Genomic DNA, 72089 nt, shown 5'->3' with positions numbered 1-72089 from the left:
GGGGAAGCACAGCGGACGAAAAAGTTACTACGGTAAAAAAAATCCGCCCCACCTGCCCGCGCACCGTTCTGTGCCTAGCCCAACAACGCGTCGCGCTTATGTGTGGCCCAGGCCCGAGGGCTCCTGTCGGTGTACAAAAGTAGGGGCTCTCCTTTTGACCCCTTTACTTGTGCACGGTCAGTCAGAGCCGCGCCCGCGGCCACACTTAGCAGGGCAGAGGAGGGAAGCCGGAGCACAAGACAGCCAAGGCAACGCCAAGACCAGAAACATAAAAGAGCAAAGGGGCGAGGTGGACTCCCCCGGCAAGACCCTTGCCGGGGCGACCTCCGCGGCCCCGACAAGAGCCTTGCCGGGGCGGCTTGCCCAACACCAGCAGAGCGAGCCACCCTTGAGCTCAAGGGTTCCAAACGCCGCCAACGACTACATTGGAACCAAGGCTCGGGAGGCACCTCCGTGGTGGCATGCAGATCTTTGTCAAGATCATGAACACACGAGATCAGATGAGGACCAAAAGACGACGACCCTCGGCGAGATCCTAGCCGAGGAAATCCACAAGATCCCCGGCAAGATTTTTCCGGGGACGACCACGACGCCACGGCAAGACCCTTGCCGGGGCCCCGGCAAGATCCTTGCCGAGGGCATCAACAAGGCCGCAGCCGAGCCCACGTGTGCCAAGACTCCACCACCGTCCCCATGCAGCTGCTAGCTCAACCAGCTGGGCAGGAGCCTGCGTGGCGACGTGCGGCCTCTACGCCGACTCAGCAAACACCTGCGTGGTGGCATGCAAATCTTCCTGAAGAATCCGTCGCCGCACCAGCACAGCAGCCAGCCAACGTGGCGCAGCAACGCCTCGTCAGCTCGGACGCGCGTCGGAACCAGGCGAGGCGGCGATAGCTAGGACGTGCTTCCTTGCCGTCCCCGATAAAGCGAGAGGGGCACGTCGGCAGTGCATTAAATGCGTTTGTCCGACGGTGCCAGAGGATAGACCATCCATTGTACACCTTTCCACCTCATGTGTGCCACTGTGGCAACCCCTTTTGCCTATAAAAGGAGGCCCGAGGTGTCCAGGAGGAGGATTCGGATCTTTTGGGCAAGTTACACCCCGTAGCTAGCTCAAGAACACAAGAACACTCAAATACATCCACCAAAGCAGGACTAGGGTATTACGCATCTCCGCGGCCCGAACCTGGGTAAACGATCTGTGTGCTTCTAGTCAGACCCGCTCTTTGCACAACCCCGCGCACGCCAATCGTAGAAGGGATCCCAGTGATTCCATAGGTGTCGATTCCCCTGACAGGGCATGTGGTAGGGTCCACCATCTAGTGAGGGGCTGCGTGACAGGCTAAAGGCATGAGGTGGTTCCAAAAGCAAGCATTTCAATTCAGGGAATCTTGCATGTTGGCCCCTTGAAAGAAGTGGTATTTCTCATATTGCCCTTTAAATTGAATGGATGGACCATTGACTTTCTTTGTTTGGTACCAAGCATTTTTTTTGCTCAAGATTGTATGGCACCCCAACCCTGGAAAAAAGTAAGCACATGATATACACTCAGTCAAAATGCTATCCAATGCTTCCATTCCTAATCAAGATAAATCAGAGTAAAGCACTGGATGTTTAATGAATACACCTCATGTCTCCCCAAGGATTGGATTCACACTACCATACTAAATCTTTCTGTCACGGGTGATTAGCGCTTCATTTCCTCCTTGCTCCTATCCTCCACGTGACTGCATGGTCGAAGAATTATGCAGTGTTAAATAATCTTCACGTAATTGAAAAAAATGTACCATTCAAGAAAATGTACGTGACACTTGGAAAATGTATTCATGGTTTTCAAAAAGTGTGTGCATGACATTTAAAAAATATTTATACCATGAAAAAATTGTTTGAACAAGTATTTGAACGTTTTAAACACATATTTAAAAAATGTTCAAAAGCTTTTGTTTTTAAATGTGCAATATGTATTTGAAAAAATCAACGTGTACATGAAAATATTTTATGTGTGTTGAAAAGGTGAGAAAAGATAAAAAGAGAAAGCTGATGAAAAACTGTTGAAAGGAACACATAAACCATCACTAAAACAGACAGGTAAAAACCCACATGGAAAACTGGTCAAAACCCACCACAAATCAAAACAGTGGAAACGAACCAAGCGAAAAAATGGTCAAAACAACCACAAAAACAAACATTCCCGCAAAAAAAATCAAAAACTTCCCTGGAAACCTTTCCCCCAGACCCGTATTAGGCCGACCAAGAAAAGCTTACACACCAAAACCTAGAGGCAAGATCTATGGCTGGTGCATAGCTCTCACTGCGTTTTGGATAGAAGAAGAGAAGCGAGCGCTCACTTCAGTTGGCCGGCCCATGTAGCAGTGTGGGTAGTATTTGATTATGGCTTTGCGCCTTCTATAATTCGTCTATGGTATATTACGGTTTTGGGCCTTTTCGTTTTCATTTTTCCTATTTTCTTCTTTACCGCTTTTTTATTTTCCATTAGGGGGAATCTTGTGCCCTGCCCCTCGAGAGAAGTGGGTATTTATAATATTACCCCTATGAAATGAATGGATGGATGAGGCACATTTGTCTTTCTTTCTTTGGAGGCAAGCTAACATTTATTAGCTCAAGATCGTACTACACACCTCTAGTACGACTGTACTAATACTAATGTACACCCTCTGTCCGGGTTTACTGGACGGGTTCATCCAACCAAATGTTTAACTAATATCTTCTCATAAATGATTTTGTGTAACTTAAGATTCCTGCGAGTAAGCTATACTAGCTACTTACTTCATTGTTCTCAAAGAAAAGAAAAGTTACTCCATTGAGTTATTAGCATGTACTTCATGTGCAATCATTAGCATTATTATACGGTATTTATATGTCTTACTCCCTCCGTCCCACAATATAAGATCGTTTTTCAAGCTAACGTAGCTCAAAAACGATCTTATATTGTGGGATGAGGGAGTATAAGTTAGCAATCCAACTTTTTCATCACATTCTTGATCTAACCATGTAGATGGATATCTAACATTTCTTTTTATCTAAGATGGCGTCGGCCTTATATTCATTTAATATTCAACCAATATCCCCTTATAAATGACTTTGTAACTCTATGATCCTTGTAGCACTAGTAGAAAAAGGGTCAAATGTCAAGCACATTAGTGCCGGTTTGCTTTTGAGCCGGCACTAATGTGTGCATTAGTGCCGGTTCCAACGGCTAGCCGGCTGCTTTCATTAGTACCGGTTCGTGGCCGACCTTTAGCACCGGTTCGTGCCACGGACCGGTACTAAAGTGAGTGGTGGCAGGATGTTGTCAGTCCGGGGCCCCTCCAGCACCTTTAGTACCGGTTCGTGGCACGAACCGGTGCTAAAGGTCGTCCTACATAAACCCTTCGTCCACCCGAGCTTGCTCTGTTCTTTCCCTTTCCCCTCTCCTCTCTGTTCTTCCCCTCTTCCTCTCGAGCTCATCACACATTTTGCCCAAAATTTGTCAAGATTTGAAGGCCCCCATCCATTCAAATGATCACAAAGGTTAGCAACTTTGTCCTTTCATCTCTCATTGCTAGATTAGCTCTTGCAATGCTTTGTATAGTGATTAATTTATGAGTTTAGTAATTTGGGAGGAAATATATGTGCTAGTATTTGATTTATATGCAATTTGAGGTCAAAAATAACACTTAGTTTGCATATGTAGGTGTGGTTTACTTAGTGCCTTCTAAATCTCCGTCGTAACCACAGTCGATCGCCCGCACCGTTCCGTCGCCGGCACCACCTTGTGGTGAGCCTCTTGTTCATGAATGTTTTACATTACCAAATTGATGTTTGTGTGATTTGGATATATAGTTACTCGTATAATTATCTTACCCGTACGTTGTTTGTTATACATAGTGCCATGGTTTTGATATCCGTCCCCGTCGGCCCTCGTCCTTGTTATGATTCGGATGTGGTATATTCTCTTTTAAAACTAGTTGTTGCATTTCGTGTTTATGACAAATTATGCCCATCAAGTTGACATAGATATTTTTGTCTAGGAGGTTTGTGAACCGGAAATTCCAACCGACCCTATTGTCGAGAGGTTAAATTTAGTTGAAAGAGAAAACGAGTATTTGAAAGAAAAATTGAAAAGAATTGAGGGGGAGAAGATGGAATTGGAGTTGCATGTTGCCGATGTCGTCGATGATCACAAGATCAAGATGGAGAAAATGCGCTTGAAGATTAGAAAGATTAGAAAATATGCCATTGATAGTGAGGCTTGGTATCATTATGCTGTTGGATCAATTGTTACCTTAGTTGCGATCTTGATCGCATTTGTTGTTGCATTTAAATGCTTTAGTTAGAGAGTTATTTGTTTGTTGCATTTAAGTCTTGTATGAACTTTATGTATGAACTTGTATTAATTTGGTCTTTTCGGTGTTGTGTAATGAAGATGAGCCGACAATGGATGTACGATGACCGATGCTCTCCCGAGTTCATTAATGGCGTGCAAACTTTTCTGCTTGCGGCTGAGGCAAACAAGCGGGCGGATGGTTTTATGCCTTGTCCATGTTTAGTCTGTAAGAATGATCACAATTACTCTACGTCAAGAACCATTCACGTCCACCTGTTTAAGTCCGGTTTCATGCCCCACTATAATGTTTGGACCAAGCACGGAGAAAGAGGGGTTATGATGGAAGACAATGAAGAAGAAGAGGACGACGACAGCTATCCTGGCCATGGGTTCCCTGAATACGATGATACAACAATGGGGGAAGAAGCTGAGCCGGCAATGCGGGAAGAAGCTGAAGAAGAGGCATCAGATGAGCCCGCTGATGATCTAGGTCGGGCCATTGCCGATGCAAAGAGAAACTGCGCAAGTGATTTGGAGAAGAAGAAGTTGCAGCGCATGTTAGAGGATCACAAGAAATTGTTGTACCCGAATTGCGAAGCTGACAAGAAAAAGTTGGGCACCACACTGGAATTGCTGCAATGGAAGGCAGAGAATGGTGTATCTGACAAGGGATTTGGAAAGTTGCTGGTAATGATAAAGAATATGCTTCCAAAGGACAACGAATTGCCCGAGAGTACGTACGAAGCAAAGAAGGCTGTCTGCCCTCTAGGGTTAGAGGTGCAGAAGATACATGCATGCCCTAATGACTGCATCCTCTACCGCGGTGAGTACGAGGATTTGAACGCTTGCCCGGTATGCGGTGCATTGCGCTATAAGATCAGGCGCGATGACCCTGGTGATGTCGAGGGCGAGCGCCCCAGGAAGAAGATTCCTGCCAAGGTGATGTGGTATGCTCCTATAATACCACGGTTGAAACGTTTGTTCCAAAACAAAGAGCATGCCAAGGCGATGCGATGGCACAGAGAAGACCGTAAGAAAGACGGAAAGTTGAGAGTACCCGCTGACGGGTCGCAGTGGAGAAAAATCGAGAGAAAGTACGGGAAGGAGTTTGCAGATGACGCAAGGAACGTATGGTTTGGTCTAAGCGCAGATGGCATTAATCCTTTTGGGGAGCAGAGCAGCAACCATAGCACCTGGCCTGTGACTCTATGTTTGTATAACCTTCCTCCTTGGTTGTGCATGAAGCGGAAGTTCATTATGATGCCAGTGCTCATCCAAGGCCCTAAGCAACCCGGCAACGACATTGATGTGTACCTAAGGCCATTAGTTGAAGAACTCTTACAGCTGTGGAATGGAACAGGTGTACGTGCGTGGGATGAGCACATGGGGGAAGAATTTGACCTAAAGGCCTTGCTGTTCGTGACCATCAATGATTGGCCTGCTCTCAGTAACCTTTCAGGACAGACAAACAAGGGATACCGCGCATGCACGCACTGTTTGGATGATACCGACAGTATATATTTGGACAATTGTAGGAAGAATGTGTACCTGGGACATCGTCGATTTCTTCCGAGCAGGCATCCCGTAAGAAAGAAAGGCAAGCATTTCAAAGGTGAGGCGGATCACCGGACGAAGCCTCGCCACCGTACTGGTGCTGATGTACATGATATGGTCAAGGATTTGAAGGTAGTCTTTGGAAAGGGTCCTGGCGGACAACCTGTTCCGAATGACGCTGACGGACGCGCACCCATGTGGAAGAAGAAATCTATATTTTGGGACCTGCCCTATTGGAAAGACCTAGAGGTCCGCTCTGCAATCGACGTGATGCACGTGACGAAGAATCTTTGCGTGACCCTGCTTGGCTTCTTGGGCGTGTATGGGAAGACAAAAGATACACCTGAGGCACGGGAGGACCAGCAACGTATGCATGGAAAAGACGGCATACATCAGGGTCATGCCAGCTACGCTCTTACCAAAGAAGAGAAGGAAATCTTCTTTGAATGCCTGCTCAGTATTAAGGTACCGTCTGGCTTCTCGTCGAATATAAAGGGAATAATAAACATGGCAGAGAAAAAGTTCCAGAACCTAAAGTCTCATGACTGCCACGTGATTATGACGCAACTGCTTCCGGTTGCATTGAGGGGGCTTCTACCGGATAACGTTCGATTAGCCATTGTGAAGCTATGTGCATTCCTCAATGCAATCTCTCAGAAGGTAATCGATCCAGAAATCATACCAAGGTTAGAGAATGATTTGGTGCAATGTCTTGTCAGTTTCGAGTTGGTGTTCCCACCATCCTTCTTCAACATCATGACGCACGTCCTAGTTCACCTATGCGAAGAGATTAACGTTTTGGGTCCTGTATTTCTACACAATATGTTCCCCTTTGAGAGGTTCATGGGAGTCTTAAAGAAATATGTTCATAACCGTGCTAGGCCAGAAGGAAGCATCTCCAAGGGCCATGAAAATGAGGAGGTCATTGAGTTTTGTATTGACTTTATTCCTGACCTTAAGCCGATTGGTGTTCCTGAATCGCGGCATAAGGGCAGACTGGATGGAAAAGGCACGCTAGGAGGGAATCAAAAAATATGTATGGACGGACATTCTCTCACTGAAGCACACTACACAGTTCTACAGAATTCCGCCTTGGTGGCTCCGTATATGGACGAACACAAGAATTTTCTACGCTCCAAACACCCGGAGCGGTCTGATGACTGGATTACACGTGAACAAACCAGGAGTTTCGCCGGCTGGTTGCAGACACGTACCATGCATGACGCCTCTATTGAAGATGACCTGTACTCGCTGTCCCAGTTACCATCTTCGAATATAATGACTTTCAAAGGGTACGAGATAAATGGTAATACATTTTACACGATCGCCCAAGATAAGAAGAGCACCAACCAAAACAGTGGTGTCCGCTTTGATGCAACAACCAAGACGGGAAAGGAAACATATTATGGTTACATAGAGGAGATATGGGAACTTGACTATGGACGTGGTTTGAAGGTCCCTTTGTTTCGGTGCAAATGGGTCAATATGACACGAGGCGGGGTAACGGAAGACCCGCAGTATGGAATGACAACAGTGGATCTCAACAATCTTGCGTATGCAGACGAACCATTCGTCCTAGCTAATGATGTGGCACAGGTTTTCTATGTGAAGGATATGTCTACCAAGCCGAGAAAAAGAAAAGATAAGGAAGCGAATGCATCATACGATGAGCCAAAGCGCCACATAGTTCTTTCTGGGAAGAGAAACATCGTGGGAGTGGATGACAAGACAGACATGTCAGAAGATTATGAAAAGTTTGATGAAATTGCTCCATTCACAGTGAATATTGACCCGAGCATCCAGTTAAATGATGAAGATTTTCCATGGCTACGGCGCAAAGGGACACACGCGAAGAAAAAGTTTCACACCCAAAGATCTGGGATGTGATCGGCTTCACTATCATCACTTTCTTCTGTGTTTCACACCCAGGAGGGAATCTCTGTAATAGTTAGGGTAGTTATGTGTTTTGGCATTTGAAACGCGAAGAAATTTTATGTGCAAACAAATTCTTTCATGCATTTACTGATTTTTTCAGCTAAATGACCCTGAAATTGAAAAGCATTTCAAATGAACTCAGAAAAGGTTGAAAGTTGGCATGGTATCATAATTTCACCCACATAGCATGTGCAAAAAAGTAGAGAGGGTTACCGCAAAAACTGGATGCACTTCGTGTACAAAATGGACAATCTCTTTCGAAGTATCAGGGTTTCGGACGAAAACTCATCCGTTACAAAGGCATTTCATTTTTTAAATAACCTAAGCATTACCAAATTGAATATAATGATAAAACACACTAATATTAAACATAAGAAAAAAGAATCACTGAAAAATCTATTTTCAAAGTTAAGTTATTCACAAACTAGTGATTCACACAAATTTCAAATAATTCAAAATGTAAACTATTCAAATTTGTAAACTACCGGCACTAATAGAAAGTTTGTAATGTTTTGTACCTAAAACAAAAATATTCACAAAGAAACTCTAAATACAGCAAAAAACAACTCAAAATAAATAAACAAAAATAAATAAAGCAAAAAAATAAGAAAATAAAAAAGCCCGCCTACTGCGCCACAGCGGCCTGCATACGACTAGAAACCCAACCTGTTGTTGGGCCAGGATGCAGGCCCGCAAAGGCCCAGTAGGCCCACAGGGAAGCACATAACATTTAGGCTCAGTAGGCCTGCTTTGGAGAGGAGCTCGAGAGAGCTACCGCACTGGGGCTTATAAACCAGTGCGGACGCCCCTCGGCTAGCGAGGTGGGACTAAACATGACGCACCGCAACTGCGCCAGCACACCCCCTTTAGTACCGGGTGGTGGCTCAAACCGGTACTAAAGGGGGGGTCTTTAGTACCGGTTGGAGCCACCACCCGGTACTAAAGGGTGTGCGCTTCCCGCCGCTTGGCCTGGCCAAAACAGACCTTTAGTACCGGTTGGTGGCTTCAACCGGTACTAAAGGTTGTTCTATATAAGAAAACACTTCAAAAAAATCAGTTTCTCATCTCTCCCTCTGCTTCTTTCTCCTCTGCCCCGTCGCCGCCGCCCTCGTCGCCCCCCCCCCGTCGCCGTCCGTCGCCGTCCCCGTGCCCGTCGTCCCCGTCGCCACGCCCCGCCCCGTCCTCCCATCGTCCCCGCCCGGCCCGTCCCCATCCCCGTCGTCGCCGCCCCGTCCCCATCCCCGTCGTCACCGCCCGTCTCCATCCCCGTCGCCGCCCCCCGTCACCGCGCCTCGCCGGTGAGCTCCTGCCCCGGCCGCCATGTCCACACACACACACACACACATTGTTATAGAAATGTTAGCAATTTTTCTGTTTTTTAGTTATAGAAATATTAGAAATGTTAGTTATATAGAAATGTTATAAATTTTTCTGTTTTTTAGTTATAGAAATATTTATAGAAATGTTAGCAATTTTTCTGTTTTTTAGTTATAGAAATATTGGAAATGTTAGTTATATATATAGAAATGTTAGAAATTTTAGAGTTAGTTTTAGCTAGATGAATTAGATTAATGTCAAATTGTTAGAATTTGCATATAGAATTTTAGTTATCACAATCCAATCATTTAAAAAATGTTACTTTTTGCGGGCATATAGTATTTGTTCTCGACGATGCCCGGCCCGCATCCTCGCCGTCGACCCGTTCGCCACGACGTCCGGCTGACCCATGTCCGGGACTGGGCTCCGCCGGGCTGGCACTGGGAGGTGCTACCTGGAGGGGCGCGCCGCTTGGTGAGGAACTCGGCCTCGGGTCCCGTCGTCGACCCTGATCTCCTTTGGTGGCGTTCGCGTGGGCCATATTTGGTGCAGAGGGAGCCGGCCCCGCCGGAGGTGGTGCGCCGTCGTGTCAGGGAGGAGGACGAGCACGTCCATCGCTACATGGTTGTATGGATGTCAGGTTCTCCAATACCTGGCAGGTTCTTTGGGCAGATGACCGGAGATATGATCCTGTGATGGTTCCTTGTCTTTGGGTGTCCACCGCCCGCGCCCCAGGAACCGCGAGTGGCCTAGATTCTTCTGTAGTATTCGATCTTTATTAGCTACCTAGCCAGTGATGTATTCAAGATTATATATTATTCGAGACGATGTATTCGAGATTATATATTATTCGAGACGATGCATATTATGTACTATATGATTCAGTTTTTCCTTATTGATTGCATCCATGCATTGTAATTTGAATACTAAATTGTTTTATATTTCTTCTGTATTAGTTAAATAAAAGCTATGGCGGACAATACCGGCAGAGAGGGAGAAGAGGCCCTGTTCGAGATCATACGCAGCCCTAACAGGCCAGATGATCTGAATGAAGCAAATGACGGCTCCCAATATCTGAACAATACCGGGGAGGGTGATGATAAGATATTCGATCTCGACGACCGAGCTGATGAAGTCATGAACTATGATTATGATTATGATGACGCAGACAATGATTATGATGACGAATACAATGTTGATCTTGAAATAACAAAGACTACCGGCGAGGTATATTTATATAAGCAGGCATCTAGTGATCATCACATGTTTTTTTATTTGAAGATATATTAACGAATCGATCTTTCTTCTTTCAGCCCTCCGGATCGAGCAAATCTGCTTCTACAGACAGCAGGACAAAGCGCGGCCCGGGCAAAAAGTTGAAGGAGGGTGTAAAGTACAACATCGATTCCATCAAAGCTAGTGGCGAACCCCTCACGCCTAAGAACATTGCGAACAAGTTCGTTCGTCAGTGCGGAGTTCTTGTGAAGGACCAACTCCCGATCTCCATTCAAGAATGGAAAGAGCCAAAAACTAAACGCCCAGATGTTACTTGGGTCGACGACAGAGCAAAACAAAAGCTTTGGGAATCTCTGATGGAACATTTCACCCTACCAGATTATTTCACTGATGCAGATGTGCAGAAAGTCAAGGACGCTGCTCTTAAGAAGATGGCAATTGCATTCAACACCCACAAGAAAACTGTATGGGCCAACTACCTCGCTGCAGAAAGGAAGACTCCAGAATTCAAGGGAACACTGGAGAAGCAAAGAGAACACTGGCCCGCTTTCGTGAAATTCAAGGAATCAGAATTATCTAAGGAACGGTCGAGAAAAAACAAGGCCAATGCCGCAAAAAAGACGCAGTTCCATAGGCTGGGTCCAGGTGGCTACGCGGTGGCAATGCCTAAGTGGGATAAGTCTGAGCAAGAGATGGAGGATGCAGGGGTCACTCCGGTTACTAGGAGCTGGCCCCCCAGGTGCAGAACTTGGTTCTATGCGCATGGGGGGCGTTGGACCCGAAGACAGGCCTGGTTTCGAAGAAGGCAAGTCTAAAAGGAGCAGAACAAAAGTTACTTGACGCAATAGAAGATGCTCGAAAGGGGGTGTTCACGCCCAACAGAGAGAACGACGAGCTTACGCGCGCCCTGGGAAATCCTGAACACCCGGGAAGAACACGAGGCAAGGGCGTTATTCCCTGGTATGAGGGCTTTTCGGAATGGAACGACGACTACAGGACCCGTGCAAGAAAGAAGATGGAGGAGGAGAAGAAGAGGAAGCTGGAGGAGGAGCAGAGGAAGCAGGACGCGGAACGCCTTCAAGGCCTAGAAGCAAGGCACGCGGACTTGGCACTCAAATTCCAGCAGCAGCAGCAGCAGATCGACTCACTTAGCCAGGAAAGGGGGTCGCAGCAGCTGCAGCAGCAAGCGGATGATCATCCAGCATTGGATAGCACCGTCCCATCCATGTCGAGAAGCAGCGTTGGTTCCGCCCCGGGCGATGCACTGCTGGATGCATACCCTGTGGATGACATCATAGAGAACACTAACTGTGAGCTACACTTCAAAATGAAAAACATATCCATGAAGGTGGCGGACCCCATTGCTTTTACAATTACCCCCGAAGCAACCTTCCATTGCGCCCCGATTCCAGCGGGCTATGCTCGTGTCTTGGTTGATGAGGTGGTGGACCCATATTCGGGGCTACAGCTTGACATTCCTGGAGGTGACGACGAGCACACACTGGGAGAGGCCATACATCGTATCATCCTATGGAGAAAGGATTGCATCATCTTTCGAAGTCCACCGACACCGCGTCTGCCGACTCCTCCTTGAAGTCCGTCACCGTGTCAGCAAACTCCCGCTCCTCCAAGTCCACGAACGCGTGAGCAGACTCCTGCTTCAAGTCCGGCACAGCGTCAGGCAACTGCTCCTGTTTCAAGTCCGACACTGTGTCAGGCCACACCTCCTGCTTCAAGTCCGGCACAGCGTCAGGCCACACCTCCTGCTTCAAGTCCGACACCATGTCAGGCCACACCTCCTGCTTCAAGTCCGGCACAGCATCAGGCCACTCCACGTCAGCCGTCTCCGCCGCCTAAGCAATCGCAGAAGAGACATGCCGCAGCTATGGTGCGTAGCGGTACGAGTCGAGGTAGTACAGGAAGTACAGGCGGAGACAAGCGATATAAACATGGTCCAAGCAGCCTCGCTCCTCTTCCTCAGAGGCCTTACGACATGACCCAGGAGCAAAACGATGCCATAGTGCGGGCCGAAGTGGACGCCCATTTTGGACCGAAACAGGCTCCGACGCTGAGGGAGAAAGTGCCTGAGGAAAAGATTGACCACTTCATTCGTATGGCTAGACCACCAGCTCCCAAGCCTGTTGACTCAGACTATGAGCGCCAAATCAGGAAGGCACATCGAGCACGACTACAGAAAGAAGCGAGCTCGAGCTCGAGCCAACAAGCAGCTGTCAAAAAATGCAGGAAAACCGTTCCCCAGCTGGGAGAACAGGCGGCGCAATCGATCCCCCCGCTTGTTGTGCCAACAACACATGAGAGTACGCGCGCCCAATATTATTGTGGGCAAACCGTTTACGTTCCCGAGCTGGGCGATGTGGTAATAACCGAGGAGCATATAATGCAGGCTGAAATGCTCAAGATCACTGTTGGACAACTCCTCGATATCGAGCCCATGTCTCCGCTTAGAGAGGAGGAAATAAAACGGAAATATGTCCGGGGCCAACCTTTGGTCGAGCCCGAGGAGGTCAAGAACCTCCTAACGAGAATGTATGAATTGCATGATTGGTACATGAAAATTACCAAGATTTCCAATCGAGAGTCCCTCATGGTGCAAGTCGAGGAAGATCATTACTTCAATAAGAAAGCTCTGTCCGTTGAGTATTCAGAACTATTTCAGTTATTCAATCAAGATGCACTCGACAAATCTATCGTCAGTTGCTATTGTCTGTAAGTGATTTCTTTCTGTAATTTAAGTCTCAAGCTAGCTCTAGTGCTCATTGATTGATCATTAATTACCTGTAATTATATATCCTCACTATATATTCTTTTCTGTGGTATTATGCAGGATGAAGATGTATGAAATGAAAAAAGCTGGACGCTATGGCATTGGGTTCATTGACCCAAATACCGTTAATGAATACACATGGAAATTGGAATGGTGTAGACAAGATGTAGAGAAAAACATGCTAGAGTTCTTGAAGCGCCTCAATAGCAATGAAGATATACTACTTCCTTACAACTTCGAGTGAGTCACACTGTCTTGTACTACAAATTCTGTTTTTGCTTACTAGCTAGATGTTAATAAGTGTATAGGGTTTAGGGTTATAGTTGATTAGTGTTATGCACATGCCCGCTTAATTTATACATGCAAACGTATGCGCATGCAGGTTCCACTGGATCTTGTTAGACATTAAAGTTGACGAAGGAAAAGTTGAAGTACTGGACTCACTACTTAAAAAAGATAGTGACTACAGCATCGTGAAGGGGATAGTCAACAGGTAATTTCAATCATTATTAACTATATCTCGGCCTATTTAGTTCGTCATTTCCTGATATGAACTATTTTTAATAACCCTTTATTAATTTTCCTTGCCGGCGGGCAGGGCTTGGGCAAAGTACATCAAGGTGACTCCAGGAAAATGGCGACAAAAGCTATTTTGGTATCGACCCAAGGTAAGTAATTAAGTAGTACTAGCTAGCTAGCTACCATCTCTTTAATTCTTGTTTTAATACCATTAATTAATTAACATATTTGATTAATTATTATCTGATTAAATTCTATTCTCGTAAAGGCCCTGAAGCAGGCGCCGGGGACTGAAGTGTGTGCATACTACGTTTACGAGAACATTCGCATGATGGCGTCTGAAAGGAGCAGATCTGATAGACAGCAATAGGTACGTTTGCCAGAACACTATTCACAAATCTTAAATGATTTTCGATATCTAGTCACACAACTAATACACATGCATATTGATCTCCTTCTTAACAGTTCAAAGACCTGCGGGACCAGCTCCTACCAACAGAGCGCATATGAGCACTTCAAGAGGAAATAGCGGGATTTTTGCTCGACCAGGTCATAGATCCCAAAGGAGAATACTATTACCCGCTACCGCCCCCATGAACCACTTGTCATCATGCTCCGAAGGCACCAAGGCAACATGTAGGAGAAATTGTATATATATACATGTGTAAGTGTGAATAATTAATGGTGGTTGTGAGACATTCGATAATATATATATATATATATATATATATATATATATATATATATATATATATATATATATATATATATATGATCGGTTCTACGAGAAAATCTATTTATATATATGCATAACGTGTACAATATGTAGTATCATAAAATACCAAGAAACAAAAAAGAATTAAATGGAAAACACAAAATTAATGGACAAAAATTAAAACCAAACCCCCCCCCCCCAAACATTTAGTACCGGTTGGTGCTACCAACCGGTACTAATGGTCTATCAGCACCCGGGCCTGGCTCGTGCCACGTGGTGGCACTTTAGCGCCGGTTCGTGCCGAACCGGTAGTAAAGGGGGGGCCTTTAGTCTCCACTCTTTAGTGCCAGTTCCGGCACTAAAGGCCCTTACGAACCGGCGCTAAAGCCCAGTTCTGCACTAGTGTAAATAATACATATCTACTTACTCCATTGAGTTACCATCATGTATGTCCAATCATTAGCATTATTGTATGGTTAGTTGATGAATTGTAAATGAGCATTGAAACTTTCTTTTTATAATGTGTTCATGATCTAACCATATATATAGAGATATTGACATTTTTATAAAATAACATGGCAACATTGCTTCATGACTTTGTGTCTTACTTGGCACCGAGAAGAAACAGTTTGAGAGTGTGGTTTTGTTTCTTTTGAGATCATGAGACTGGCCCATGCATGAACGAAGCAGCACCTCTGGGCCAAACCACATAATTTGCATGCAAAATCTACATATGAGTTTTTTATACTCAAATTGCATAAAAACAATTGTAAACCATATATAGAAAATTTTAAAAATATCCAAGAACATTCAACATATTACATCATTACAACCGTGTGTCCTACCTAACAATGGCAAAGTGTAACTTCAGAGTAGTCTTTCGGGGTAGGTTGATGCATAACTTATATAGTTATCTACGGATCAACACATAAATTTGTGTTGCCGTTGTACCTAGAGAGAGAAAAGGAGTGTACGCATGAAATCGGAAAACATACATGCGTAAACTGAGTGAAACCAGGAAATGTAAGATTTTAAACCATGTGAAAATAGGAAAGGCCTCTTGCAGATAAGCTTATTACCTGGTTTGGTGCTACCTATAGCCAAGGGGGAGACAGGTTCACACTTGGAGATGGACCTAGTATAGTTCACTATAGTATGATACATATGTGTGTATGGACGTCACACCCCGGACGCAACCAGGGGGTCTGGTCCTAGCTCCACCCCGGGCTATGATCTAACCCTATATTCCAAGCTTTAACAAATAGCTATATGCGATTTCAAACTTTTATGCCGTACCTACAAATGAGAAAATGTGATACTACAATAGACAAGGATGGAAATGATAATCCTAATAGACGGATTAAAATCAGATCTACTAATGTGGCGTCGTAGCCTTTGGAGAGGGACCTTTTGAAAATGGCGAATGGCTTGATCTTGACGAGCTCGTCGTCATCGTCCTCCTTTCCCATCTCGCCACACCCGAGATCCAAGTTAGAGTCCCTGGAGCCAACCTCAAACTCTTTGAAGTCCACATATTCGTACTCCATCTCAAGCCCGACCCCAAGCACATCAACCCTTGCACAACGCCGCCCCTGCCACTACCTCGCCGGGCCTTCTTCTTCTCGGCCACATCCTTAGCTTCGTCACCCTTCGTGTCACCGCGGGCATGTTGAGATCCGCGAGGATCCCGCCACCGCACATGGCTGCTAGTACCTCGTTGTAGTCACTAGGGGGAAGGAGCCTCGCCTAAATTAGTAAATGGGGAGAGTTTTTAATGACACGTGGGAGAAAATGTGTAGGTTGGCACATTGGGGCGAGGACAGTCCCCTATATACACGGTGATCGGAAAAATAAAAATACAAGATGGTGGATCATACATAGAGGATAGTGTTTGCTCAAAAAACTATTGTAGAGCAGTTATTCCTCAGCCTCCAAAATTTCCCCAGGTATGGATATGCCACTTATCCTATTTTACAGTTTGAAAAGCGCATTTGGTTAAACGTTCTATTATCATATTAGCCATTGATAGATACTATGTTTAAATAAGTTCTTGGCCAATTACTATCTAATTTTACACCATGACAACACTCTGCCAGTTACTATCCACTTTTACACCACGACAGATTTGGGGTTTAAATTACTAACAAAATTTAAAATTTGAATCTTACTAAATAAATCCATGTTTGAGAAACAACAAAAAAGTGGTGGCTAGGAATTGAATATGAAATACAAGTGAAAAATATGCACAAACTGGACAAGAAATATGTTTCCTTACTATAGGGTCTATACATTGCTATCAATCCCTTTTGATATCATTGTTGATCAAATAGGCCATATGAGAATGAATCCAAATACATATTCCTACGGCGCCCATCACAATTTTTTACTTACGGAAGGGGAAAATATGTGTTTATGAAAAAATAGTGATAAGCCAGCCGATTTGCTTCTTTTCTTAATTCATCTAATTGTGTTACATGTCTACACAGATCATGGGATACACATAGAATTCATGATCTCCTTTTCATTTTATTTTCTCGCGTAATATATGTTTTTTCTTGCTTATGTCGGCAAAATGCTTACATTAAAAAATACATCAGCAAACTATTCGCATGTTTCGAAAAATAGTTTGTGACATATTGAATTTTTTTATGCAGTGTTAACAAAACTACGACAAATTTTAAATAAAATTAATGGCATTCAAAAAAGCTGTACATCAAATTATTTTTCATGTGTAAAACAGGTTCCTGACATTTAAGAAAATATTTATGTAGTGTTAAAAATATTCGCACAATTTAAAAAAAATATTAATGAAATTTTATAAATTTACATGTAAAAATGATCCTCCTTTACAGAAAAATGTTCGTGAATTTCAAAAACAATTATGCAGTGTTAAATAAGTCTTCTCGTAATTTAAAAAAATTGTACCATTCAAGAAAAATGTATGTGGCACTTAGAAAATATATTCATGATTTTCAAAAAGTGTGTTCATCACATTTAAAAAATATTTATACAATGTAAAAAATTGTCTGAACAATTATTTGAATGTTAACACATATTTAAAACATGTTCAAAAGCTTGTGTTTTTAAATGTGCAATATGTATTTGAAAAACTCGACGCGTATATGAAAATATTTTATGTGTGTTGAAAAAGGAGAGAAAAGATAAATAGAGAAAGCTGATGAACTACTGTTGAAAGGAACACATAAACCATCACTAAAACAAACAGGTAAAAAACCACGCGGAAAACTGGTCAAAACCCACCACAAAAACAAAACAGCAAAAACGAACCAAGCGAAAAACTGATCAAAACCACCACAAAAACAAACATTCACGCAAAAAAAAAACAATCAAAAAGTTTCCTGAAAACCTTCCCCCCAGACCTGTATTAGGCCGGCCTCGAAAAACTTACACACCCAAATCCTAGAGGCAAGATCTACGGGTGATGCATAGCTCTGACTGCGTTTCGGATACAAGAAGAGAAGCGAGCGCTCACTTCAGTTGGCCGGCCCATTTAGCAGTGTGGATAGTATTTGCTTATGGTTTTACGAGCCTTCTATAATTCTTCTAAGGTTTATTACTGTTTTGGGCCTTTCTGTTTTCATTTTCATGTTTTCTTCTTTGCCTATGTTTTATTTTCCATTTCAATATTGGTTTTTAATTTATTTTTCAATTTAGTTTTCAGTTTTAGTTCTTTTAAGAAATTAAAAATATTCTTAAGGCTTTCTGCGAAAGTTAGATTTTATTTTTTTCTGGAATTTCTAGAAAACGTTTAAAATTTTCAAAAAAGTGTTCATTTAAAATGTTCACAATTCTAAAAATTATTGTGTTTTCAAATACTATTCGTGTTTTGAACATAATGTTCAAACATTATAGAAATGGTTCGTGTTAAACAAATTAGAGTTTTAATAAATGTTCAAAATTTTAAAATTTTCACATTAAAAAAACATCAGGAATTTGAAAAAAGATGTTCAGAATATCAAGAAATGTATGCTTTTATAACATATTCAAATAATGTTCTCAAATTTTTTGAAAATGTTTGTATTTTCAGAAAGAAAAAAATGTGTTGGAAAAATCGTTTTGAAACATGTTCACTTTTTTAAACAAATCGGTGTTCTTTTCAAGAATCGAATATATAAATGAGCAAAAAACTGTTGGAAATAGTCGTCCCTATAGCAGCCAGCTCGGTATAGTGTCGTGCGAATGGGTAGACCCATATGTGAACTCTACTATATTAAACGGCAGCACCTTTCCACAATGAGCGGCAAATATGTGCTCCTCAATTGTGCTCCAACCAATGGTCCTTGCTAAACGGCGACACCTTGCCACAACAAGCGGCAAATTTAGCGATTCAAGTGGCAAATAGTTGCTCCCTCCATTTCACATTCTCAATGATGCACAGATCTTCGAAGCCCATGGACCGACCCTGTGGGACATGCATACAGATCCGAAGAAAAAATATTAAGCCTTATACGATCTAAATAGAGACCATGGCATCAGGTGAACTAGAAGTAGTGCACCAGGGCCCATTTCCAAACCTTTAAGGCAGGCCAGGTCACATAGCACCATGCCCATGTCATGTCCGATTTTGATGAATGATCGATTCGTTTGCCGTCTGTTGCTGATTTGTTTGGCCTCTATGACGGATTTGAGAACGTCCCAATTGAATAATTCCCCATAGACGCAACTCGAAAGCCTCTTCCCCACGCAGCCGCTAGAGGTAGGGCTGGATTACCGAGCTACTCGTTCAACTCATTATTATTATGCTCATTATCATTAATCTCATTAATATTAATAGGCCAAAACTCATGTTCGGCTTGGTTCGTATGAGCTCGTTAAGATCGTGAGCGTTCATGAATACTTGTTAAGGTAATAAGCAACACAGAAGCACCCCATCACAAATATACAAAAGCATAAATTATACAAGGACATTCAAAATAGTAGCATAGTGCGTGCAATACACAAGTCTGGTGCACATTTGCATAATCTAAACTTCAAAAATAGTAGCAACACGCTACAACCGGAAGCAAAAGAAACAGTCATAGGCAGAAGATGGAGGTGAGGAAAGTGCCAAAGTGGGCTGAGCCCCTAGGTAGGCTGGCGAAATTAACAAGCTAAAGGAGTTACTTCTGAAACTCGTTTGCTCGCTCACTAAGCTCATTAATCTTATAACAAGCTAAAAACATTGATCAGCTCAAGCTTTTCGTCAGTCATAGTCAGAGGCCTTGCGAGTCGGCCAGCACACAGTGGAACGCCGCAACCAGCAACTAGTGTGCATATATAGACGGCGGGTGGCTGGGTGCTGCGCACAGGTAAACTCTTCTGACTTTTTTTTTTCATGCGGATTTGGTAGCGGTTCTGGCTAGGGATGCTGCACCGGAGAAAATAATGTTCATAGTTATAGTTCAACGCTGAAATTATGTTTTGTGATTACATAATCGTGCAAACAGCAACCGTGTTCCCCCACTTGTAGGTAAATTCGATCCAAATTGCAGCGATGGAATGTGATTAAAAAATTATTGCATGTACTTTATTTACTGTGTTTTTACGGCATCCACATCGTAACGCTTAAACAGGGATCGGTGCTGATTGACAGTTTCAAGGTCTAAACCCAGTCTCGTGCATGACATCGACATAAAAAGTTGAATCGGGCGCATCCTCATTTTTGGACTGCGTCATAAAAAGCGGAGACGACCATGGACAGGGACAAGTCTTAGTCGGTACTGTGCGGTCGCTGGGCGACGAGGTCATTCGGTGGCGACATGGACGAGAGCAGCACACAAACCCTAAGTCGTGCGATCGAAGTTATGTGCGTACCTCATACAACTTATATACGTGACTGGGATTGAAAATGGGTAACTGGGCAAAGCAGAGTTATCGTGCTTTAATATTAGCATCATGATGTGGCATTCATCGGGATGGGTCTCACCTGGCCTGGCCTGAATTTTTTTTTTTCCCGATTTTATGGTCTCCTGGACTCATGGGGGCACACCACAAAGCATTCCAGTGAGATGAAATGTGAAAAGAAAAGGTACCATGGCCAGTGACAAAGCCACACAAAATTTCTCACAGTTGACGGGCATAGCCCTAGGATGATGTCCCGTAGGTCACATACGATCGGATGTCAGAAAAAGTAGATTTGGATGGAGCAGCGGGATCCTCGGCAGGAGGCGGGTGCTTGCGGAGAAAACGTGTGGTCCGTTATATAAAGCTAAAAAGATTGAGTGAAGGGTAGAGATGCATGTATAGTAGGAGTTTTTATTTTCTATTTTTCGATGAGGAATGGTAGCTTGCATTGAAGAGAAAAAATCAATGTACATGCTTCAATCTACTTCCTTTGTAAACTAATATAAGAGCGTTTAGAACACGATCTAAACGCTCTTATATTAGTTTACGAAGGGAGTACTTTTTGTTATGGGGCATCTATATCCATGGCCTTAACATCCAGACCGTCGTTGTGATGTAGCAAGATGTTTAATTCAAACAGTTGGATGATGTATCTGCTGGAATTTTGTCTATTTTGGGCTTAGCCCAATAACAGTTTCAGAAATTCCTAATAAATCCTAGAGGCCCACGCAGCCCATTCGTGCAAGGCAAGAGGTGAAACTAAAGTTTAGTCCCACACTGCTAGTTTAGAGGGAGTTGGACCTCTTTATAAGGGAGGCTCTTTCTCCACATGTATGAGGATGAGAACAAGAGGGACACCCACGCGCGCTCCTCGCCTCGCCTCGTCACGACACGCCGCGGGTTGCGGGAATGAGTCGAGCTGATGTCTAAATGTATACGAAAGGTCACGCGGAAGCTGAAACGTTTTTGCTGTAGTGGAGATTGAATACGAATGGGGGGTCGCTCCTCCCAGGTCGGGATAGTAGGCCTCCGAAACCGCACCTTTTTAGTCCTGTACGGGAGAAGGGTGATAAGGTTTTTGGGAAGCACTTCGCGCGACTACTGACTTCTTCGTCACAGACGCCCCGGACTCCGATGACTACTTCCCCGACGTCGACAACCTTCTCAACGACATGGCTGGCGAGAACACCGACCCCAAGTCCAGCGCTTCTGCTGCTGCTGTCCCGTACACGTTCTTCCTCTTTCTATTAGAGGCCCTGCTACATTTCCTTGTTCTAGTGTTTGCCCTAAATATGTTAGACTCTGTTTCATATATGCAACTTGCTATACTGTCTGCTCTAGATGTGTTTAGTTACAGTTCATATATGAAGATGTTGTTTACCTTCTCTTTGTCAAATCGCATGACTTGTTTTATCACTGCTATACTAGTCGTGCTTTATCTAGTATTTTTGTTAATAAAATCATTCGGTAAATTGCTCATATTTCCAAAAATCCAAAAACCTTATTATAGGCAATTTACCCCAAGTGCTTTTGCTGCTTCCATGAGACCTCCTATGTTTGAGGGTATCCACTATAAGAGGTGGCGCGTGAAAGCAGTCTTATGGTTTCAAACCATGAGCTGCTATGACTCCACGCTTGGCAAACCTGAAGGGGAGTATGATGCCCAACAGGAACAAGCTTTTCAGAAAATGGATACTCTGTTTAAGGCTGCCCTCTTGGGTGTTCTTGGTGAGAACATAGTTGATGCTTATGCGTCAATTGACAATGGAAAAGATATGTGGGTCGCACTCGAGGCCAAGTTTGGGGTCTCGGATGCTGGGACTGAGATGTACATCATGGAGCAATTCTAAGATTATAAGATGCTCCATGGTTGAGCAAGCTCATGAGATACAGTCATTTTCTAGAGAACTTGAGCACTTCAGTTGTATGCTACCGGACAAGTTTGTTGCCGAAGGTATCATCACTTAACTTCCTCCTTCATGGAGGAACTTTGCTACATTGCTGAAGCATAAGAGGCAGGAGTTTTCCGTTCCGGATCTCATTGGTACTCTTGATGTGGAAGAAAAGGCGAGAGCAAAGGACATACTTGCTCGAGGTATTGAGGGAGGGTCTAGTGCCAATCTGGTACAGAAGCAGAACTTCCAGCCCCACAAGTTCAAGAACAAGGGCAAGTTTGACGGGAAGAACAAGGTTGTGCAGCACAAGAACTTCAAGAAGAAGAATGACAAGAAGAAAGGTATTTGTCATGTGTGTGGAGATCCTGATTATTGGGCTCCTAGTTGCCCTAATCGCTATAACAAGCATCATCCTGGGAAAAGCGTCAAGACCGCTAATGTTGTCATTGGAGACACTGACATGAAGGATGCTGGGTATGGTATATTTCTCACTATTCTTTCAGTATGTCATTCTCCTGATTGGTTGATTGACACGGGTGCTAATGTGCATGTATGCGGTGATATTTCCATGTTTTTGTCTTATCAGACCGCAGGGACTTCAACCGTGCTGATGGGCAACGGTTCAAGTGCTTCTATTCGTGGTGTTGGCACGGTCGATCTGAAGTTTACTTCGGGGAAGATCGTGCGGCTGAAGAACATGCATTATGTTCCCTCCGTCAATAAAAATCTTGTTAGCGGATCTCTTCTGTGTAGAGATGGCTATAAGCTTGTCTTTGAGTCGAATAAATTTGTAATATCCAAGTATGGAACCTTTGTTGGTAAAGGCTATGAGTCAGGAGGCCTGTTTCGTTTATCCTTGTCAGACATTTGCAATAAATTTGTTAATCATGTTTGCAACAATAGTGAATCAAATGTGTGGCATTCACGTCTTTGTCATGTTAACTTCGGTTGCATGTCGCGACTAGCGAAGTTGAACTTAATCCCTAGTTTCATCATTGTCAAGGGATCTAAGTGTCAAGTTTGTGTGCAGGCAAAGCAACCTCGTAAGTCTCACACGACTGCGGAAACGAGAAATCTTGCACCACTAGAGCTCATACATTTAGATCTATGTGAAATGAATGGTGTTTTGACAAAAGGTGGAAAGAAATATTTCATGACGTTAATTGACGACTCCACTAGATACTGCTGTGTGTATCTTCTGAAATCTAAGGATGAGGCTTTGAACTTTTTCAAGATCTATAAAGCTGAAGTGGAAAACCAACTTGATTGGAAAATCAAGAGGCTTAGGTCCGACCGTGGTGGAGAGTATTTTTCCAATGAATTTGACGCTTTTTGTGCGGAACATGGTATAATCCATGAGAGGACGCCTCCCTATTCACCTCAGTCAAATGGGGTAGCCGAAAGAAAGAATTGTACTCTAACTGATTTGGTTAACGCCATGTTAGGCACATAGGGTCTCTCCAAGGCATGGTGGGGGGAGGCGATATTGACTGCATGTCATGTCCTAAACCGAGTTCCCATAAAGAATAAATAGATAACTCCATTCGAGGAATGGGAGAAGAAAAGATTAAAGCTCTCTTATCTACGAACCTAGGGTTGTTTGGCGAAAGTCAATGTGCCAATTCCAAAGAAGCGCAAGCTTGGACCAAAGACCGTGGATTGTGTTTTCCTGGGATATGCTTTTCATAGCACTGGTTATAGATTCTTGGTTGTAAAATCTAAAGTACCAGACATGCATGTCGGTACGATCATGGAGTCGAATGATGCGACTTTCTTTGAAGATATCTTTCCCATGAAGGATATGATTACCTCATCTAATCAGGAGATGCCTAGTTCATCAAATCAGGAAACAGTTACAATTACCAAACCTGCCATTTCGACGGAACACTTTGAAAGTCCTGTGGAGGAGAACAATGAAGTTCCTACTAGGAGCAAGAGACAGAGGACTGCAAAGTCTTTTGGTGATGATTTTCTTATGTATCTCATAGATGACACTCCCAGTTCTGTTTCAGAGGCCTATGCATCTGAAGATGCTGACTACTGGAAGGAAGCGGTTCGTAGCGAGATGGATTCTATCTTGGCGAATGAAACTTGGAAGATAATTGATCGTCCTTATGGGTGCAAACCTATAGGATGCAAATGGGTATTCAAGAAGAATCTTAGGCCTGATGGTACTATTGAAAAGTACAAGGCTCGGCTCATGGCTAAAGGTTATACCCAAAAGGAAGGTGAAGACTTCTTTGATACTTACTCACCTGTGGATCAACTGACCACTATTCGAGTTCTACTTTCACTGGCTGCCTCACATGGTCTTCTCGTTCATCAAATGGATGTTAAGACTGCTTTCCTAAATAGAGAGTTGGACGAGGAAATTTATATGGATCAACCAGATGGGTTTGTACTAGATGGTCAGGAAGGAAAAGTGTGCAAGTTGCTGAAGTCTTTGTATGGACTCAAGCAAGCACCCAAACAGTGGCATGAGAAGTTTGAAAGAACTTTAACAGCTACAAGCTTTGTTGTAAACGAAGCTGACAAATGTGTGTACTATCGCCATGGTGGGGGCGAGGGAGTTATCATTTGCTTGTATGTTGACGACATACTGATTTTTGGAACAAATCTGATGTTATTAAGGAGGTCAAGGATTTTCTATCTCGTTGTTTTGAGATGAAGGATTTAGGAGTGGCTGATGTCATTCTGAACATCAAGTTGTTGAGAGACGATGATGGTGGGATTACATTGCTTCAATCTCACTATGTGGAAAAGATCTTGAGTCGCTTTGGCTATAGTGACTGCAAGCCCTCTCCAACACCATATGATGCGAGTGTGTTACTTTGAAAGAATCGAAGAATTGCTAGAGATCAATTGAAATATTCTCAGATTAATGGCTCGCTTATGTACTTAGCCAGTGCTAAAAGACCTGACATCTCTTTTTCTGTTAGCAAACTGAGTCGGTTTGTCTCAAAACCAGGAGATGTGCATTGGAAAGCTCTAGAGAGAGTATTGCGTTATTTGAAAGGCACTGCGAATTATGGGATTCACTACACCGGGCACCCAAAGGTGCTTGAAGGGTATAGTGACTCAAACTGGATCTCAGATGCTGATGAGATAAAGGCCACGAGCGGTTATGTATTCACTCATGGAGGTGGCACTGTTTCTTATAAGTCTTGCAAGCAGACCATCTTAACAAGGTCAACAATGGAAGCAGAACTCACAACACTAGATACAGCTACGGTCGAAGCAGATTGGCTTCGTCGGCTCTTGAATGACTTACCGGTTGTTGAGAAACCTGTACCGGGTATCCTTATGAACTGTGACAATCAAACTGTAATCACGAAAGTGAGCAGCTCAAAGGATAACATGAAGTCATCAAGACACGTTCAGAGAAGGTTAAAGTCTGTCAGGAAAATGGGAAACTCTGGAGTTATTGCGTTGGATTATATCCAAACGTCTAAAAATCTGGCAGATCCTTTCACTAAGGGTCTATCACGTAATGTGATAGATAATGCATCGAGGGAGATGGGTATGAGACCCACAATATGAGTTGTTCACAGTGGTAACCTAGTCTATGTGATCGGAGATCCCGTGAATTAGATATGGAAGACAAGCTGTTGGTCAACTGAGAGGAGAGTATCCTTACTATTAATACCACTCCATGAAGATGCAATACTCCCCTAATCTGCATGGCAGGTTGATGCATATCTTAATGTGTTCTAAGTGGCTCATTGAAGCATAGATGTCGTCCTGCAGGACATCTTTTGAAGAACGCACTTATATGAGTCTAATTGTTAAACGTCGCAATCTATGGGAGTAGGGTTCTCTCTAGTAAACTCATGAAAGGTCTCGGAGTATGACGCATAAGCTCCACCCGCGGGGAAGACCCACGGTAGCCACGTATCGGTCAAGGCTTTATGTGAAGCTAGATTCGCAGAAAACTTGCAGTTCAAGGCCCAGTCCACTGTCCAAGTTGCTTACTAGTGTAGCATAGAGTTCTAGGTGGAAGTTCAACTTAACAGTCTCCACTGTAGTGCCAGTATATAAAACAGTGTTTTGGAACGAAAGGCAAATTTTGTGTGCCTCTGGGATCTGGTGGGGGATTGCTGGAATTTTGTCTATTTTGGGCCTAGCCCAATAGCAGTTTCAGAAATTCCTAATAAATCCTAGAGGCCCACGCAGCCCATTCGTGCAAGGCAAAAGGTGGAACTAAAGTTTAATCCCACACTGCTAGTTTAGAGGGAGTTGGACCTCTTTATAAGGGAGGCTCTTTCTCCACATGTATGAGGATGAGAACAAGAGGGACATCCACGCGCGCTCCTCCTCCGCCGCCCGCCTCGCCATGAAGCGCCGCGCCGCGGGTTGCGGGAATGAGCCGAGCCGATGTCTAAATTTTTGCCACACACGACGGGTATACTAAAGGTCACGCGAAAACTGAAACGTTTTTGCTGTAGTGGAGATTGAAACTGAAACTAAATTTTTGCCTGTTCGTTTCGTCTCCCTCGTTCTCTTCAGCTCCCGGCGCAGCCTCTCGCCTCCTTCTCTTGCGCCTATAAAAGGGTCCCAGAGAGACGCACCAGAACAACACAACCCTCTCGCCTCCAAGTTCCTGTCCACTGAGCTATTGCTACGATCTTCCCCATCCCGGCTTGCGGCATGCACCGCAGGTCGGGACAGTAGGCCTCCGAAACCGCATCTTTTGAGTCCTGTATGGGAGAAGGGTGATAAGGTTTTTGGGAAGCGCTTCGCGCGACTACTGACTTCTTCGTCATGGACGCCCCGGACTCCGACGACTACTTCCCCAACGACAACTTCTTCCCCGACGTCGACAACCTCCTCGACGACATGGCTGGCGAGAACACCGACCCCAAGTCCAGCGCTTCTGCTGTTGTTGTCCCGTACGCGTTCTTCCTCTTTCTATTAGAGGCCCTGCTACAGTTCCTTGTTTTAGTGTTTGCCCTAAATATGTTAGACTCTGTTTCATATATGCAATTTGCTATACTGTCTGCTCTAGATGTGTTTAGTTACAGTTCATATATGAAGATGTTGTTTACCTTCTCTTTGTCAAATCGCATGACTTATTTATCACTGCTATACTAGTCGTGCTTTATCTAGTATTTCTGTTAATAAAATCATTCGGTAAATTGCTCATAGTTTCAACCATATCCTGTAAAGAGATTAAGCTGACAGGTGTAAGCGCCAGCAAGAGCGATAAGGCTCGGCGGCACGAGCCGGCATGCAGCGGGCGCGTGCCCGCGCGTCTACAGCGCGTGGCGTCACCATGCCGACACCCGCGCTACGTGCACGCACACCCATACGCTGCCGTACCTTGAAAACGTATAGCACAGGGATTAATATACTCCATAGCAGGTGCAAATGGAATCCTTCGTTGTTTGGCGTGTTGTCACTAATTTTTTACACAAATGACCATCACACCTTTTCCACTTACTGGATAAATTACACCAGCTCGGGACACAAAGAAAACGAAATTTTCTGATAAAACTATAAGCACATCAAAGTCGTTGTATCTCATTTTTCTTGAAATCTCTAGCAAAAAAAAACGCAGAAGACCAAAAATACTCAGGCTAGATAAACTTTATAAATACGAGACGGCCATCCAACCGTGTACCTTAAATGTCCGGACACATTTCAAACGTACTTGAACAAACTGTAATTTTTTTTATTTAAACTAGGCCGAATTCAACACATTTTTGACATATTTCATTAAATAAAAGCGGACATGACATTTTTTAACATAGCAAAAGTTAATCTAGTCTAAATTTTCGCAGGCGTCCGTGTTCCAAGTACTTGTTGATCCCCACGTCCGCCGTGAGCTTCTTTGCCATTCTATTTGTAAGGAAGACAGGGAGCACACGAAAATAATTGACATTTTGATGGGGGCAATGTTGTTGGACTGCAAATGTAATTGTTCTCATGACTGGTATCCATTAGTTAACACTACATTAGGACAGATGTCTACGTGGTATTATTTCCGTCGTTAGTGAGGTTGGTTTTCCAACCAAAATAATCTCTGAGCAGTTTGGTTCACATATAAGTGGCATGCATTTTGGATATACCGTCAGTTTGATTTCTAAAGTTGTGAATTCCTATGTCATTTTAACGTTGGTTTAGGCTGGGTGTGAACTCTATGAAATTCTATCGCCTTGGCGCAACATTTAAATCAATAATATTGCATTTATTCAAAATATATTATTTTAAATTCTTAGACTAGAAGAATGCCATATGAAAAAAATACTACTTAGACTAGAAACCTTAAAATCATAGCCCTAGATTTGTCTCCTAAATTTTTTGTAAATATTTTTTCGGGGTTCATACTACCATAGTAGAAATTGATGATCACAGTTGTACCTGAAAGAACTACTTCTTCCAGCAAAAGAGAAAACTACTTACTATCTAAAACATCATTTTTTTTAAACCGGAGGGAGTAGAATCTGGCCAATCATGTCGACGTAGAGTCAAGCGAATATTAGGCCGACACCTGGAAATGGGTATGTGTTTTTGGGAAGATCGATAAAATTTAATAACCAGGCAAGTTGGTGAAGGCACAGAGAGGGTGCCGCGAGAGGACGAGCTTGTACTACATGAAATCTAAAGTTGGCACATAAACCATTCATTGAATGCTTACAGTACAGGCTCTAGGAAAAAAATATTTGCACATGCAGCACATGACAAGGAATGAGATGGGTGCATAGGGGATGAATGGTGGACATTTATCTTGATTAATTTACAAATCATGGCGGTGATATCATCGATAATGAATGGTCGGATAAGGTGATATCACCGCGCTTCACCACATTTAGCAGCACAAATTTGCATAAACTCTCTCAACCTGAATCATATCCAATTTTGTATTCAACTATAAAATCTATTGCAATTCTTAGATTACATGTGTTGAATGACGGAGAGATGGCACTGTCTTCTATCATAGGGTTTGAAATCATGTAAGAGGGGCTTCACATATCATATATTTCTAGTATTTTCTTCCGAAACATTAATGAAAGTTGAGATGCGGCCCAAACTTCCTATTGAGACTTTAAGAAGGGTGCTACAAGATATACACATATTTCTATAACTATCCTACAAAACCAGTTGATACAAGGTGTAGGCCATTTCTTGATCACAAGCTGGAATTTTATATAGGGCAAAGCTAGAATCCAGTGGTCCTATTACGTTAGAAGTGGTCCCAACAAATATTCATTCGTACTCTTTTGGGGTTTTGTTTATGGAATCTATAGTTGGCTTCCCAAAATATTTTCTGTTGGTCTAGTCCATACCGTTATTACTTCAATAATTCCCAATTCATGTAATATTGTATGATATTGTATATGTATAAAACAAAACAAAGATTGGTTGAACCGTGTGTGTTGCCACCATAGAGGCCGCCTAGGCTAGTATCAACTACTTGCCAGTACACACACAAAAAGTTTGTACAAGATTGCAGAACGATAAGCTTCCTAACAGACTCTTTCCGGTTTATCAAAAACGAACCATAAGAAATGTTTATTGACCCACGGTTCAGCTGAACCTTGACTATCTGCCTTTTTTTTCATGTGGACATAGGAGCTAGTTTTGTAGGCTATTGCAGCTTATCATATTTTTAATCCCACATAGCACACGAACTAATGCAAAGCACATAGGCGATAACATAAAAAAATACTTCAAATTTACGAAGATTTGTTTTGCTTACATTGTGCATTTTGTGTCTTATATATACATGCATGCAAATTTTCAAGAAGAACTCGTATGTTTTGTGTGCTGTGAAAAAAAAAACCATGCTCCAAAAAACAAAAATTGGATACTTTGCACGTGGCATGGATTTTGAGTGGAACATAATCGACATCTATGGTCTCGAAACATGAAACTGTTGGTTCAGCAAATCTTCTCACCCCAAACGATTTACATCAAGAATAATGTACAACCCTTTGCTTTGTTTGCATTGTTGGATCATATACTGTGGTTTAGGGTAAGTCCAATAATTAACAAGACATTTTTATGTGTTCCACATCATCTAAAGGTAATTAATGTTTGCATACTCCTAAAAGAATCATAGTGGTTATCTCTAGCAATTACTTCTTAGTGTTATCTCTAGCAATTAATGTTTACATACTCCTAAAAATATAGAAAAGTGTGAAGAGAAAACCCTTAACTAAAAGAAATCAAACTTGTTGTCGTTTCTCTACCTTCAAACTCATACATCATCCTATGTGGCACTGCTAAGACGACACCATTGTATGTGCCCTAAGAAAACATCATTTTCGTAACCCTCCACGTCATAATAGAGATGGCAAGAAAAAACATGCCAGACAATAGTTTATTTCTTAGTGTAATTGGTAGCAGTTAGTATTTTGCATGGCTACAATTTTTGTGGTCATTAAAATTTGAGTATAAAATATGTGACTAAAAGATAACTAGTAGTATGATGGAGAAAAAAACGTCTTCTCTTAAGTGATAAGAGGATTTTGTGGGAAAACTAAAACTAAACTGAGGTTTTGAAGCTGTCCTTTTCCCATTCTATCTCTTCTTCCAAGTGATCAAGAATCATACTGGTTAAGAGGATTTCGAATTTAGATTTAGTATTAAAATAGTACTGCATGACATCTCTGATCAAAATCTTTATCTTTATCTTTACCTAATATTAAAGGGAGGATTGTTTCTCCACTTTTTTTCGTTTACGGTGGGACCAAGATATAATTTTCGTACGTCCCAGGTGTTTCTCCTGATTCGTTTCCGTCTAAAAAGAATCACAAATCACAGGACAAACAGATCCTAAATACTGCTCTCCATGGATTCGAACCCAGGCGATCACACTACAGAGCTCAAAGGGCTAGCCACCAGACTAAACAAACCTTGGTGTTTATCAGCAGCGCGAATTTTAAATTTAGCTAGCAATCGCGCGAGATACTGAGAGGAAAAGTTTCTTAAAGTAAATATATTTTAGAACATGAAAATTTTGCAAGGTTGTTAATAAAAAACTGAAACTCGAACAATTTTTTAAAGAACAATATTTCTCTTTTTTTTTGAAACCTGAGTATTTTTTAAAACACAAACATTTTTTTAAAACTAGGAGGTACTGTAGTGTTTATTTTTTGAATTTGCAAATATTTTAAACACACAAATATGTTTTGAACTTTAAATTGAAAAGGCAAACATTTTTTAAAACATGTTTTCTTTTAAAAAATGGGAGGTACTGTAGCTAAATTGCTTTAATCTATACCTATTAATAAAACTTGGCGAATTTTTGAAATATGGATGCATTGTTTTAGTTTAATTTATTAAACTAGGGATATGGAAGGAATCTTTTTCTCTGTCGCGTCTTCACGTACGACCAGTCTCACTTGGCCCAGTGACTCTCGTCAAAATGCATGAGTCCAACTAAGGTTTCATGGTCTATCTGACACAAACTACTCAATTTACATGATTACAGACATATATTGTGTGCAGTGCTTTTCCCTATTATATTAGCCAGATGATTAAAAAAACTTTGTTTAACGTTCTTGATCTTCGCCTGACACGAAGGCGACTCAACAATCCAGCTAATGAACCTGACCAACTTTGGTTAGTGACAACTGGTACCGTGACCACCGGCGACGAGGACGGCAAAGACGACCAGGACAAACATGTGTCTGGTGTTATATTGAAATGGAGGATGTGGACCTGAGGACGAGTTATTAGTCATGTTTATTATGTTATGGGCATTAGGTGATGTCTTTAGCGATGCTCGATGGATAAAAGGCGTGTTTTCCCCCATTGCAACGCACGGGCATGTTTGCTAGTACTCCCTCCGTTTCAAAATAATGACTCAACTTTGTACTAACTTTAGTACAAAATTGGGTCATCTATTTTGGAACGGAGGGAGTACATTGGGAGGTCTATTGCAGTACCGAAACTACATCATCTCTCGCTCTATAAATATAAGCCAATGACTTTGGAACTGGCTAATAGCTCCATAGGGCCTATGATTGATAGTCAATTTTAATCATCACATCAAAAACTGGATTAGGGATTCAGGGTATCTTTCTCCACTACTACTAGTTTTTTTTTTTAAACTCCACTACTACTTTCTCCGTTCGGAATTACTTGTCTCGAAAATGGATGTATCTACGTCTAGATACATCCATTTCTGAGACAAGTAATTTCGAACGAAGGGAGCAGTAGATAGGCTGCTACTTGTGGGCGCTCACAAAAGAATATTGCCAAGCTAGGTAGCTAGTACGTTCCATCTGCAGCCTTCCAAAAATACTGCCCAACTGCCTGTGATGGATCACCAGCTGTACGGGGACCCGTCCGCGAACAGCTTCTCTCCGCTGGAGGCGCAGATCTTCTCCGGCCAGCTGCCGCTGTCACCGCCGTGGCAGAATATCGACGTCGACGTCGACCTGGACCTCGACGTTCTCGAGGACGACATAGTCCGCGAGCTCTCCGGGAGGCCGGCAAACGCGGCATCGTCAGGCTCCGGCTCCGGCAGCCCCGGCTCCCACAAGAAGCTCAGTCACAACGCGTACGAGCGCGACCGCCGGAAGCAGCTCAACGAGCTCTACCTCTCTCTCCGTTCTCTCCTCCCGGACGCCGACCACACTGTAAGCTATAGCTACATCTATAATATTAGTGTCAGGAGAGGTAGCATGAGAGGAATCAAGAGTTCCTGATGTGCCTTTGCTGCCTTGTGGTTCTGCAGAAGAAACTGAGCATTCCGACGACGGTGTGTCGAGCGCTCAAGTACATCCCCGAGCTGCAGAAACAGGTGGAGAATCTGGAGAAGAAGAAAGAGAAACTTGCTAGTGCCAACTGCAAACCAGGGGTACTGAGCGCGAGCGGCAGCATAGCTCCAACTGTGTCCGCTACTTGCCTCAACGACAAGGAAATCATGGTTCAGATTAGCTTGCTGAGAGGTACGGATGCTGCTACAGCTCTACCTCTTTCCAAATGTATCAATGTACTGGAGAATGAAGGACTTCAGCTCATCAGTTCATCAACTTCCTCCACCTTTGGGAACAAAATGTTCTATAACCTCCATCTTCAGGTAAATCTTTTTCTGTTAATACTAATCATAAGGTGGATGCATACAACACACACCACAATCATATACAAACACATAGCATTTACAAGTTTTTTATCGATGAAAGACATTCATTCAATCAAATCATCATGGATTCATGGTGATATAACCGTCTAGCCTCTACATATAGCACGATGCACACAACATTTACAAGTTACTCACATGTTTCTAATATTGAATATTAACTGTATGGCCACTGACATGGTCACACATGCTCTGTTGTATCTTGTATGACATGTTCTACCTCAGTTATCTGTTAGACTATTACATGTCACCAACTTATTGAAAGAAACGCCCCCAACATCGTCCCCTAGGGAAACACGGGAGGCACTCCTTCGCCGCCGCAGCAAGAAACCCTCTCAAACCACATCCCCTTCCCTCGCCGCCGCCTAGCAAAGCCCCTCGGAAGTAGGTGGCGGTGGGGTCGTGCTGCCACCCCCTCTCTCATCCTCGCATCTCATCCTCCTTGCCACTCCGGTGCTTCGGAGTGACATCGTATCTCCTTGCCGGATCCCACCCCACTCGAGCTCTGGGTCAGCTGCCGCCGTGACTCGCCCTCCTTCAATTATGGGTCCGCGGATTCTTTCAGGGGCTGGAGTGCAGCCACCTTCGACTGTTGGATTCCAGGGGTTGTAGCCAGCGGGATTGCGTCCTCTGGCTCCTGGTCCGGTCCTTTGGCCACCGGCGGAGCCAGCCCTCTACTAGCCAGGCGCGACCGTCAAGGTTGTCCTCTTCTAAATCTGATGTCCCGGTGCTTAGCGCCTAGCCGCTAGGTGGTCCATTCCAAAGAAGCAGGGGCTGCTTCTTGTCCTGACCATGGCGGCACCGACCGGCCACTCGAGTGGTGGATTCGGTGGCCACTGAAGGGTCTTCATGAGGGTTCCTCTTTTCGGTGGCTGCTGTCACTGGCTTGCACTGGCGAGCTTGCAGGATGCAGCCGGAAGGCTCCTTTGTGTATTTTGGTGGCTCTCACTTCAGCCAGTTTGCATTCGGTGGTGAGAATCTATGGGCGTCCGCTTGATGCGAAGGGTATGGTTGGGCAGCTACGATGGTGGTGCAGTCATGACAAGACTATGATGCCCTTGTAGTAGTGGGGCTCCGAAAAGTGGTAGCAACAACACTTGATTGACTTTAATTTGGTGATGGTTCTTGAGTACCCAATCTGGATCTCCGGGGTGAAAACCCTTAGCCTGAACGAGTTGGTTATAATTGGCAATGGTGATGTTTTTGCGCCATTAACCGTGTTGATGGCATTGCTCGCTCAGACTTGTTCATCAGGGTGAAAATCTAGAATCTAGCCTTTGAAGCTTGGACCAGTGATGGTGGTGCTTGAGCGTTGTTCCCTTTCATATGGTGTTGTTGTTGAAGAATCTTTCTCATGGTCCTTGTGGTGTCAATAGATGGTTGATGCGGATATGGTCGCTTTTGTACTTTATCGATCACATTTGATCGCTTTGGGGATGTTTTCTTTTTCCTTGCTTAGGCATAGCTTTGATCTTATATGACGTTGCTTTTGTCAGCATGTGTTTTTCTTTTGTATGTGCGTTGATGTTGGTTGTGTGCATCCTAGTTATGTAGAGCCCAAGTGTATGCCCATTGTGTTTATATCCCCTTGTTGGTTCATTTTGAGTCAATACAATCCACCCTTTAGTGCAAGGATCAGTTAGACTATTTTACATAACTAAAATGTATAAGAGGTCCTAGTCCTATTTGAAGGGTGCCAATGTATTTACGGTTCTTCAGAACTTCAAATTTGGAACCTACCATGCAGTAAGTGATTTAGGCTCAGTTCTTTTGGGCGATTCTCCCAGAATCTTGAGAATCGACCCTGCGCCCAACTTCTCCCAGAATCTTGTATCCATATCTTTTTTACAATCCTAGTTGTTCACATCCTAAACCCAACTCCAATTAATGAAGCCATGTTATCCGATGTGTGAAAATTATGTGTACGTGGCAATAGTATGTGCCCTAATTGGAGTTGGTTTTTTTTTCTTTTCTCTAGAAAAGTAATATAAGGGCATACAATGTAAGGAAAAGGCAATCGGAACTTCTTAGCCAAAATGACAATGGCTATGTTGAAGGGAAGTGGATACCGATGGTGATTTGGGGCTTTCTCCGACGCGGACTTGCCCCTAGAAATGACGATGCGGTAGTGTTGCCTGGTTTAGGGCTTGGTGGTGCTAGCCCATAGAATAGAGTAAATGGCCACCCCCAATATAGAAATGGACATTACAGACGACTCTAATACACAACTCTCAGGTGTCTTTGAGTTCCGCCTCTAGGCAATAATAGTTTATACTCGTAGTTCCAAGTATTGGAGGCCGTTCTAGAACTATGATTGTTTCCTACCGGAACAGGTGTCTAAACAAAAACCACCTCCAATACTTGTGAATTGCAAGTGGTATTCTATGATCAACTGCATTCGTTAGTTTCGTATTATAGCCTGTTTCTACCCTAGAACTGCCTGTATTTTCATTTTAGGGCTGCAAATTAACATGGTGCTGCTGAACATGCATTTTCAATCCAAATACACAACAAATTCCTAGCAAACACCCATCATAAATTCATCATATCACATATACATCCCATCCACATTTATCTCATAAATCATAATTGCATTGCACTTCATAATACATTCATATCTTTCCAAATGCAACAAAGTCCTGCTACCTAAAATCTATACAGTTATATTGAGCAAACAAAATAAATAACCATTTTGTTTTGTTGGTAACTTTGTTGCCGTCTATTTTGTCTACCAACCACGCCAATGGGGAGAAAAAACTTGACTCTAGTTACTCTATATTGAGCCCATGCATTAGAGCTATATGCTCAACCATATGTTATGTACTGACCCTAATGTCTTCTCAACAACACTTCAGATTTCACATTCCAATGTGACTTTCAGCTCCATCATTGGAATTGAGGTTGAGAGATAAGATATGGTGAGACGATGATTCGTACATGTAGAGCACACAGATTTCTAATTGAATAGTAACTTAATAAATGTAAAACATTTCTAACAAATGGTAGACTTACAAATGTTACAAATGACACAAAGGTTGTCTTACTCGAACCGGCATGATCAAGCGTTTCCATCCCAAAAAAACTAGTGCAGCTAAAAAGAGACATGTCACCAATGTAACATTTTAGTGGCACCACGCAAAATACTCTTAGAAAAATGATTTGTTTTGTATGCCAAAAGATCACAATAGCAATCATGTGTGTATGTATCCTTGTTTACATAAACTAAAAAAGGTTTAATTCGCTAAACTTAAGAAGCACACATAGGCATTGCAAAATTAATAGCCATAGTCATTGCAAAATTAGTGTGCATAGCCATTGCAAAATCTATGTGCATATGCATCAAATCACAATAAGCTCAAATTTATTGTTTAAAACATAAAGAATATACCTAATTAGTGTATCTCTACAACTGTAGTTGCACAAAATAAATAATATATCTAATTAACATAATTCTACAAATATAGTTATTAAAATTACAGTTACACAACTAAAGCAGCTATCCAATAAACCTAACCATATCAGTGGAGGGATTATACCTCATGTTCGTTGGGGGGAGAGACTGCAATGACAAGGGGTTTGCGGTGGTGGCTACTCTGTTGGGCTAGTGCACCGAGTCCCCTCGAGCTCGAAGAGGTGCAATGGGGTGATCATAGATGGCACAACACACATGCCAACTCGCTATTCCCGCTGATCATGACAATGATGGGGTGACATCGGTGATGGTATCGTGCGGCAGATCGAGTGCCGTCGACGCCAAGGAGAGGTGAGTAAGGGTTTGGTAAAATGGGATGAGATGGGATCTTGTAGTTAGTGCTTCTCGGCGCCAGACACGACTTTGAATAGAAAGACACCTATAATACTTAAAGTATGGATGCGTTTCCACCTGTTAAACCACCTCCAATACGTAAGTAGTAGAGGTACGGTGGTTCCTTGGATCCACACTAAAAACCATCTCCAACAATATTTTTCATAGCTAAATATATATCATTATATTTGCAGTCATCCTTACAACACAATGTTGATTTAATTATAATAACAAATATAAAAGATCACATATAAAACAAAAACACCTGAAAGTTATCTCATCAATTGCATAAATTCTTAACAAAAGTGCATTCCATGCCATTGTCATATAGGAAAATACATTGCACTTTGAGACAATAGGCACTTTTTTACTTAGAAAAAAAACACATGAGATTACAAAGTACAACTCAGTTATACTACTAAAAGTACTACAACTATTACGAAATAACTTCTGTTGATATGGACATGGAGTACAACTCAGTTATACTACTAAAAGTACTACAACTATTACGAAATAACTTCTGTTGATATGGACATGGCTTTCTCGCCTTTCAAAAGGTCCTCGGGGTGAGCGGGCGCATACCTAGCAAACCCAGTATAATTGGTTGCACCATCTCGCTTCTTCAGTGTGCGATTGTGGCAGCCATGGAAAGTGCCTTTTCTCAATGTCGGTGGCAAGGGTCGATGGTGAAGGCGGTGGTGGCAATAGAGCATGCCCCCTTCTAACCTCCCCCGATACAAAGGCAACAGTGGCGGCGGAGCCTTTGGCAAGACACTCCATAGAGAGGGCGCATACCTACTGGACCCAATAAAATGGGTGGCTCCACCTCATTTTTTGGTCCGATTGTGCTGGCCACGACAGGGGCCTCGAAGACAAAAGAAAGAATTGTAGTGGGGCGTGATTGTGGCAACTAGGGTGTGGCTCCTCGGGCGGCACTAGCCCATGTGCCGCCAGCCATGCCCTCACCCTCTCTTGAATTGGGGAACCAAGCCATTGCCATTTGCAATAATGAAGAAAATTTGCGGTGGCGGTGGTGCGATGGGTTTGGTATCTGAGGGTTTACATACCCTACTAATAAGTCTCATTGGCTACATACTAGTAGCGGCAGTTTGGAATCTGGAATCGCCTACATTAGTGTGTCAACTCACCGGAGGTAGTTTTACTTTTCAATACCGTCCCAGCATGCTCGCTAGAGGCAGCTAGATGCCTTCGTGCTCAGAAATTCCTCCCTGGGTTGCCAGAAATACTCAAAATTGTATTAGTGGACTATGCAAATTAGTTCATTTATCATTAACTTCAATCTTTAACACTTTATGGGGCACATGGTAGGGCCCCTCGACATGCTAGGAACTTCTAGGGTTGACCCTCTACCAGAATAGTTTTATATCAAAAAATTAATAGCAAATATAACTCTCATTTAACGTAAATTATTAAAATAAGGTGGTAAATGACCGTAGGGTTCTACATAGGTTAGACAAAAAAAATAAAGTCACATAGTGTGACCCCAACAAAAAACCATAATATAAGGTTTCATTTTTAACCACGTGGAATACTCCGCTATATATAGCGGCACTGCTTTGAGGGTGCACATGAAAAAACTTATAGCCTACATTAATAGCTTGAACAAATATAGAACTTACACCCTCATGATTTGCGCTAATGGAGTAGATATATTTGATGGATTCACTTCATTGTATCACCCAAAGAGTGGGACCTTGGATCTACCTAGAAACTGGGGGGGTGGGGGAGGCAAGAGAGTGGGCTCTTAAATCTAGTTGATGGTGGGGGTGGGGGAAGGGGGGAGAACATATCTGGTGCACCGGACGCATTAACACATTTACTATCACATTGGGATAACATCAATATATGTTTTCACAAAATCCAAAAAAATCTAACACATTGGCATAACATCAATATACATTTTCACAAAATTTCGTATCAAAATTCGAAACATTGCTCAAGATATAAAAATGACAAATTTGATATCAGTGTGATAATGGGCGAAATCTAAAGCCCAACTCGTGTTTATACTATTCAGTGTCGAATTTGTCATTTTTTATATCTCAAGCTAATTTTCAAATTTTGATACGAAATGTTGTGACAACATACAATAATATTATGCTGATATGCTAGATTTTTTTCAATTTTTAAAAACATTTGAAAATGTCCTAAGTTTGGTGCACTGGTAGCACCAAATGGCCCAGTGCACCAGATACGTTCTCGGGGAGGAGGTCATGTGGAGGAGAGACAGAGAGAGCGATGGTAGGGAGATAATGACTAGATTGTGACCATAATGTCTCAAGGGACAATCGAGTTTTGAGAGGGTTTTTGTGTAGAAAACAACCTTAAATTATTATTTTTTGTTTAGAAAAATTGTCTTGGTGGTGTCTAGATATCCATGGTGGTTTTCTAAAATAGTATTCATAGATGTCATTTCGTAGTTTTTGCCGACTGAACACCATAGCTGAGAAAGCCTAAACCAGGTAAAAATTGGATTGGATCATTTTTATTGTCCAACATCGGTTTGACCCCATTTTCATTATCGGAGGGATCACCGCATAGAAGCACACATGGTTTTCTCTCGGAAAATGAAGCACACCGATATTCATTTACTTATTTAATTATTTATTATTTCAAGAACATTGCAACCAATCTTGTAAATGCACGGATAGGTGACAAATATATTGTGGGTCTACACTGTTATCTTTTCAACAGATGATTCAAGAAGCCCTATCAATTTGTAACATCGCTATATGGGTTTTACAAAGTCAATAGTAAAGAATAGCCATATCGTAGATCACCACACATAATTATTATTCATTCATCTTAAAAAGTATCATACCAAACCATAAAGATATGTTTTGCATCACTTTAGAAGGTACTCCTTGGAAACCAAATTATTAACATCATGAAATGGGGGCTACTTTTAGAGAAAATGAAATTTAGAATTTAAAGCTATTTTAATGCATTTGGCCAAGAGAGACTTTTGTGAGAGACTCCTTAAATCGCTCCTATTTTGTAGAGGTGATATGTGAGGCCCTTTTGGTTCTCTATTGATATATGATCATGCTGCTCTTCTAGCTCTTTCAGTCTGTAGTGGTACTTTTTAACTATTTTAGAGATGATGTATACTGATCATAAAAGTGATAATAAATGTGTACAATATGTTCTCGTGATAAGGGTTGGTTGGTGGATGCACCGTACTTGTTTTTGCTTGAGTTGAGTTCAAGGAGGTTTATATTCATTTCTGCTAGATCGTGCTACAATAGAAATACTCAATATGGATAGTGCCACTATAAATGTCTTATAAAACATGAAGATATTGAGTATTGTGAAGTCTGCCACAATAATGCCATGAACCTCACTATTTTATCATCTGACCAATTTCTACTAAAATTTATTCTCTTAAGTTTCTTATGAGGACCTTTTATATTCATATGCCATCTCCAATCTATATATAGTCAGTCACTTGTGAGCAGCATTGCGATTTCCTGCAACTGGTGCAGTGCACTCTCGATCGACCCCCAACAAAAAAGTTTAAAACTTAAACAGAGTGTGGCACAAATATATACCTCACGATAAAGAGTAAAGGAGCGGGTAATCAAAACTCTTCCCAAAACAGTTGGTTGTTCACTTTGAGTATTTTATTGCAGCCAGGCAATCGAGCTATTGCTAATTATATAAATATTGGTGGATGGGCATTTAATCCAGTGGTTGGAACGCTGCTTTGCCTCCTAGCCGGCTTGGGATCAAACCCAGGTTCTCACACCTTCAATCTTAATTAAAATTAATATTAAAATAGAAGCAATATTGTATGTTGTCTTCAATGAGAGGAAAAATGAGGTGTCGATCGACTTACAAATCTTACGTTGGTGATTCTAACACTTAAATTTATATCCAATGAAAAATGGGTAGTTATACATTTCTAAAAGTACCAGCAAAAAGGCCTGTGCGTTGCAATGGAAGAAAAAAAATACCACACGCTCTTAATTTACAAAAAATGTTCTATAATCTGAGAATTTGTAGCTATTTCTTAAATACATGAAGAGTTGTTTTTGTTAAAAAGATACATGATTTTTTAATCATAAAAAGATATTTTTTTGTCTGGAAAAGAACATTTTTGTATGGTCTCATGTTGACGCAGGTACTTGCGCCCCCTATTTCATCACTATTTCTTGCCATACATGTCATAAGTATTGGTCCTTGTTTCATCACTAATTATATCTTATCAAATTTGCCTTTTATTCTATTTTTTGTCATGCATGCCTCCTTTTTACTTTTTTCATGCATGTCCTCTCTTTTTCTTCTTATATATGGGAGAATAGGGCAACATCTCATCTTTATAGGATCTCCTCTGTATTGTCTCTTTTATTTATTTTATAGCGGACATCCCATCTTTATTAGGTCCTTCTTTTATTTCTTGTCATGCATGTCCTTATTTGTTGGGTGTCTCTACCAAATTTATCTTCAATTTCATGTCCAATCCTGATTTTGCTGAGGTGTTCATCCCCAATCTGAATCGGTACCGGTATGGAAAAAAGACAGATAATGCATTGTTCATTAACATTGCAGCCTAGATATATTTTTTAAATTGTTAACCGGTAAAATAACATCATATTCAGATTCTACATATTTTTTAATCAAATTCCATATATAGCATATTAAATTTGGAGTTGTTGTTTAGAAGATATGAGTATTTTAAATATATTTGATATGTACTGCGGGTTTAATGTCAGAAACATCAAGAGGTTTTCTACAAAATAGCATGACGGACTAAGAATACCTATTTCTTTTATTAGTAGGTATAGATATAGATATAGATATACAACTGAACGATTGTACGTTTCTACATCTAAAGTTGCAGATAATATTTTGTGCAACTCTAGGTCTCCCCGAGCACAACAACTTGGCCAACTTCGAAATAACAATATCTGTCGCCTTTAGCAAATAAAAGTAGATGTTAATAGGTCCATGTAACCATTGTACTGTATTGAACGGCAAGCCAACAGGGTTTTTACATTAATTAATGTACTGTCCTGATATATGAAACTTGACTTCTTTTTTTTTGCGACTATGAAACTTGACTTGTTAACACACAAGAAATAAATAATTAGGAAATGTCGACTTGTTTGTGTTGCTTTTATGTTAAAATTTACTCACTTGCATGTGTCAGAATAGTTGCTTGTACTCACGGAAACCTTACTGTTTCATCTCATCATTTTTGTCGAAACAGAGAAGTCAAGGAGCGCTAAACATGGAGTGTCCATCGTTCTGTGACAAATTGGAACAAGCCGTCAGGAAAACAGCAGGACTATATCTGCAGCAGTAGTGGATTATTATTCTTAACTATCATAAATAAAGATTTCTTAAATAGTTATGAGATGCTTGCATACTGCGTTGTGGGTGCTCCATATAATTTTGTGTGTAGCTTGTGTTCCGTGTGATCATTGGCTGTATATGCTTGAGTAAGTACATTTTGTTACGTATGAATGTATCAACACATGGAGGTGAGATCGATAGGATAAAGCAAACAAAGGAAATAAATATGATGTGTATGTGGGAGTTATCGCATCTGGAAGATTTAAAGTATACACTATCTTGCGAAAGGCCAAAAAGCCATATATTAAAATCAACTAACGATTACAGGAGCATTCTTAATAAAAGTTAGAAAAATACACACATGTCCTTAGGAAAATTGATGGTGCCTTCCTCCTACACTTGTCTGTGGCAGGCCATGAGCAAAACTCGATGCCGCCTCTATACCTCTGCATCACCATCGGAGCCGGGAAAACATTGTTGACGCAGCTGTCGGGAAGGCTGCCAGCGGCGTCTAGGGAAGGGATCATCACCGGGTGCATTGCCACATATTTATGTTTTCAGCAGCCTTCTCTTTGTAGCAGCAAAATGTCATCAACCCTGGTGGACATCAAAGTTTTCTTGAAGTGAGTGGCTGCAGCAGCGACGATCTGCATCTGTTGGTCTACTCCCTCCGTCTAGGTGTGTAAGTCATCTTACGTTGTGCACCGCGACCAAGGCGTAGAGTAAAACGAGAAAACTTAATGTCTTTTTGCTAATTAATAGCACTGCATGCAATGAACTAACCACTGCATGTCATGTTTGGTTGTCTCAAGTCATTGAAAGCATGCATGGCCCACATTTCTTATTGGTTGATATGGCACAAAACAAGAAACGAGGAGGGAGTTAATGTACCGTGCCTAAGTGTTTTGGGATTATTTGGTTTTCGTAAGGTGACTTACACACCTAGACGGAGGGAGTACCATGGGTTCTAGCTCAGCGATCAAGATGGAGTGGTTCCCAACACGGTTGAGGACTTCAGTGTAGCCCACTTGTTGGACTTCTTCAAGTGGGGAGTAATCACTGTTTTGGTTACGGGTCGAAATTTCAAGATTTCCCATGGTTACCGCGTATTTCCGTGCCCCTCGGTAAATCGCCATACCAAGCAAAAAATACCATTTTTAAAAAAAAATTGAATTTAAACACTCGATTTACTGTAAAGTACGTAGGATCTAATTAATGCCATGAGAGTTGGTTCTGGCGTGTTGGTAGCAACCTAGTTCCTGCTTTGTGAGGTCTCTGGTTCGAATATTCGTTCATTCACTTGTTTGAATTCTAAATTCAACTACAAAATTCGCTTGAAATATTCTTGTATTTCTCGGTAACCGTGGTAACCACATTTACCAATCCCCCTCGGTAAAATTGCCTAATTCGGTAACCAAAACCTTGGGAGTAATACATCATAAATGTATCTGTATTTTTGTAGTTTCCATATCATAGTATTATTGAATATATAATATCTTATCATTGATTTGGACTAACATGTTAATAAAGTGAGAGTGCATGTTGTTGTTTTTTGTTTCTTCGGCTAAACAAGAACAATTATTTTCCAAACGTCAAAAAAATTCAAGAAAATTCCGGAGTTAATTGCATCAAAAGAGAAAACATGCGCCAAATTGTGGAGCCAGGAAGTCCATAGGGCCAGACACCCCCTTGCATCACCTAGTCTTACGGCATGCTGCTAGGGTGTATTAGATGGGGTAAATCTCCGTATGATGTGCATTAGATGGAGTAAAACTATGTATGATCATACAAAAATCGGTAGAGAGAGAGTAGTGTGCATTAGATGGAGTAAATCTCCGTATGTTAAGTATTTCGGTGGCAATAACAGAAAACTCACAACTGTGTTTGTCACATTAAGGATAAAAGTATAGTTGACTCATTGTCCCGGTAAGGAGTGAGGGATAAGGAAATTTATTATCAAGTGTATGTCATTTCACTCAATGCAATGTTTTGTTTTAGTACTTAATATTTGAAGATGCATGATAGATTTCGATCTCTTGGTGAAGTATCAATTATAGATGAAATAGATGTCGATCTATAGATACACAAACATGCTACCTATATAAAGTATGTTGCAAAGACTTTGCCAGAATGATCAAGGGTGCAGGCTCTAAGTTTAAGTAGGAGTGGAGTCTTTAGAGGTTCGTTGAGAAAGAATAAATAGACAAAAGTAAATGCAAGCATTTAGGGCTGTAGAAAATATATAGAACCTACAATATTCGTTGTTGTATTGATCTGACCCTTGTGGGGTATATATAGAGTACATGCGAGGGAGAGAGACTTGGAGTAGAGGGCAAGTCATACATGATTTAACATATTCTATCTCTAACCCCTATCTCTATCTTAAACACATTTATATTCTAACATCCCCCCTCAGTCGTAGCGGGAGTCAAGCAGACGATTGCGACTGAATTTGAAGTCTTGCACTTCTGTCGCCTTCCCCGTTGCACCATCATCAACTCCCTCTTTGATGGGTTGGCACCTAGGGTGGTGACTGCGTCCCCTTCCTGTGCCTTCCTTCTCTCTCCTCTCTTCCCTCCCACAGTCACAGCGGGAGTGGCGTGGACGTTGATAACGACGTGGACGCTGTTGACTGGAGCTGTTGCCGATGTGTTTGTTGTAGACCAAGCCATTAATGTCGATGTCGAGGTAGCCGATCATGGTGATGTAGCCGTGGTCGATGTAGTCGTGGTCGATGGTGTAGTCGTCGTGGATGATGAAGCCGCACAAAGCCGGAGACGCAAAAAAATGCACTATGACGGAGCTGCAGACGTGGACAATGCACCTTGCGAATGTCAAAAGGTGTCGTCGGCGATGAGTCCACCGGTTTTGCCAAGACCAAAGGAAACCCATCGAGCACACATAGGTTTTGCCAGAACCATGTGGCCGTGTAGGGTCGTCACTGTAGTGACGCCGTGTCGATGCAGTCGTGCCGTCGTGAATGACGCGGTCGATGCCGTCATCGTGACGCGGTCATTGCCGTCGTCGAGGTCGCGTCTTGCAGAAAAGTCTGTCAGAGGACGCTAAGTGTCCATCTTGTGGACTAGGCGACGGCGGTGTGTTGACGAAGATGTCAGTGAAGACCACGTTGACGAAGATCTTGGCGATGAAGTGTTGGTGATGACATTGCAGCGGCGTGTCGACGATGATGTCGCTTGAAGGCGTCCCTCGCGATGATGTGTCGATGCCGTGTTGTGCGAAAGAAATATGTTGGCTCGTAGCCTGAGGTAGTTGTACAGCTTGGAGCATGGCAGGGTTGGCAGAGGAGTAGATCGGCTGGTACTCTGGTGTATGTCGGTGGAGGGTGCAGCAGGTCCAGTCGATGGAGGTCGCGCGTCCTTCGCGCGCATGGTTGCTGCGGCCTTCGGATCTGTGGCAGCGCTGGTGCGTAACGAGCGAGTCAAAGCCGAGGCGGTAGCCCGGCTTGCAGTCACCGTCAGGCTGCAAGCATGCATACCATAAAAATTCCCTTGGGTGGCCGTGACATGCACTTGGTACCTGCGTGCATGGCATCCGACGGCGCCCGCGTGTTCGCATGCGCTCGGTGTTGGCCTCGCCTTGTGGGCGACACGCACCTGTGGCCGTGACCGACGTCGTGACAGCCTGGTGTCAGAGATGCGATCGCTTGGACGCAGCCGACCTATCGGCCAGATCGACACAACATTGTCCCGATGCAGAAGAGGCCGATGTAGATTGGATCGAGGTCACGCGGCCGGAGCGCACGGACGCGGAGCCGCTGCAGGAATACGCGCTGCAGTTTCCGCGCGTGGAGTCAATTGCTCGCGGAGGTTTCGCCCTCCCGTGATCCGGACGTGAGCGTCGTCGTTGCGGCTGGGCCTGGTCACCGTGGCTTGACGAAGTTCATGCCGGCTCGTCCCGGCTTGATGCCGTCGAGATGCCGATTTGCTGTCGATGTAGACGATGACGCAGGAAGCCCCGCGTGGGATCGTCAATTGTCCGCTGCCCGCGTGACTTCAAGCGGCCGCGTGGCACCGGAATTTGAGGGTCCTCAGATTTATTTATGGCTAAAGAGAAACTAATCTAATAGAATTTCGAAAATTAGAATTGAAACTGATCTAATCTATAATCTATGGATCCGATCTAATCTTTTGATCGATCGGGTACCGCGCCCCCGGAAGAGAGATTAATCTCCTCGGGGTCGGCGCACTGCGGAAGCATAATAGGAACCTAGGGTCGGCGTCGTGAGACTAACCGCTCTTATACCATGTAGAAAATATATAGAACCTACAATATTCGTTGTTGTATTGATCTGACCCTTGTGGGGTATATATAGAGTACATGCGAGGGAGAGAGACTTGGAGTAGAGGGCAAGTCATACATGATTTAACATATTCTATCTCTAACTCCTATCTCTATCTTAAACACATTTATATTCTAACAAGGGCGTCTTCCCAAGAATGACGTGATTGGAACGGAAGGCATTGGCTCTGCAAGTGCCTCAAACCCTCTGAGAACAAACTCCTCAACCATTACAAGATCAAAAAAGTAGGACACTATGGGCGTGTTTGGTTGCCCGCATGCAGCCCAACCAGGCCCGCGCGGGATGTGCGCGGCCTGTTTGGTTGGCTAGGCTGCATGCGGTTTGAGACCCGCACGAACCTCAAAGTAGCCCGCAGGCTGGCCCGGCGGAAATTGCCGAATCGGCAGTTTCTCGCGAGACTGGTCGGGCGCGGCCGCGCATGCAGGGTAGTTGCACGCCTCGGGCAGCGCGGGAGACGGAGGCGACGTCTCATTACTCGCCCCCCACTCTCCTGTCATCGCCCAGGCGCACTGTTCCCACCGCTCCCTCTCTCTCCCTCACCGCCCCTCCCTCTTCTCTCCTCTGCTCCGATGGCTCCGCCACGCCCACCGCCGCGCCGCCCTCTGACCCCGGTCGACCAGCGCATCTCCAGCATCCAGGAGCGCTGGCTGACCGGGCTCCGGAACTCGTGCTGCGACCTGGCCTCGGCGCTGCGGGCGCCGTCCCCCATCTGCTGCCGGCCTCCACGAGCGCCGGCCAATGCGGTGTCGGCCGCTCCTGCTCCGCCGCCGATTCCGGACCTCGTGGTCCTTGGCTCGGCGGCGCCGCCAACGGAGTCGCCCCTTCTTGGGACACCATTGGGCTCGGGGGTTTTCTTGACCCCCATCCAAGGGTTTTCTCCGGTCGGCGGGTCGTCCTTCTCGACCTCCGGCGTGGCGTTCAGCACGGGGCCGATGCCGCAGGCCGTCGCCGGGGCCGGCTCGTCCTCTGCTCCGCCACCTCTATCGTTCCCGCCGGGGTTTTCACCCCGGCCTCGGTTCGCCGCGGCTGCGCGTGCTCCGGTGAGTCAAATTCCCTCAAACCTTGCTCCTAGATTTAGATTTGCGGTTAATTTCTTAGGCATGTGCTAGGATTGATAGGATTCTAGCAGATCCGATTGGATGCGATCCCAATCGAATTCAATCGGACTGATTTGTTCTTGTTATGTACAGTGTGTGTGCTAGTGCTTGTGTTCATACTAGAATGCTAGTAGTTGTGTTACATGCTAGATTCATGTTCATGCTAGAATCCTAGAATCATGCTAGTCCGAGTCCTACTACATGCTAGATTTGTGCTACATGCTAGTAGGTGTGTTCATGCTAGAATCATGTTCATGTTGAGTGATGAATGCTAGAATCATGTTGACTGATGGCATGTTCATGTTAGGATCATGTCCTTGTTTCATGTTGCATGTTGAAGCTAGGGTTTGTGCCATGAGTGGATGTTATACGTGCATGTAGTAGGACCATTTTAGGATGGTCCCAAATCTACATGGCTGCACATGGGTGCTATTGGCACTTACTGTTGCTATTTTTAGATGTTTCCTTGTTTAGAATAGTGCAGTGATCAGTGCCAGTTGCAGCAAAGAAGATGCCACTGATCAGTGACTTGCCCAACAACAAGTGTCATTGATAAGTGGCATTTGCCCCTAGGCAAATGCCACTTATCAATGGCACTTGATGTTGGGCAAAATGGCACTTATCAATGGCACTTGCTATTGGGCAAGTCACTGATCAGTGTCATTGATCAGTGTCATTTGCACTACAGCAAGTAGATTAGTGCTCTTGCCCAACACCAAGTGCCACTAATCATTGCCATTTGGCCATGAGCACATGCCACTGATCAGTGGCACTTGTTGTTGGGCAAATGCCACTGATCAGTGGCACTTGCTGTTGGGCAAATGCCACTGATCAGTGGCACTTGCTGTTGGGCATTCTAGCATTCATCACTGATCAGTGGCACTGATCAGTGGCACTTGCTGTTGGGCAAGTCCACTAATCAGTGCCATTGATCAGTGGCATTTGCTTGCTTGCTTGCTTGCTTTGTTTGATACTAATACTTGTCATGTTGCCTGACAAGATACTGAAGACTGACTGGGATGTGGCGGGTGGAGGAGCTCAGGTCATGGCCGGAGCTGAGCGCGCCGAGGATTTCATCCCCATGAACAGGTGGCTCGGGACGGTGGACCTGCCTGGCAGGATCGCCTTCATGAGCGTGCCTCGTTCAAGGGGACGATCTCCTAGGCAGGGCCGCGAGGAGGGAGCCAGGGAGCCGATGAGATTCTACCAGCAGATCAAGGACAACGAGGACCTCGCCATGCTCGTCGTCCCTCCCAAGTTCGTGGAGGTGATGAACACCTGGCTGGTCATCAAGCGACTCCCACGCGTGGTCAGGCTCTCGGCCAACAAGCGGTGCGTGTTCTGGGTGCAGGTCCAGAACTTCGAGGGCCAGATGGTGCTTGGCCGGGGGTGGAACTACTTCTGCCGCCGCCACCGCATTGTCCCCGGCGACCTCGTCATTGTGCGCATCTCCGGACTCGGACTGAAGGTTCAGATCTACAACCACGACTCGTCGGTGATGTGCAGGTATCGTTGCAACAGGCACAACTGCCTTGGTGGCATCGAGCAGGCTATGTAGCTAAGTTAAGTCAGGTGTTAGTGGAGAACTTTTAGGGTGTGTGGCGAGACTTGTGCTGGGAACATGTTCATATTTTGTCCAGGAGCAGCACCCTGGCACAGCAGGGAAGGAAGATGCCCCTGCTCTTAATCTAGACTTATGCTATCTAGTTAAGTAGTGTTCTGTGTTAAGTTTGCTGTCATTACATTGCTTGCTTTGTTTGATCTTGCTGTTGTGATGTTGCTGTTGTGCTGATCATGTGTGGTGGTAAAGCCACCACATTTGAATGGGGTGAGCAGAACACAAACGCTGTTTGCAACCAAACAGCTGAAGTTTGCATCTGCTCACACCCTAAGCACAAATGCGGGCAACCAAACAGCAGGGGGTAAGTGCCTCTCGATGCGATGCAGGCAACCAAACAGGTTGCATCTGCTGCATATGAGGCTGTTTTTCAACAACCAGGCTCGCTGGAGATGGACATGCAATGCAGGCACTGTATCAAACGGCAACCAAACACGCCCTATGTGTCGGACTCTGATGGTCATAGTACTTTGCTCCCGTGGACCAAGAAATAAACTGGTGGTCTATTTGACTCAGGAGCAGAGCACTGGGCTTGGTGGTGCTTGCAGCCTTGCAGGCAATAGGTGCGAGCAGTGGACGTGGTGGCGCTAGCCGGCAGTCACCCGGCCACCTGTTTTCTTTTTTATCCCTAATGTATGATCGATCACCGGGATGGGCCATGAGTGTGCCTGTCAGTGCTATTTGTGTCACCACTAAGGTGTGGGAGACCCTTCAGCGGCACTTATGCTATCATTTTTCAGGAACGCGCGACAAAGAACGTCTTTTTTGTTAGATAGAAAACCAAAACCAGGTGCATCGCAAGTGACAAATGCAACAAGAGAGTGTCATTACTCTTGCAACTTCGTAGCCACAGCCCACAGGCGACACAAGATGGGGCTGATGAAGCCATAATCACTATTAGGGAAAATCTTATACACAGAATCTTACCAGTAGCGAGGGACAAAAACAACCGCTACTACTACTTACTAGTAGCGCGTGGCATCCAAACGCGCTGCAGCTAAGTTCATAGCAGTGGCGCGTCTCAGGAAAGAAGCACTACAACTACAATTCCCCCTATTGTTCTCACAAGGCTACCAATAGTAGTAGCGGGCTTAAGAAAAGCGCGTTGCTGCTAAGGTTGTAGTAGCGTGTTTCACGGGAAAAGCGCTACTGCTAATGAAAGGAAAATAAAATAAAAAAACATATGGAAAAGTAAAGGAAAATGAAAGAAATAGAAAAAGGGGAAGGAAAAAATGTGAAGGAAAACAAATGAAAAAGAAAAATAAAGGAGAAAGACGTAGCAACAACGTGCTTTCCGGACAGGCGCTATAGCTAACTTAGCAGTAGCGCGTTTTCCCAGCCAGCGCTATAGCTAATGTAGCAGTAGCGCATTTCTTGGAAAGCGCTATTGCTACTTCTGACTTAGCCGCGCGGTTCTTTCTTCCCCACGGTCACTTCCCCCAAATCGAACTCCTCCGCTGTCGCTGCCGTCGTCGCCCAGCATCACCGTCGGCCGCCGCGCGCTCTCCCGTCGCCCTCCGCACGCCCTCGACGCCGCCCCCGACCCCGACCTCGACGCCGCCCTCCGCCGCGCGCCCGAGCCCCGACCTCGACCTCGACGCCGCCTGCCCCTCCCTCGCCGCCGGCACCCGAGTTGAGCATGCCTCCTCCTCCCCCTCCCCTACCTCTGCCTAGCTAAAGTTTCTAGGGTTCATCAAATTTTGGAGTGCATCAAATTAGTTAGGATTCATCAAATTAGATGCTAATTAGGGCAGTAGTTTCCAGGTAGGTTCATCTAATTAGTTAGTAAGAACTAGGGCATTAGTCTTTAATAGAATTAGTAAGAAAATTAATAGAACTAGTTTATTTTTAGTAAGAACTAGTTGAATTAATAGAACTAGTGTATTTTTAGTAAGAAAATTAATATAACTAGTTGAACTAGTTTATTTTTAGTAAGAACTATTTTATTTTTATTTATAGTAAGTTTATTTTTAGTAAGAACTAGTTGAATTAATAGAACTAGTTGAACATGTCACATTTGTTGTTATTTTTTTAGTTAAAGCAATTATTCCGGCATCGACGTCGACGATGCCTATCCCGCATCATCGTCGTCGACTCGGCGGATGACACCTGCTTGATCAAAGGGGCCATGTCCGGCACTGAGCTCCGCCGGGCTGGTACTGGGAGGTGCTACCTATCGGGGGGCGCAGCTTGGTGAGGAGCCAGCCCGTCGTTGACCCGAAGCTTCTTTGATGGCGGTCGTCTGTGCCAGTGACGGTGCAGAGGCTTGAGGACCCCGCGGAGGTGGTACTCCACCGTGTCAGCGAGGAGGATGAGCACGTCCGTCGCTACATGGTTGCGTTGGAGGGCAGATTCTTCAACACCTGGCAGGTTCTTCAGGGATCTCACTGGAGCTATGATCCTTTGATGGTTCCTTCTCTTTGGGTGTCCACCGCCCGCGCCGATACCCGTCGTTCACTAGGGTTTTAGTTGTATTACTGATGTTATATGTATGATACTATTCGAGATGTATTAGTAATAATATTCGACGATGTACGGACGCAAGAGATGATTTAGTTTTGCTTATTGAATGCATGCTAATTCGAAAACTTATATATTTTACGATTTGGTTTTGCTTATTGAATGCTCAAATTGGAGAAGTACTCCTATTTTGAATGCTCAAATTGGACCCCACTATGCAAGGCTTATGCATTTGATTAGTTGATAGTTTATAGGGTTTTTGTTTTTGCAGAAATCAAGGAGCCCCTCCATCGTCCCCGCCGTCGTCCCCGTCACCGACCCCCTCCGACCTCGAGGTGAGACCAGCCGAATCTCCATGTCAATATGAGTCCTATAAGATATTTTGAAATGCTTTTGTTCATATTTTCAACCATTGAAATGCAATGACCATCAAGTTTGAATGCTCATATGATGTAGATAAAAACATGTATATCTTGTGTTGCTCAAATAGGATATGTGCTTGCCCAAGTGGCCGGTCATGTTTGCAGGTTACACCTCCGAGTGGCCTATGTTTTGCTGGAGTGTTGATTAATTTCCGTTCCGGCAAATTTCAGGCGCTCGATATGTCCTTTTTTAGCAAAGGTCATGCCGGATTTTTCCGTGTATTTTGGCATGACTTGTGCTAGAATATGTAGGAAATATCAAGTGGCCTGGATTTTCTAGAAAGATAATTAAACGACATTTCAGGTTGACTTTAAATCTGTCAAGGCTCCACCATATATGAGAGAACGAAGAATCCCGACTATTATCGTGGGGGTAGCTTCTCCTTCGTTCCCGTGTGCTAGACATTTTGGTGTAATGCACTCGGGGACGAAAGGAGGAGCGATCATCACCAACGGTCGAATGTATACACCACGTGAGCTGAGAGTTTTCAAGAAAAGACTCGGCAGACCGATAGTCAACCCGTGATGAATAATAATGATCTAATTTAGTTTTTGTAGTACATATATTTAATTGTACAAGTTTAATCTTTGAACTATGAACATAGAAAATGTCGTACTCGGACGACGAAAGTCTCCCGGGGGAGTGCGACTGGTGCAACGACGACCGAGATCTGTGCGACAGGCCTCACCTGGACGAAGATCGGCGCTTCAGCATTAAGCTCCAGGAGACCTTCGATGTTGAAACGGTACGCAATGACGACAAGTGTTTTTTTTTGTAATTAAGCACGACTTCAACTATTTCAACGTGTAATTTTCATCTTTTACAATTCGACTAGCTTATCCCATGCCATGCAAGACGCTATGTCTTGGAGAGGATGGGTTTTGAAGACCATGAAAGTTTCGAAACAAAGAAAATTCACCTAAGAACCCATCATAGTATGGATTTTGAAGTAAATCTGTATAATTTTGAGAGCGTAACCCATTTTAGTTGCACAAATTGGGAAGCACTTTGCAAGATGTATGGTTTTTATGAGGGTATGCTTGTCACCATGGATCTTGATGATCCTGACATCGAGCAAGACAATATGGACATTTGGGTCCTTGTTGATACGCTTCCAATTGTACCGCTATGTGAGTTTCTCAAACATAGTTATTAACTAATTTATATTGTTTATTTCAAAATAGTTGACAGCTTATTTTCATTGACAACTTATTTTCATTCTTCAAATAATGTGCGGAAGATGGTAGACAGAACCTACTACACCGATGGCTCCGAAATAACTTATCAGGAGAAAAATCATCTGATCGCATTTTGTACTAAACATGAGAATTACAATATGTATTATTAAACTCCTCCACATTATGGTCAATTAGTGCACGTGTTGAACCACGGTAAGATCCATGGAGATGCCATGGTAAGATCTTTTACTATTACGATATCCGTGCATCTTTTGCATACTTCTAAAATTGAACTACATTGGTAACTACGAAGTTATTATTATGTTTTTCAACAGAAAATCCCGAAGGATTGTGTGCCTCATCTGATGTTTCAAAATGGTCGCCTTGATGTTTTGAACATACAGCCAGGTCATCTTACGAATCTCACTTGTCCATATCGGATTTCTAAAACCGGTGAAGACATCGTAATCAAAGAATGGAAAAAAAAAATATGGACAGACGTAAGGAGGTTCTTGGAAGCAACATTGTGCGAAAGGCAAGAATTAGAGACAGGATAATCTTCATTCTCCATAATGGAGAGTCAGGGGCTATCTTGTTTTATGCTATTTTACCTAAGAGAATGTAGTAGGTCCTAAGAGAATGTAGTAGGTCCTATGAGGTACAATGTTTATTATGTGGTACAATGTGTTAGAGTTGATGATGAGGAGTAGTTGTGATTATGACTAGTGACCAACTTGCTATGTGATGTCTTATTGATGAAAACGATGATCATGAGAACGATGATCATGAGGAGGTGTTATATGACAATGATATATTATGATGATAAGTTGTTAATGATATGATGATGATGATGATGATGATGATGATATTTATTATATCATTGGGTGAAAGAACCGATCCACTTGAAACTAGTCCATGGTTCTTTCACCCTGCGATGTAATAACTCATTATGATGTAAAAACAATCTCTAAATTGCTGCTGTATAAAAACTTGTATAAAGATGTATGAATACAACATGAAATAAAACAGAAATATAATACGGAATAATACTAGTAGCGCGGGCTGGGAGAAGCGCTACTAGTAATTACTAGTAGCGCCCTTTCAAGGAAGCGCTACTACTAAGTCGATATAGCAGTAGCATGGGTTAGCCCACGCTACTGCTAACGTTTAGCTGTAGCGCCGTACCAGTGGCGCTGCTGCCCGCGCTACTGATAGGCCTAAAACACGTGCTACTGCTAGGCTTTTTCCTAGTAGTGAACCGGGGCGACTCTAAACCGCAGTCCAGGAGGACGCCAACCTCGGCATGGTCGATGAGGCAGTCAGTGCTTGACGGGGTGAAGCTCACGTGTGCGCAAAGCACAAAGAGATTGGAACCAAAACCTGGCACGAGAAGCTACATTGGATGAGAAGGTGGTCGATCGGCTTGACACACGGGAATGAAGGGAATTTGTACCGTCATCAACAAGGGCAGCCTTGGAGGCAAGAGCTTGAATTTAAGGAGGGCGTGGGCGTGCCAAATAAGCTTGTGAAAAGGCCATTGTGCTCTTTCCATCAAGAACACAAAATAAGCCTAGCGGACCGAGAAGATGGCGACATGCTCCTATGCCCAGCAGAAGCGATCCGACATGTCAGGCGCTCTGGAAACGCGTTGATTGTTGGACCGCCGAACCGTCAATGTTGATTGTTTTTTAACGGTTTGCAAATAATTGTTGATCTTTAGAATGTGGCAGCCGCCGGTGGTCGTCGAGGCGGAGACATGTCTGAGCACCAAATGGTGACGATGGTGATGATGGTCGATGGTGATGGAAAACTTGCATAAATGGTTTTGAGAGGTATCGTGCGTGCTGCCAACGGCCTAACCATGCCTTTTCAGCAAAGTTACCAGTAGCAACGCACTGAATACACGTACTTTACCCCCTACTTCCCGACGCGTGACAAAGGCTGCTGGGTCTAAGTAAAGTTAACGTGGTTGCACTCTAGTCCTGGTCTCCTAGTATTAAAGAAACTGTATTATTTGCACGCCTCTAGCTATAATTAACACAAGAGAAGCTGGGGAAAGATAACAGCATGCACGCCTCCCACGCAGAACGCCAAAACCACTCACCATTTCACCATTTTGTCTCAAGGCCTAGCCATTAGAGAGCCCAACCAATCGAAGCGCATATGCATGCAGGCCGGAGAAGGAGAACTCATCGTCAGATATGGGTAGCTTCCTGCCATGGCGATCATGGTCTTTGATAGTACTATTTCTCTTGTTACAGTCCATGCTTCAATTGTCCTCTGGCTGCTTCGTGGAGGAGAGAGCTGCTCTACTAGACATCCAGTCCTCGCTGATAAGAGCGCATTCCCAGATTTCGCTTGATTCGTGGAGGAAGGATGATGATGACTGCTGCTCATGGGATCTTGTGAAATGCAACAATAGCACCCAACGGGTGTCCCATCTTGACCTTAGCTTGGTATATTTCCCAGCAGATGTAGATGATCGTTGGTATTTGAACTTGACAGCGTTTTCTGCATTCCATGAGCTTCGGTACCTAGATCTATCATACAACTATCAATGTTCTCTAAGCTCGGAAGGTACGTATGTTCTCCAAATTCTCTTATAATAAAATATGCGTGCGTGGTTGCTTCTTATTCTCCTAGTTGTACAAACAAAAACACCTGCAGGGTTAGTCGGACTATCAAAGCTTCGATATCTCGACCTCAGTGGCACTCTGTTGGGAGTGGGTTTCCCGGAATTTATTGCGAAAATTTTCTCACTGGAAGTCTTAGCTCTCAACGATAACAACCTGAACGGAAGTCTCCAAGCTGCAGGTAAGGTAATACAAAATTATATTTCTTATAGTACTGATGTAGATATAAAAAAATTACATACCCATAGTTAATCGTCTCGTGTCGCCCATACACACTTTGCAGCTGTTGAAAATCTTAGGAATTTGCGACAATTGAATATGTCTGGGAATAGATTCAACGGAGACCTCCCAGCCTCACTATTTGCACTTCCTCAGCTAAAGATCCTAGATCTCTCCAGAAATAACTTCTGTTGGCATATTCCAGTTAGTTCATCCCCAGGGCCAATTTCACCTGAAGTCCTAGATCTCAGTTTTAATCGCCTCAATGGAACTCTCCCGGTTAGAGGTACAAAACAATCTTACACCGGAAAAAAAGGATTTCATGTTTCATACCTCAGTTTTTGCTACCTATAAGAATTATACTAGCTACATGTATGCATTGCAGCTTTTAAAAACATCAGGAGCTTGAATTTGGGTGGCAACCAGTTTAGCGGATCTCTTCCTGTGTCATTATTTGCACTTCCTCATCTCAAGTTCCTAGATCTCTCAGATAATAATTTTAAGGGACGTTTTCCTGTTAATCTGTCTTTGGTGCCGGTCCCCCTTGAGGTCTTACATCTGGAATATAATAAGTTGAGTGGACCTCTTCCGACTGAACAAGGTACATAATGAGCATTTCCTGTTTATATCAGTAAAAGTAATGTTGCCAGAGTTGCTAACGTCATGACTTTCCTATGTCCACAGAATTTGTAAATCTTCAGAACCTACGAGAGTTGTATTTGAGTTCCAACCGATTCAGCGGAAGCATTCCAACATTCTTGCTTTCGCTTCCACATATTGAACGGCTGAACCTCTCGAAAAATTTCCTGGGAGGACAGATTCTGAGAAATCGGTCTTTGAATCTTTCACCTTCGCTTAGGAGTCTTCGGTTTTCCCAAAACAATTTGAGTGGTAGATTTTCCTTCACTTGGCTTGGAAATCTCACAAAACTAGAAGAGATAGACCTTTCAGGCAATTCGAACCTAGTTGTTGACGTTAGTATTTCCAGATGGACATCCCCATTACAATTGAAACAACTACTGCTCTCTGGTTGTGACATTGACAAGAACATTATTGCAGAACCACATTTTTTACGCACACAACATCATTTAGAGGTGCTTGATTTGTCCAACAACAACTTGTCAGGCAGCATGCCAAATTGGTTGTTTACAAAGGAAGCAAGACTACAGGATCTAAATCTTGGGAATAACTCGCTAACTGGATCTCTGGACCCAATATGGCATACCCAATCTTCACTCAGTGTTATCAACATACACATGAACCATATCACAGGACAGCTGCCGGCCAACCTTAGCTCAATGTTTCCAGGCTTGTTTGTTCTAGATTTTTCTAGTAACGACTTATTTGGGCACATACCAACGTCATTGTGCGAGATCAGCGGCATGCATGTTTTAGACCTATCAAACAACAACCTTTCTGGGGAAGTTCCAGCTTGTGTTTTTACTAATTATCCCATGCTAATGACCTTGAAGGTCTCAAACAACAAGCTTGGTGGTCTGCTTTTTAGTGGAATGAGTAATTTGTCCAGTATACGTGAATTGTGTTTGGATGGTAACAAATTTAAAGGGACATTGCCTCGTGATCTGGCAGGAGAGAATCTAAGGGTCATTGATTTGCATGATAACGAGTTGTCTGGCAAACTCGATACATCATTTTGGAATATGTCTTGTTTGAAAGTCCTGAATCTTGCTGGCAACCATATAACCGGCAAAATTGATCAACACATTTGCGGCTTCACGGAAATATGCCTTTTAGATCTGTCGCGCAACTACCTTACAGGGTCTGTACCAAATAGTTGCTTCATAGTGCTAAATTTTCTTAACCTTACTGGGAACTCCTTATCTAGCGATATCTCTTTTGCTCTTTTCAACACATCAAGTCTAATTGCTTTGGACATCAGGCACAATCATTTCATGGGCAACCTCAATTGGGTAGGTTACCTTGAAAACATTAGGCTACTTTCGCTGGGCGGAAATAAGTATGAAGGGCAGATCACTCCAAACCTGTGCAGACTCATGTACATGAGGATAATTGATTTGTCCCATAACAAGCTTTCAGGTTCTCTGCCAGCATGTATCGGTAACATATCTTTCAAAGGTGACACAGATGACCAAATTCTTCATTCAATTGATGGGATTGCTAGTCCATCCTATCACACATTCTATGTCTTAAAAGACTTCACCTTTGCTACCAAAGGGAATCTCTATACATACGGTCGTAGTTTCTTCATTTCAATGGCTGGCATTGACCTGTCTGCAAACATGTTGGATGGAGAAATTCCTTGGGAGCTAGGAAACCTGAGGCATATCAAATCCCTTAATTTGTCCAGCAATTTCTTTGTTGGTCCGATCCCAACAACCTTGGGCGGCATGGGGGAGATAGAAAGCTTGGACCTCTCCCACAATGAGCTGAGTGGACCAATACCTTGGCAGTTAACCCAGCTATCTTCTTTGGGGGTGTTCTCTGTGGCATACAACAACTTGTCAGGATGCATACCAAACTCTGGTCAGCTCAGCTCATTCAACATGGACAGCTACCTAGCCAACATCAACCTTCACAATATTACTCATGGGAATACTTGTGCTGCTCCCAGTCCAGATCCTGCTGCGGGGAAAGATGTAGAAGAGATGCGCAGTGACCCAGTTCTATACGTGGTCACAGCTGTCGGCTTTGTTTTTGCATTTTGGGCTACTATTGGGTTCTCATTTTGCCATCCTTATGGAAGATCTGTAATGCTTAAGCTGTAGTGCTTGAGCAATTACACATTGCAAGTTATGTAACTGAACCGTACTTCAGTTGTGTACCACTTGAGCATTACATGTTATAAATGTATACTTTGAATGTAAGATCGACGGAGCTTCCTTGAATTTCTTTCTTGCTCTGTAATGTAAACTACATTGTAACAGATTGTGCTATTTATTAAAGAGAACGCATCAGACCCTTTACATCTGCAGCAATAATAGAGGTTCATGCAGTCATGCTAGTAAAGTGGCTGCTAATTCCTTCTCTTGCTTGTTCTTGACGACCCTTTCAAGAATCTGATTCTATGGCCAGTGGCACCAGCATACCTCCTTCAGATCATCAGACACTCCACTATTTTTGACCTTTTTTGCTAAAATTATTTTATATCTCTAATAGTCCGTAAAAAGGAACTTATCTGAAACGTCGACATTTATTAATAGTGCTTGAGCAGTCGAGCTGTAGTGCTTAAACAATTACAAACTGCAAGTTATGTAATGCAAAACAGTATTACAGTTATGTAGTGTGCATTCCTCAAATTACTTTCTGGTATGTAACAGAATTGTATTTTGTATCAGATTCTACTTTTTCTTGCTGAGAGTGTATCAGATGAACTTGATTAGTACAGTGAGAGAAACTACAATGAAAGAGTGACCTTGGGCTTCTCACACAAAGACAGAAGTTAACATGGGTTGGAGTGGCTTTTCACCCCTAACCACAACTCATCCGTTGATTCTTCAGAATCTTAGCATATACGTACAACAAATGATGGAGGTTCATATGCATTCAAACTAGCAAAGTCGCCACTAATTCCTTCTCTTGGTTGCTCTTGACGACCTTTCACCCTTTCCAGAATCTGGTTGGACAGAGGACTTTGAGAGCAATCTCGAGCCCTCCCCAGACTGTTTGTCTCCGCCAAATTGCTGCTTGAAGCTAATCTGTGGATTAACACGGCCAGAAAGCGTGTTCTGGCTGCCTTTGGTCAACAGGCCTCTGGCCTCTTAATTCTTTCTCTGTTTCTTTGGCTACCCTCCTTGTAATTCAACGGTTTCCCTCTTGGAATCGCGATGAAAGAAGTCTTGGTCTGCATTTAGTCAAAAAAGACGATGATTGATTCCTCAAGTCTTGGTCCAAGTAAACTGCCAAATCTCAGCCAAGCTGTGCTCCTAGACTTTTATTCCTTGCATGTCCTTGTCTATAGCTGGTGCGAAGAAGCTCGCAAAATAGTGCAGAACCGGCAGAAACACACTCACCATTTTCTCCTCAAAGTCTGAGCACCTACAGCCCAACTGTAGTTTATATGCACGCAGACAGGAGAGGGAAAAGCTTACTACTATCAGATATGGGTAGCTACTTGCCATGGGGATCATCATCTTTGATACTATTTTTCTTGTTACAGTTCATGCTTCACTTGTCATCTGCCTGCTTCGTGGAGGAGAGAGCTGCTCTACTGGACATCCAGTCTTCTCTGATAAGAGCGGGCTCACCCCGCGACACTTGATTCATGGAGGAAGGATGGTGAGGACTGCTGCTCGTGGGAGCGTGTGAAATGCAACAACAGCACCAACGACGCCGGTCTATGTACTGGTTCACGAGCTCATCCATGCTCTGAATGTCCCATGCAATGCACTTGGGGAGAAGGTAAAGCAGATTGTACGCTGGAAGCCACCAGAGAGTGCCTAGGTGAAGATTACAGATGTTGCAGTCGATGCGAATGGAGGATCATCCGCCATTGGTCTAGTGGCAAGGGATCATGACGGGGCTCTCCTACTTGCACGAAGCTCTAAGCTTGCTGGGGTTACGGATTCATTCTGTGCGTAGTAGTTGGCAGTAAGAGAAGTTGTACAAATTGAGAGGGAGAAGGGATGGAGGCAGGTCATCATCGAGTCTGACAGCCAAACTATCACGGAGGAGTGGAAGGCTGGGGACTGTCGGTCGATGGGAAGCCAGGTTCTTAGAGAGATTAAATCCTATCTCTCAAATTTTCAGGGTTTTTGCATCAACTACACGAGGAGGGAAGCCAATGAGGCTGCTCATTGGTGTGCAAGAGAGGGTCTAGTTAGTATACCCACTTACCCAGTGTGGTTTCTTATGATGTACTGTATTCCCTACTTCTTTGGTTGCCTTGGTGCAATCAGATGTAAACCGTCACATTATCTTTCCCTAATAATAAAGCACGAAATGTTTCTGGTCGTCCGTCATGCCTTTTTGCAAAACACCCTTGCAGTTTATTGAAATCAACCCGCAGTCCATCCTTAAGGCAGGACGAATCGTTTTTTCATTTTACAAAAAAAAACCTGACGTTTATGCTAATCAACCCGCAGTCCAACTTTAAGTTAGGGTGAATCGTTTTCTAAAGTTTTACATAAAACCCCCTAATATTTATGTTAATCAACCCGCAGTTCATCTGGAATAATTTTTAAAATAATCATATCTTTTAATCCCTAACTTCAATTTCAACATATTATATATGTAAATTGATTACGAAAATGTGTAGAATTTGAATATGATTTTATTTTTATCTATTAACTATTTAAAAATGATATTTATGGTGCAACCTACATACATATCCCATGATCGAAGACCTTATGTATGTTTTTTCGGCGAAATCCACATGCGTATTTACCAACATTGTACACAATTATTTTTTATATATTAAATGGATTAGAAAAATATGTAGAATTTGAATATGATGTTAACTTTATCTATTAACTATTTAAAAAATGCTATTTCGGGTGCAACCTACGTACATGTCCCATGTTAAAAGACCCTGCGTACATTTTTTTTGACAAATCCACATGCGTGCTTACCAACGGAGTACACAATATTTTTTCAAATTTTTTATAGCATATACATACACTTAAAATTCATGAACATCAAAAGTACATGAAAATTTATTTTGAAAATATCCGAACAATTCTTGTGATAGCCGTGAACGTTAATATTGAAACCGATACATAGGATCTTAATTTGTGTTTCATAGGATCTTAATTTATGTTTTATCCGTTGCATGTGACGGGGACACATATGAGTTTTCTTAAATAGACTTAATTTATAGACGCGGCCTCCTTATTTCCGAACGACACCGACCGGTCGCTATATGAGTCTAACCGTAGGTGCACGTCATCAATATTACGAGTCAGAACCAAAATTGAATCGAAATGAGAACAATGGCTTGGATAAAAAATATGTACTCTCCCGTTGCAATGCACGGGCATGTTTGTTAGTTGAATATAAAGTGCCTAGAAGGGCGCTTCTGGAAAAAAAATACTCCTAGCTATACAGCGCCATTTGCACCAGTTTGCTTAGCCGGCGCCAACGCAGAAGGTCGATTGGGCCGGCCCATTAAGCATCAGCGAACGATCGTAGTAGGTTGCTCCTCCTCACTCGCTCTGCTCGCTCGTCGCTCGGTCCCAGGTCCCTCGTTAACTGTTTACAGACCGCTCAAAAAAAAAAGTTAACTGTTAACCGGACTATGGACTATTGATCAGCTTGTTGACTGTTATCTTTTACAAAAAGCTCGCAAAAAAGTTTAAAAAATCATTAAATTCTAAAAAAAGTTCACGCATCCGGAAAATGTTCATTAATTTGAAAAAGTTCATTGATTTTGAAAGAAATTCATCAGATATTGAAAAAAGTTCATGAATATTTTCAAAAAATGTTCATCAATTTTGGAAAAGTACACAAATTTGTACAAAGTTCATCGATTTTGAAAAGAAAAAGTTCATAACCTCAAAAATAAAACCAACTGAAAACTTTTTATTAGGAAAATTCGGAAAACCAGACGTAGCAAAAAAAGGGTGATGCAGCGCTGTGTACAGCAGCTAGCACTATTGGCCGACCCGCATGGAGGGATGCCACCATTTTGAGGCAAGGTGCATCATATAGGAGCTCTCTCTTGATGCAACACGAGTCATATACTCCCTCCGTTCTATAATATACTCCGCGAAATATTGTTTCGGCGAAATTTACATATAGATATTTACAAATGAAAAAAAATATGTTTTCTCTTTTTTTTTCTTCAGTGAGAGGCATGGATTTGCTTCGGCGACAGGCACGGCCGTGCCTCTCGAAAAGGGAAAAAAGGTGTTTTCTCTTCTATTTTTTCCTCCGCGAGTGGCATGGTTTTACTTCCACGAGAGGCCATGCCTCTCAGAAACAGAAAAAAATGTTTTCTTTTTTATTCCTTCGCGACGCCTCTCGGAAACAGCTTCCTAAAAGGGAAAATACGTGCTTCGGGTTTTTTGTCTTTTTTATGAAAAAAAAGTTTGTCAAAACCATCAACATGACATCTAGTTTTGAAGATATCATATGCGAGGAATTCAACGATGAAACCGGTTCAAGATTTGAATGCACAATCTCTTCCCGACTGCTCCAGCTGGTACATCTTGTTTGGTCTCTTCTGAATCTTCCATATGGTTAGTAAATTTGCTAGTACTGTACTACTGTACTAGATATGCATTGCTCAAGTTTTCTAGTTATATTTGGTACATTCGTGGCCCTGGTAGCCTAGGTTTGATGAAGAAACATACTACTCGTATGTGATATGTGTGTCGTCCCTGTCTCCATTGGGGCCGAGATGACGTTGTTAGAACTTTAAAAGTCTAGTCGGCACCTAATGCTGGCTACGACAAATTAGACATCCACCTGCAGGTCAACAATGCATCGAAATATATTTACAACAAGGTTTCCTGTAGGTGATGAATGATTAGTGAAGTTGTATGTATACTCTGTCCTTTCATGAGCCTGGTAGTTTCTCAAGATACATATGTGTTCCTGTCCACATTGTTGGACTTGGACCCCATATGACGTCCTTGTTAGAACTTGAATAGTCCCGGCCGGCAAAATATGCCGGCTGCGACTATTGGCCATCCACCTGGTCAAGGATGCATCAAAATATATTTAAAACAATGTTTATTGTGGAGGATGAATGATTGATGAAGACTCGGTGCAAGCTAGTAAACTGACCGTGTGTGCCAAGTTGTACTCCTTGTCTCGTATTCCTGGCATGTTCTTGTCTGTAGTTAGTAAGAAGAAGCTAGCGGAAGATAAAAGCAAAGCCTGCAGAACTGCAAAACCACTCACCATTTCTCTTCCAAAGTCTAGCTATGGGTAGCTGCTTGCCATGGGGATCATTGTCTTTGATACTACTTGTGTTGTTGCAGCCCATGCTTCACTCGTCCTCTGCCTGCTTCGTGGAGGAGAGGGCTGCTCTACTTGACATCCGATCTTCTCTGGTAAGAGCGCATTCCCTGAGTGCGCTTGATTCATGGGGGGAGGATGGTGATGACTGCTGCTCGTGGGAGCGCGTGAAATGCAACAATACAACACAGCGAGTGTCTCATCTCAACTTTTCCTATGTATGTGTAACTAATTCAGAAGGGAGTTGGTATGCAAACTCGACGGTGTTTTCTGCATTACATGACCTTCAATACCTTGATCTGTCATACAATTATCGATGTTCACTAGCCTTGGAAGGTACGTTTGTGCTCCAAATTCTCTTTTCTTTAGAACAATATATGTATGTGCGATGACTTCTTATTCTCGTTGCTGTACAAACAAAAACACGTGCAGGTTTAGTTGGACTAGCCAAACTTCGATATCTCGACCTCAGTTTCACTTGGTTCGGAGGGGGTTTCCCGGAATTTATTGGGCAAATTGTTTCACTGGCTGTTTTAGCTCTCACTGGTAACGGCATGACCGGAGGTCTTCCAAACGCAGGTAGAGATTTGTGCTTAATTATAGTATAGTGCTAAGGTAGCCGTCAAAAATTGCATATTCATAAACTCGCCTCGCATGCCTACTGCCTACACACATTGCAGCTGTTGAGAATCTCAGAAACTTGCAACAACTGAACATATCTGGGAATAGCTTGGACGGAAGCCTCCCAGCTTCGCTATTCGCACTTCCTCACCTAAAGATCCTAGATCTCTCCTCCAATGACTTCGATGGGCATATTTCAATAGGCTCATTCTCAGGGCCAATTTCACTTGAAGTCCTAGATCTCGGTTTTAATCGCCTCAACGGAACTCTCCCGGTTAGAGGTAAAAAAAATCTTACATTGGAAAAAGGGATTTCATGTTTCATACCTCAGTTTCTGCCACCTGTAATAATTATACAACTTGTATGCATTGCAGCTTTTAAACACATCAGGAGCTTGAATTTGGGTCACAACCAGTTTAGCGGATCTCTCCCTGTGTCATTATTTGCACTTCCTCAGCTGAATTCCCTAGATCTCTCGTATAATTACTTTGAGGGACATTTTCCTACTAGTGTGTCTTCAGAACCAGTTCAGCTTGAAGTCTTACATCTAGAGTCTAATATGTTGAGTGGAGCTCTTCCGACTGAACGAGGTACACAATGAGCATTTAATTCCGACTTAGATCAGTGAAAGTAATGTTGCCATTGTTTCTAATTGTTACATGATTTTATTATTTTGCAGAAACTAGAAATCTTCAGAACCTACGAGAGTTGTATTTGAGTTTCAACCAATTCAGCGGAAACATTCCAACATCCTTGTTTTCGCTTCCACATATTGAACGGTTGAATCTCTCAAATAATTTGCTGGGAGGGTCAATCCTGATAAATCCTTCTTCCAATCTTTCATTGTCGCTTAAGAGTCTTCGTTTTTCTCAAAACAATTTGAGTGGTAGACTTTCTTTCATTTCGCTTCAAAGCCTCACAAAACTAGAAGAGATAGACCTTTCAGGCCCTAGCTGTTGACATTAATATTTTCGGATGGACACCTCCGTTCCAATTGAAACAACTGCTCCTCTCTGGTTGTGACCTTGACAAGAACATTATTGCGGAACCACATTTTTTGCGCACACAACATCGTTTAGAGGTGCTTCATTTGTCCAACAATAACTTGTGTAGCATGCCAAATTGGTTGTTTACTAAGGAAGCAACGCTACTGGGATCTAAATCTTGGGAATAACTCGCTAACTGGATCCCTGGATTCAATATGGCATACCCAATCTTCTCTCATCCGTATCGACATACACATGAACCGTAGCATGCCAAATTTGTCCACCAGGGCTGAAAACTGCCCCCGCGTCGTCTGCCTGGGCGACTCGGGCGGCGCTCGATCCGTTTTTTCCGGCGTCGTCCCTGTGCGCCTTCCCCTCGCCGCCGCCGGTCGGCGTCATCGGGCCTTGCCCAGGCGGCTGACGGCGGCGGCGGGGTTCTGTTCCCGTGGATCTTTGGGCAACGTGTTCGACGAGATGCAGATGGCGGCTGGCGGCTGTGAAGGTTGATGCTGCAGCGGCAGCTCCGGCGCTCCACGTATCTGGCGGAAGCATGGCTTGGGATAATTAGGTCGGCATCATGGACGCTTGTAACGCAGTCATCTTCGTTGACAGGACCACTGGAGCATGCACATATGTTGCTCTTCTGCGTTTTGTGCTGTGACTTCCTCCGATGCATCCAACCTGAGAGCACATCCATGCTAGGGCCACTGCTCCATGGGTGCATTTTTGGCGTTGGTGCGTAGTGCTCATGGTGGTTGTTCCCTCAGGTTCGGTCGTGAATCTGGTCCACAGGCTGCTGTGTGGTTGTGGGCTTGACTGGTTACCTGAAGATCTTCAACCTGGATGATCTGCGTCCACTGACAAGGACGGTGGAGGTAGTGGCAACTCGTGGAGCTGCCGTCTGATACAGATCAGTCAACAGCTGCTACTTGTGAGGATGGTGTAGGCCTTCAGAGTGTCCCCATCCCGGGATTTTGGTGGTGCCGACAGTCCTTCTTCCCCGTCAAAGTCTTTGTTAGATGGTGGCGAGAGAAGATCTTGTCTCGTCTTGTCAGCTTGCTCGTACGGGCATGGACATCCCCCGTCACAAGGACCGTGCGCATATGCAACTACTGGGATCGAGGAAGGTGGAGGAGACGACACAAGACTACTTCGATTGGGTGGTACTTCTTTAGTACCTAGTCTCGAGCTCCGTGGTGAAAACCATAGGTTTGACCCTAGTTGGTCATATCTCGCAATGGCGGCGTTCTTTTGCGTCGTTACCCTAATGAGGGCATTGCTCGGAATTGGCTCGGACAACATCTTCAGGGTGAAAACCCATGATCTAACCTTGGTGTGGTTGGATTCGGCGACGGCGGCGCTTGAACGTCGTTCCCTTCCTGGAGGCGTCGCTTTTGAAGAGCCTTTCTCATAGTCCTTGTGTTGTGAAGAGATGGTTGACGCCGATGGTCACTGCTGTATACCGTTTATCGTTGCTTTCAATTCATCGGGTTTTCTTTTCTCCACCTAGGCATAGCTTTGGTCTTTTATGACTTTGCTCTTTGCCGAAGTGATCGTGTGTGTGCGTGTGTTGTGTTGGCTGTGTGCATCCTAGTTGTGCAGAGGCCGGGTGTGTACTCATTATGATTGTATCCCTCGATGCTACACTATGAGTCAATAAAAAATCACCCTTTGTCGAAAAAAGCTCAATGTTTCCAGGCTTGGTTGTATTAACGACTTGTTGGGGCACATACCAACGTCAATGTGTGAGATCAGCTCCATGGGATTTTTAGACCTATCAAACAACAAACTTTCTGGGGAGGTTCCAGCTTGTGTTTTTACTAATTCTCCCGGGCTATTCATCTTGAAGGTCTCAAACAACAAGCTTGGTGGTCCGATTTTTTGTGGGATGAATAATCTGTCAAATATATATGAATTGTGCTTGGATGGTAACAAATTTAAAGGGACATTGCCTCATGATCTGGCAGGAAAGTTTCTACAGGTCATTGATTTGCATGACAACGAGCTGTCTGGGGAACTCGATACGGCATTTTGGGATCTGCCATCTTTGTCAGTCCTGAATCTTGCTGGAAACCGTATAACTGGAAAAATTGATCAACACATTTGTGGCTTCACAGGCATTCGCCTTTTAGATCTGTCGCGCAACAACCTTACAGGATCTGTACCAAACAGTTGCTTCATAGGGCTGAATTTTCTTAATCTTACTGGGAACTCCTTATCTGGTGATATCTCTTTTCCCCTTTTCAACACATCAAGTCTGATTGCTTTGGATATGAGACACAATCAGTTCATGGGCAACCTCAATTGGGTAAGTTACCTTGACAACATTAGGCTACTTTCGCTGGGTGGAAATAAGTTTGAAGGGCAAATCACTCCAACCCTGTGCAGACTCATGTACTTGAGGATACTTGATTTTTCACATAACAAGCTTTCAGGTTCTCTGCCAGCATGTATTGGTAATATCTCTTTCAAAGGTGATAGGGTCGATGCAATTTTTCAGTCAGTATCTGAGAGTAAACTGTACTTTGGTGGATATGACTTAAGTGGCTTCACCTTTGCTACCAAAGGAAATATTTACACGTACGGTCGCGATTTCTTCGATTCAATGGCTGGAATCGACTTATCTGCAAACATGTTGCATGGAGAAATTCCCTGGGACCTAGGGAACCTAAGCCATGTCAAATCCCTTAACCTGTCATACAATTTCTTTGTTGGCCCGATCCCGCCGACCTTGGGCAGCATGGAGGAGATAGAAAGCTTGGACCTCTCCCACAATGAACTGAGTGGACTAATACCTTGGCAGTTAAATCAATTGTCATCATTGGGGGCATTCTCTGTGGCATACAACAACTTGTCAGGATGCATACCAAACTATGGACAGCTCGGTTCATTCAGCATGGACAGCTACCTAGCCAACACCAACCTTCACGATATTACTCAGGGGAATACTTGTGCTGCTCCCGGTCCAGATCCTGCTGTGGGGAATGATGTGGAAGAGACGCCCAATGACCTAGTTCTATATGTTGTCACAACTGCCGGTTTTGTGTTGACATTTTGGGCCACCGTTGGGTTCTCATTTTGCCATCCTTACGGAAGATCTGTGATGCTCAAGCTGTAGTGCTTGAGTAATTACACATTGCAAGTCATATAGTGCTTGAGCATTACACATGTTAGCTACAGTATACTTATGTAAGATCCACAGAGCTTTCTTAATTCCTTTCTGGTTCCGTAATGTAACCTACTCCTTTGTAACAGATTGTACTACTTCTTACAGAGAATGTATCAGAAGCTTTACATACACGGCCAATAACAGATCGTACTATTGATGCTGGCAAAGTCGCCCATAATTCCTTCTCTTGCTTGTTATTTTTTTTATAAATGGAGGACGACCCCCGACCTCTGCATCTGGACGATGCATGCAGCCACTTTATTAATTATTCACATAAGACCTTACAAAGTCATACAACAGTAAGACTGAAGCCACCGTCTAGGCAACAAAAGTGTCGCTACTCCTATCCAAGTGATGAAAGGATGCTGATAGTCTGGGCCTAGTACCAAACAGACCTCGCAGCCAAACCTAACATCTAAGACCCGAGGTCCCAACCAGGACGTCTGCCGGGTATGGGTCACCTACCAGTCTGGCGCACTCCTCAACCAGGACGCCTGCCGGGTCTGATGCCGCCGCAGCCACCTGCCACCAATCCATCTTCAGAGCTGTACTGCTGCATCTACCTTGCCCGGTCTAGCTGCCGTCGACACCACCACGACGCCAGACCGCGTCACCCTCCTGCACGAGTCCATCTCTGCGCATCGGACGCAGAGTCACCACAACGCCATGCCGCCGAGACCCGCCGCCATCAATGAGTGAGATGTCACACCGCTCCACCAAAGAATCCGTCCTCTGGTCTTGCATCCAGTCGCTGCTCAAAAAAACGATGCCCCCATGAGGGAAAACGACGCCAAAAGCACCGCCATCGTCCGATCCGGAAACTCCGGATCTAGGTTTTCACCTAGAGCAGCGCAAGCAAGTGGACAGAAGCTGCAGAGGCGATGTCTTCAACAAGATAACGACGCGAAAACGCCGCCATCGCCCGCCATGATCCGAGTCATAGCACGGTTTTCACCGGCAGTGTCGTCTCCCCACTCTACGCCGGGACTGGATGCGAGAATCAACAACCATCTAGCCGACCACCTCCGGCGAAGAAGATGGCCACCACCTCCATGCCCAGGGCCGGAGCCCCCGACGTCCTCGTGTCGCGTGCCTAGTCCAGAGGCCGCTTGCCGCGCCGGAACAAAGGATGCGCACGACGGCTCGAGCCCCATCCAGATCCGAAAGGGATCCAGATCGGACACACTAGCCGCCGATGTGATCTCTTCGTCGCCACCGCCAGCACGGCAACCCTGGTCGCCACCGGCCTGCGCCACCGCCCTTGAATCGGCCGGAGTGGGTCGCCGCCACCCAGATCTGATCGCTGGCCGAGGAAGACTGCCGCCGCCGCCGCTGCGGCCCACAGGCTTAGCCTGCGATGCCCTCGGCGGCGGCGGCGGGGAGGAGAGGGAGGCCCGGCGGGGAGGCCCCGGTGCGGCGCGCCGCCGCCGCACGAGGGGAGGAGGTCACGGGCGTTTTGTGCGGTCTCTAGTTCTTGATGTCCTTTTACCCCTTTCCAGAATCTGATTCTATGGCCAGTGGCACCAGCATACCCCTTTGCGATCATCAGCCACTCCACTATTTTTTGAACATTTTTCTAAAATTATTTTATCACTCTAATAGTCCATAAAAAGGAATTTAGCTAAAACGTCAAGATTTAGATAGTTATATAAAGCTAAACCATATCGGACAAAATGTCATTTATTGACAGTGCTTGAGCAATTACACATCCTTACGGAAGATCTGTAATGCTCGAGCTGTAGTGCTTGAACAATTACAAATTGCAAGTTATGTAATGCAAAACAGTATTACGGTTATGTAGTGTGCATTCCTGAAATTACTTTCTGGGTATGTAACAAAATTGTATTTTGAATCAGATTCTAGTTTTTCTTGCTGAGACTGTATCAGATGAACTTGATTAGTACAGTGAGAGAAACTACAATGAAAGAGCGACCTTGTGCTTCTCACACAAAGTCAGAAGTTAACATGCAGAATCTTAGCATATACAACAAATGGTGAAGAGTCATGCATTCATACTAGCAAAGTCGCCACTAATTCCTTCTCTTGCTTGTTCTTGACGACCTTTTACCCTTTCCGGAATCTGACTCCATGGCCAGTGGCACCAGCATACCTCCTTTGAGATCATCAGCATGTGAACTCTTCGCCATAGACTTTTGTAACTTGATGGAATATCTGAAGTCTTTTAGCTGCAGGGATTATATAGGACATGTTAACGAATGCCCCTAGTACTGAAACCCACCTCCAGATATTATAGCTTTTACACGAAACAGCAATGAAAAATATAGGCACCTGTTCTTCGAGGTCAAGAATCGTATCATCTTTCAGCTTCAACTGTGCTCTCTCCCTGTGAATGCAGAATCATCAAAAAAGGATACAGGAAACTTGTGGCATTTTAGAATGGAATAGATATGAAAGGAGAATATTCAAACAACCTCTAAATAAGACTGAACATGACATAAAGTATATAGTTCAGCAAATCATTTCAAGTATCTATGTTCATAATGTGCCCCCAAAAATGCATTATTTGACTTCTTGAATGTTGCACGGCTACTACCATTTTCAGGTGGAAAGATCAAAACATACCTTTCCTCTATTCCTTTTACTGTCTGGTGCCATATATCCTGGCTCTTCGTGAGTTTTTCATTCATCTACAGGATAAGGCATAGGACATCAGTTACATCAATAGGAAAACTGGTTGTACATTATAATGGAAAAGGCAGCGTGATTTAAATAAGCTCACTTCAGCAACTTTCTTTTTCTCCAACATTGTATTTTCAAGCTCAAGTTGCAGCTCTTGACGCTTATCATTTATAGTTTTATCCACAGCAACAGAAATATGGTGTTCCCTTTCCTTCTTGGCGTCTGACAAAAGAGCTTCGTAATACTGTCAATATGAACAAACACACGCATATAATTGGATCAGAATATTACATAACTATAACAAAATTTATCTCCAAGAAAAACTATATGAGAAGCTCTAGAACAATACAATGGATAGTGACCATACAAAAAAATAGTACTACAAAGGAAAGAGCACTGCACCTCTCGCTGAGTTTCAAGTTGGCTTGCTAAAAGACGATCGTATTCATCCACAATCTGTTAAGAAGAGCAGGGCACATGATTTTGAGGAGCAAGAATAC

The 72089-nt window shown here is 43.5% G+C and overlaps 2 protein-coding genes and 1 pseudogene across 2 annotated transcripts; all 3 read left to right on the top strand.

Moving 5' to 3' along the window:
* The first annotated feature begins 32381 nt into the window (after nt 1-32381).
* On the top strand, nt 32382-33312 carry LOC123056045 (protein IRON-RELATED TRANSCRIPTION FACTOR 2-like). Its single transcript, XM_044479807.1, has 2 exons — nt 32382-32716; nt 32815-33312. Exons 1-2 carry the CDS (start codon nt 32396-32398, stop codon nt 33310-33312), a joined length of 819 nt encoding a protein of 272 aa, XP_044335742.1. The 5' UTR covers nt 32382-32395.
* A 22346-nt stretch (nt 33313-55658) lies between these two features.
* Nucleotides 55659-59094, top strand: LOC123050383 (receptor-like protein 45). The gene is made up of 5 exons (XM_044473185.1): nt 55659-55779; nt 56114-56254; nt 56357-56578; nt 56678-56893; nt 56977-59094. The coding sequence occupies exons 1-5, from the start codon at nt 55659-55661 to the stop codon at nt 59037-59039; spliced, it is 2763 nt and encodes a 920-aa protein (XP_044329120.1). The 3' UTR covers nt 59040-59094.
* Nucleotides 59095-64156: 5062 nt separating this feature from the next.
* Nucleotides 64157-68916, top strand: LOC123050382 (receptor-like protein 13; annotated as a pseudogene).
* The last annotated feature ends 3173 nt before the right edge of the window (nt 68917-72089 follow it).

The sequence above is a fragment of the Triticum aestivum genome, chromosome 2D (genome assembly GCF_018294505.1).
Source record: "Triticum aestivum cultivar Chinese Spring chromosome 2D, IWGSC CS RefSeq v2.1, whole genome shotgun sequence".
Classification (NCBI taxonomy): Eukaryota; Viridiplantae; Streptophyta; class Magnoliopsida; order Poales; family Poaceae; genus Triticum; species Triticum aestivum.
Note: the sequence above shows the minus strand (reverse complement) of the source record. Positions and strands in the feature narration are given on the sequence as shown.

Bases quoted from the DNA above. Each gene is read 5' to 3' on its own strand.
- LOC123056045 (XM_044479807.1), top strand. From the start codon at position 32,396: ATGGATCACCAGCTGTACGGGGACCCGTCCGCGAACAGCTTCTCTCCG. The intron at 32,717-32,814 runs GTAAGCTATAGC...GTGGTTCTGCAG, and splicing joins TCCCGGACGCCGACCACACT to AAGAAACTGAGCATTCCGAC.
- LOC123050383 (XM_044473185.1), top strand. From the start codon at position 55,659: ATGGCGATCATGGTCTTTGATAGTACTATTTCTCTTGTTACAGTCCAT. The intron at 55,780-56,113 runs GCGCATTCCCAG...CTGCAGGGTTAG, and splicing joins TCCAGTCCTCGCTGATAAGA to TCGGACTATCAAAGCTTCGA. The intron at 56,579-56,677 runs GTACAAAACAAT...TATGCATTGCAG, and splicing joins TGGAACTCTCCCGGTTAGAG to CTTTTAAAAACATCAGGAGC.